Below are 59,587 nucleotides of genomic sequence, written 5' to 3' on the forward strand. Positions count from 1 at the left end.
GCCGCTCTGGAGTTTCCCGTTGGAAGTAAAGTCGGGCGTTCAATCGGTCCACCCAGGTCTATTGAAATAAGCATACAAAAAAAAAGAATTTGCATTTCTCCAGTGTCATCCGAAAGACGGCACCTCCGACAGTGCGGCGCTCCCTCAGTACTGCCCCTCCGACAATGCGGCGCTCCCTCAGTACTGCCCCTCCGACCGTGCGGCACTCCCTCAGTACTGCCCCTCCGACAGTGCGGCACTCCCTCAGTACTGCCCCTCCAACAGTGCAGCGCTCCCTCAGTACTGCCCCTCCGACAGTGCGGCGCTCCCTCAGTACTGCCCCTCCGACAGTGCGGCGCTCCCTCAGTACTGCCCCTCCGACAGTGCGGCGCTCCCTCACTACTGCCCCTCCGACAGTGCGGCGCTCCCTCAGTACTGACACTAGAGCATCAGAGGCTCAAGTCTCTGGAGTGGGGACTTGAACCCACGACCTTTGGATTCAATGTAGAGAGTGCTACCCACTGAGCTCCGGCTGACACCTGCTGATATCTTATTTGAGCTGCTCTGGTCTCTTCCGCAAACGGTAGTTGATTGCTGGACAAATTGTTAATTTTAAATCGGAGATTGATAGATTTTTGTTAACCAAAGGTATTAAGGGATATGGGGCAAATGCGGGTAGATTGAGTTAGGTCGCAGGTCAGCCCTGATCTCACTGAATGGCGGAACAGGCTCGAGGGGCTAACTGGCCTCCTTCTGTTCCTGTGTTCTTTGAGGGTATCAACAGCCTCCTAATGTGCTTTAAAATTCTATAAACTATCTTCACTAAGGAAGGAAGGAAAGGCCTGCATTTATACCACACCTGATCACACCTCTCAAAGTGCTTCACACACAGACACAGCAGACGCGACGTGACTGTCAATATTCAGGCTTCACAACTGGCAGAGGGAGGGAATTGACTTCAATCCGATCGGTCTGGACTGGAGGCAGACGAGGCGGGTCCACTCTCTGAACGTGCGGGGAATATTGCTAAAAATTCTTCATCACTTCAAAATACACCGCTAATTCCACAATACAAGCGCCAGAGTCGGTAGCCGGTAGCCTCGCTCGCACGAGGAAGACATGTGAACGGTGGTGCGTAAACCGAGGGTTTCTTTCCTTGTCGTCGGATTCCGAATTTCCCCGCCCGAACCTCAAACCCACGAGGATGTCCGGAGAGCGAGCGGAGGCATCCCGCGACATTAACGGAAAGCTGCCGATGGGTGTTTTGGGGGGCGGGGATGGGGAGAGGAACCTTGCCCGGCTGGGTGAGCCTCAGTGGCGCGGACCCGGAGGCAATGACATGGAGCCCAGCTGACCGATGTTCAGGGAGACGGAGGAGGTGAAGTCGGGCAGGCAGTGGCGAGGCGGCATTGGGCTGAGCACGGTGCCGCGCAGCGTGAAGGAGCTGACATCTTTCAGCACGTGGAACTTCTTCCCCGATTCGAGATGGTCAAAGGTCTCTGAAAGACACAACCAGTGATTCGCAAAGCAGCATTTGAAGGCAACGGGGGTAAAGCTGATGAACGACTAGATAAAGGGAAGTATCACAGGGTTCTGGAGTTGCTATGGCGCTATAGAAAGAAAGAACTCGCATTTCTCCAGCGTCTTTCACGATCACTGGACGTCCCAAAGTGCCTCACGGCCAATGAAATACTTTTAAAAGTAGTCACTGTTGTAATGTAGGAAACGCGGCAGCCAATTTGCTCAAGCAAGCTCCCACAAACAGCAAAGTGATAATGACCCAGATCATCTGTTTTTGTGATGTTGGTTGAGGGATAAATATTGGCCCCAGGACACCGGGGAGAACTCCCCCCTGCTCTTATTCCAATAGTGGCCATGGGATCTTTTACATCCACCTGAGGGGGTAGACGGGACCTCGGTTTAACGTCTCATCCGAAAGACGGCCCCTCCGACAGTGCGGCGCTCCCTCAGTACTCCCCCTCCGACAGTGCGGCGTTCCCTCATTACTGCCCCTCTGACAGTGCGGCGCTCCCTCAGTACTGCCCCTCCGACAGTGCGGCCCTCCCTCAGTACTGCCCCCCCGACAGTGCGGCGCTCCCTCAGTACTGACCCTCTGACAGTGCGGCGCTCCCTCAGTACTGCCCCTCCGACAGTGCGGCGCTCCCTCAGTACTGCCCCTCCGACAGTGCGGCGCTCCCTCAGTACTGCCCATCAGACAGTGCGGCGCTCCCTCAGTACTGCCCCTCCGACAGTGCGGCGCTCCCTCAGTACTGCCCCTCCGACAGTGCAGCGGTCCCTCAGTACTGCCCCTCCGACAGTGCAGCGCTCCCTCAGTACTGACCCTCCGACAGTGCGGCGCTCCCTCAGTACTGCACCTCCGACAGTGCGGAGCTCCCTCACTACTGTCCCTCCGACAGTGCGGCGCTCCCTCAGTACTGCCCCTCCGACAGTGCGGCGCTCCCTCAGTACTCCTCCTCCGACAGTGCGGAGCTCCCTCAGTACTCCCCCTCCGACAGTGCGGCGCTCCCTCAGTACTGCCCCTCCGACAGCGCGGCGCTCCCTCAGTACTCCCCCTCCGACAGTGCGGAGCTCCCTCAGTACTGACCCTCCGACAGTGCGGAGCTCCCTCAGTACTGCCCCTCCGACAGTGCGGCGCTCCCTCAGTACTCCCCCTCCGACAGTGCGGAGCTCCCTCAGTACTCCCTCTCCGACAGTGCGGAGCTCCCTCAGTACCGCAAGGAGTGTCAGCGTAGATTTTTGCACTCCAGTATCCGGAGCGTTGACCTTCTGACCCAGAGGCGAGAGCGCTACCAACTGAGCCACAGCTGACACTATAGAAAGGCAAGTCTGACTATTTATCATCTTAATGTTTCTCATGAAGGGGAAATACACAAAATTGAGTGAGGTTGTGTCTCTAGACAGGTAGAAAATACTGTCGTAGCCCTTTCTCCGGCCCGGGCAAGGTTCCATGCTTCCAGCACAGCCTCGCTTAACTTGTCCTGATAATCGATTTTCCCTCTCCAGATGTTTCGGGACCTGCAATCCGTGGCCAGAATTTTCTCCCTTTACTCATGTTGCTTGACGCCTGGGACCTTTTCTATCAAGCATGCAGACCGCACGCGAAGGCTCTCACGTTCAGACGCACCGACAATGTTCAACAAAATCACCGCCACCCCCCCACCCCACCCAAGCTGGTGACTGAAACATCATGGCCTAGAAATTGGTCCACGCGCCGCCTGTCTTTCTACAGGTGCTACTCGGGAGTACTGAGGCCCCAGCATGGCGGACCGGGAGCGCGCATTTCTCGGTCGGAGGTACGCCACCCGCCATATTGGGCGGGGACCAAGGCGAGGCAACCAGAGCCACCGCAGGCTGGTCCTTTTGACTGGCGGAAGCTTCACGTTTCGTGGGAACAGTGAAGTGAGGCCTGGGGGCCTAATATCGGGACAGTCTGGGGCCTCAGCATTCAGGTACCGGGGGAGGGGTGCGAACTAAGCCCCCTCTCGTGTGCCCAAAGGTGGTTGCCTCCCAATTGCTAGACCAGCATCGCATCGTGAAGAAAATCTACGGATGTTTTGCTGCCTTTGGCCAAAAAGCCCTCGCTACAAGCAATGGACAACCCCTCCGCCCAACTGACATCGTCTTCCTCCCACCCCCTGTCCGTGCGTGCGCGGTTTGCACCTACCGGTTCGTTCGCTGCAGCCGTTTCCGTTGCAGCGTTGCTTCTCGTCGCCCGGGTCGGCCCGGAGCCCGTTCTCCGTTCCCTCGGCGCCGAGCATCGCAGGCGGCGGGGCGGCGCCGTCCGGCGAGGGCGTCGGGCTGGCAAAGGTCGCCGGCGCACGGCCGCAGGAGGCGCTGGGAACGGCGTCCTGCGGGAGGCGGCTGGCCGACGTCCAGCCGGCGGTGGATAACTGGGGCGGGGAGCCGGGCTTGGTGGCTGCCACGGTGCTGGCGAGTGGGACCGGGCTCGACGACGGGGTGGGGGAGTAGCTGAGTACCATCAGGGCTTCAGCAGCTTCCTTGTGCAGCTGCTCCTCGGAGAGAAGAGAGGCGAAGGAGAGTCTCCTGGGAGCGCAGAGAGTCTTCCCTCTTCTGGTCGGAGTCTGAAATTCAGAACGTCGTTGACACAGAGTTACACAGTACTTCCAGCACAGAAACAAGCCATTCGGCCCAACTGCTCCATAGGAGCCTCCTCCCGCCCCCTCTTCATCTAACCCCATCACCATATTCTCCCTCGTGTGTTTATCGAGCAGCTGGTTAATACAGTAACACAATGAGCCACAAAAGGTCAGGATGAAATCTGTGACTCGCTGCACGAAGCCAGGCACATTCTCAAGAGGCAGGAGACAAAAAATTCGGACAGTCAAGTCACCCGTGCTACCTCCAGTGCACCTCCGAGCATCTGGGATAACAGCTGTATCTTAAATCTGCCCTCTGGTTACCGACCCTCCTGCCTGTGCAAACAGTTTCTCCTCATTTACTCTACCAAAACCCTTCTTGATTTTGAACGCCTCTATTAAATCTCCCCTTAACCTTCTCTGCTCCAAGGAGAACAACCCCAGTGACGTAAGAAAACTACTAGGCACTTGGTCTAAATGTTAAACAAAGCTTTAATCAACTGTTTTACAACATGGAGGTCTAGTTGTGTCCTTCACTAGTTCCTGTTAAAGAATGTCCTGCGCAAGCTGGGCCCGTGCCCGAGTATTTATACTCTCCCTGGACAGCGCCACGCGTAGGCCGCTCAGTATTATTTCATAAGTCTTTCTTTCATGAATGACTGATTCATGTCACCCAGCTTCTCCAGTCACTCCACATCACTGAAGTCTCTCATCCCCAATACCATTCTGATCAATTTCCCCTTAACCCTCTCTGCTCCAAGGAGAACAACCCCAGCTTCTCCAGTCTCTCCACATCACTGAAGTCCCTAATCCCTGGGACCATTCTGGTCAATCTCCCCTTAACCTTCTCTGCTCTAAGGAGAACAACCCCAGCTTCTCCAGTCTCTCCACATCACTGAAGTCCCTCATCCCTGGGACCATTCTGGTCAATCTCCCCTTAACCTTCTCTGCTCTAAGGAGAACAACCCCAGCTTCTCCAGTCCCTCCACATCACTGAAGTCCCTCATCCCTGGAACCATTCTGGTCAATCTCCCCTTAACCTTCTCTGCTCTAAGGAGAACAACCCCAGCTTCTCCAGTCTCTCCACACCACTGAAGTCCCTCATCCCTGGGACCATTCTGGTCAATCTCCCCTTAACCTTCTCTGCTCTAAGGAGAACAACCCCAGCTTCTCCAGTCTCTCCACACCACTGAAGTCCCTCATCCCCGATACCATTCTGATCAATCTCCCCTTAACCTTCTCTGCTCTAAGGAGAACAATTCCAGCTTCTCCAGTCTCTCCACACCACTGAAGTCCCTCACCTCTGGGACCATTGTAGTAAACCTCCTCCGCACCCGCTCCAAGGCCTTGACGTGCTTCCTAAAGTGCGGTGCCCAGAATTGGGACACCATACTCCAGCGGAGGCCGAAACAGGGATTCATAAAGGGTTTTAGCAATATCTTCCTTGCTTTTGTTCTCTCGCTTTATAAAGCCCAGTATCCCATAGATATTACAGGGATGAGCACCTTCTTGAGAGCAGGCAGTAATAAAGCAAGTGGGCAATTGGACACAACGGAAGAAAAAAGTGGGGGGCGGAGAGAAAATCAGCAGGTTCCCGACACCAACCTGGTACACTGTTCCAGTCTTGACAGGCGTGCACTCGGTCTGGCCCGAGCGGTTTGCCTGGGGCGTCGCAGACTGCGGCATGGAGGAAGGCTCGTTGACGGAGGCGCTGGGGTTCAGCGCCCCACAGCTGTAGGGGACGGCAGGCCTGGGCTCGACGCGAGAGGACGGAGGAGTTAAACCAGGCGCGCAGGCCGGCAGCGGCAATCTGTGACGGTGATAAAGGAAGAGGTGAAGGAGCAATTCGCTGTGCGAGAACGGCTGATCCGCCCACCTTTGACCGTTCGAGTGCAGTAAATTAAAACTAGCCCCTTCCCAGTGATAGATACTGCATTCGCCCAATAAACTAACGTGTTTTTTTATTATATTCGTTAAGATACGGGCGTTGAAAGAAATAATTTGCATTTCACCAGCGCCTTTCACCACCTCAGGACGTCCCAAAGCACTTTACAGCCAATCAAGTACGTTTGAAGTGTGGTCACTGTTGTATTGAAGGAAAAGGGGCAGCCAATTTGCGCACAGCAAGCTCCCACAAACAGCAATGAGACAAATGAGCAGCTAATCTGTTTTAGTGATGTTGGTTGAGGAATAAGTATTGGCCCCAGGACAGCAGGGAGAACTCCCCCTGCTCGTCTTCGAATTAATGCCATGGGATCTTTTACGTCCACCTGAGAGGGCAGACGGGGCCTCGGTTTAACATCTCATCCAAAAGACGGCACTTCTGACAGTGCAGCACTCCCTCAGTACTGCCCCTCCCACAGTGCAGCACTCCCTCAGTACTGCCCCTCCGACAGTGCGGCGCTCCCTCAGTACTGCCCCTCCGACAGTGCGGCACTCCCTTGGTACTGGCCCTCCGACAGTGCGGCGCTCCCTCAGCACTGCTCCTCCGACAGTGCGGCGCTCCCTCAGTACTGCCCCTCTGACAGTGTGGCGCTCCCTCAGTACTGCCCCTCCGACAGTGCGGCGCTCCCTCAGTACTGCCCCTCCGACAGTGCGGCACTCCCTTGGTACTGGCCCTCCGACAGTGCAGCACTCCCTCAGTACTGCCCCTCCGACAGTGCGGCGCTCCCTCAGTACTGCCCCTCCGACAGTGCGGCACTCCCTTGGTACTGGCCCTCCGACAGTGCAGCACTCCCTCAGTACTGCCCCTCCGACAGTGCGGCACTCCCTCAGTACTGCCCCTCCGACAGTGCGGCACTCCCTTGGTACTGGCCCTCCGACAGTGCGGCACTCCCTCAGTACTGCACCTCCGACAGTGCGGCGCTCCCTCAGTACTGCCCCTCCGACAGTGCGGCACTCCCTCAGTACTGCCCCTCCGACAGTGCGGCGCTTCTTCAGTACTGCCCCTCCGACAGTGCGGCACTCCCTCAGTACTGCCCCTCCGACAGTGTGGCGCTCCCTCATTACTGCACCTCCGACAGTGCGGCGCTCGCTCAGTACTGCCCCTCCGACAGTGTGGCACTCCCTCAGTACTGCCCCTCCGACAGTGCGGCGCTCCCTCAGTACTGCCCCTCCGACAGTGCGGCGCTCCCTCAGTACTGCCCCTCCGACAGTGCGGCTCTCCCTCAGTACTGCCCCTCCGACAGTGCGGCGCTCCCTCAGTACTGCCCCTCCGACAGTGCGGCTCTCCCTCAGTACTGCCCCTCCGACAGTGCGGCGCTCCCTCAGTACTGCCCCTCCGACAGTGCGTCGCTCCCTCAGTGCTGCCCCTCCGACAGTACGACGCTCCCTCAGTACTGCCCCTCCGACAGTGCGGCGCTCCCTCAGTACTGCCCCTCCGACAGTGCAGCGCTCCCTCAGTACTGCCCCTCCGACAGTGCGGCGCTCCCTCAGTGCTGCCCCTCCGACAGTGCGGCGCTCCCTCAGTACTGCCCCTCCGACAGTGCGGCGCTCCCTCAGTACTGCCCCTCCGACAGTGCAACGCCCTCTCAGCACTGCACTGGAGTGTCAACCTGGATTATGTGCTCAAGTCTCTGGAGTGGGACTTTAACCCACGACCTTCTAACTCAGAGGTGCGAGTGCTACCCAGTGAACCTGGCAAGGCCAGCATTTATTGCCCATCCCTAGTTGCCCCTTGAGAAGGTGGTGTGCGCCTCCTTCTTGAACCGCTGCAGTCCATGTGGTGAAGGTGTTAGGGAGGGAGTTCCAGGATTTTGACCCAGTGACGATGAAGGAACGGCCGAAATATGTCTAAGCCGGGATGATGCGGGACTTGGAGGTGGTGATGTTCCCATGCGCCTACTGTCCGTGTCCTTCTAGGTGGTAAGGGTCATGGATTTGGGAGGCGCAGACTCCCAGAAGGTCCCAGGTTCCCTCCCTGGTCTCTGCTGAGTTAGCCGATCTCCGTCGAGCCAGCACGTCGGCATTCGAAGTGCTGCACAGCTGCCGATGGAGCTGGAAGATCGGCCGAGGCTCCTGCTCCTGACTGCTCTGCTGAAAGCGTGCCCGAGTGCGAGGCGGGCGAGGGCAGGAATGGGTTCAGCTGCATTAACGCCACCCCCGCACCACCACACCGCCGCCCCCCACCACCCCCCGCACCCAACCGATTGCGTCGCATGCAACTCAATACCTTGCCGACTCTCGTTGCCTCGGACTGCACACGAAGAACGGCCACTTGGGCGTCAGAGGGCTTCCAACACTCCTGGGATCGTGCCTTTAGGAGCGACGGGGAGAGAACTATCCGTGGGACGGTGCGGCAGGCAGGGATGCTTAGTCTGTGCAGGCTCAGCATTCCTCACACATCAGGAAACAGCAAAGGAGCGACAGAGACTCAGCCGCCCCCGAGTGAGAATCTGAGCTGCATGAAAGTCAGTTATGGGGGAGGGGGTGGGGGGAGTGGAGTAACCTATTCCCAAATCATCTGTCAATGCAACTCTAAATGTGGTACCGAAAGCACGGGTTGTCCCCTCGCAGCTCAGCAAACACACCTTTCTGTTTTTACAGTTTTTTTTTCCTCTTTCATTTGCTTTCAGATTTACCTTCCTTGCCTACGGAGATCTTTTTTCAGTGGGGAAGACCATTTGTAAATATTGACACACTCCCGGGGACCCCCTGTAAATACTGACACACTCCCGGGGACTCCCTGTAAATACTGACAACACTCCCGGGGACCCCCTGTAAATACTGACACACTCCCGGGGACCCCTGTAAATACTGACACACTCCCGGGGACTCCCTGTAAATACTGACAACACTCCCGGGGACCCCCTGTAAATACTGACACACTCCCGGGGACCCCTGTAAATACTGACACACTCCCGGGGACCCCCTGTAAATACTGACACACTCCCCGGGGACCCCCTGTAAATACTGACACACTCCCGGAGACCCCCTGTAAATACTGACACACTCCCGGGGACCCCCTGTAAATACTGACACACTCCCGGAGACCCCCTGTAAATACTGACACACTCCCGGCGACCCCCTGTAAATACTGACACACTCCCGGAGACCCCCTGTAAATACTGACACACTCCTGGGAACTCCCTGTAAATACTGACACACTCCCGGGGACCCCTGTAAATACTGACACACTCCCGGGGACCCCCTGTAAATACTGACACACTCCCGGGGACCCCCTGTAAATACTGACACACTCCCGGGGACCCCCTGTAAATACTGACACACTCCCGGGGACCCCCTGTAAATACTGACACACTCCCGGGGACCCCCTGTAAATACTGACACACTCCCCGGGGACAACCTGTAAATACTGACACACTCCCGGAGACCCCCTGTAAATACTGACACACTCCCGGGGACCCCCTGTAAATACTGACACACTCCCGGGGACCCCCTGTAAATACTGACACACTCCCGGGGACCCCCTGTAAATACTGACACACTCCCGGGGACCCCCTGTAAATACTGACACACTCCCCGGGGACAACCTGTAAATACTGACACACTCCCGGAGACCCCCTGTAAATACTGACACACTCCCGGGGACCCCCTGTAAATACTGACACACTCCCGGAGACCCCCTGTAAATACTGACACACTCCCGGAGACCCCCTGTAAATACTGACACACTCCCGGGAACTCCCTGTAAATACTGACACACTCCCGGGGACCCCTGTAAATACTGACACACTCCCGGGGACCCCCTGTAAATACTGACACACTCCCCGGGGACCCCCTGTAAATACTGACACACTCCCGGGGACCCCTGTAAATACTGACACACTCCCGGGGACTCCCTGTAAATACTGACACACTCCCCGGGGACCCCCTGTAAATACTGACACACTCCCGGGGACCCCTGTAAATACTGACTCACTCCCGGGGACTCCCTGTAAATACTGACACACTCCCGGGGACCCCCTGTAAACACTGACACACTCCCGGGGACCCCCTGTAAATACGGACACTCTCCCGGGGACTCCCTGTAAATACTGACACACTCCCGGGGACGCCCTGTAAATACTGACAACACTCCCGGGGACCCCCTGTAAATACTGACAACACTCCCGGGGACTCCCTGTAAATACTGACACACACCCGGGGACCCCCTGTAAATACTGACACACTCCCCGGGGACCCCCTGTAAATACTGACACACTCCCTGGGGACACCCTGTAAATACTGACACACTCCCGGGGACCCCCTGTAAATACTGACACACTCCCGGGGTCCCCCTGTAAATACTGACACACTCCCGGGAACTCCCTGTAATACTGACATACACCCGGGAACTCCCTGTAAATACTGACACACTCCCGGGGACCCCCTGTAAATACAGACACACTCCCGGGGACCCCCTGTAAATACTGACAAACTCCCGGGGACCCCCTGTAAATACTGACACACTCCCGGGGACCCCCTGTAAATACTGACACACTTCCGGGGACTCCCTGTAAATACTGACACATTCCCGGGGACCCCCTGTAAATACTGACACACTCCCAGGGACCCCCCCTGTAAATACTGACACACTCCCAGGGACCCCCTGTAAATACTGACACACTCCCGGAGATCCCCTGTAAATACTGACACACTCCCGGGGACTCCCTGTAAATACTGACACACTCCCGGGGACCCCCTGTAAATACTGACACACTCCCAGGGACCCCCTGTAAATACTGACACACTTCCGGGACCCCCTGTAAATACTGACACACTCCCGGGACCCCCTGTAAATATTGACACACTCCCGGGGACTCCCTGTAAATATTGAAACACTCCCGGGGACCCCCTGTAAATACTGACACACTCCCGGGGACTCCCTGTAAATACTGACACACTCCTGGGGACCCCCTGTAAATACTGACACACTCCCGGGGAGCCCCTGTAAATACTGACACACTCCCGGAGATCCCCTGTAAATACTGACACACTCCCGGGGACCCCCTGTAAATACTGACAAACTCCCGGGGACCCCCTGTAAATACTGACACACTCCCGGGGACCCCCTGTAAATACTGACACACTTCCGGGGACTCCCTGTAAATACTGACACATTCCCGGGGACCCCCTGTAAATACTGACACACTCCCAGGGACCCCCCCTGTAAATACTGACACACTCCCAGGGACCCCCTGTAAATACTGACACACTCCCGGAGATCCCCTGTAAATACTGACACACTCCCGGGGACTCCCTGTAAATACTGACACACTCCCGGGGACCCCCTGTAAATACTGACACACTCCCAGGGACCCCCTGTAAATACTGACACACTTCCGGGACCCCCTGTAAATACTGACACACTCCCGGGACCCCCTGTAAATATTGACACACTCCCGGGGACTCCCTGTAAATATTGAAACACTCCCGGGGACCCCCTGTAAATACTGACACACTCCCGGGGACTCCCTGTAAATACTGACACACTCCTGGGGACCCCCTGTAAATACTGACACACTCCCGGGGAGCCCCTGTAAATACTGACACACTCCCGGAGATCCCCTGTAAATACTGACACACTCCCGGGGACACCCTGTAAATACTGACACACTCCCGGAGATCCCCTGTAAATACTGACACACTCCCGGGGACCCCCTGTAAATATTGACACACTCCCGGGGACCCCCTGTAAATACTGACACACTCCCAAGGAACCCCTGTAAATACTGACACACTCCCGGGGGCTCCCTGTAAATACTGACACACTCCCGGGGACCGCCCGTAAATACTGACACACTGCTGGGGACCCCCTGTAAATACTGACACACTCCCGGGACTCCCTGTAAATACTGACACACTCCCGGGGACTCCCTGTAAATACTGACACACTCCCGGGGACTCACTGTAAATACTGACACACTCCCGGGGACCCCCTGTAAATACTGACACACTCCCCGGGGACCCCTTGTAAATACTGACACACTCCCGGGACTCCCTGTAAATACTGACACACTCCCGGGGACTCCCTGTAAATACTGACACACTCCCGGGGACTCACTGTAAATACTGAGACACTCCCGGGGACTCACTGTAAATACTGAGACACTCCCGGGGACTCCCTATAAATACTGACACACTCCCGGGGACTCACTGTAAATACTGAGACACTCCCGGGGACTCACTGTAAATACTGACACACTCCCGGGACTCCCTGTAAATACTGACACACTCCCAGGGACTCCCTGTAAATACTGAGACACTCCCGGGGACTCACTGTAAATACTGAGACACTCCCGGGGACTCCCTATAAATACTGACACACTCCCGGGGACTCACTGTAAATACTGAGACACTCCCGGGGACTCACTGTAAATACTGAGACACTCCCGGGGACTCCCTGTAAATACTGACACACTCCCAGGGACTCCCTGTCATAGTGAAACGCCCTCCGGGGATCCTCTGCAAATATCGACATACCTCCAGAGATCCTTTACCAGCCCCAGCCGACCCAAGAGAGGTCGAGCCCCCGCCACCCCCGGACACCCACCTGACTTGGTCGGTGAAGTGCAGCGAAGTGATGTGGGGGCTGTGGTAGCAGTAGGGGGCGATGTGCTGCTGCTGCGATGCCTGATGGGAGTTGGGATGCTGCACCATGACTTCACGCTGGCCCTGCCGTGGCGACACGACGCTCTCGATGGCCAGAACCACGTCTCCGTGGCAACGCTCTGGAGAGAAGGAAACGCAGAGGGAGCATGTAACATATGTTGCTGGCCTTCAACAGCCTCCTTCCTGCTGTTATTTCGCTTTCCGCACCGCAATTAAAAAGCGAATTATAACCCGTGCTTTTTACTTCCTGTTTTGCTGCCTGTCCTGTTGCCGGACGCCACAGAATCCCCCTCCAGGTGGCGCGAGGTTCAAAGTCACATCGAGATCGAGGACACCAGGGGGCCACTTGATGGCCACAAGCCTGGATGATCTCCCTCTAGGCCAGGGAGTGGAGCGCTGAGGCTAATTGTAATGAGGAGGAATTTCTTCACTCCGAGGGCAGTGAATCTTTGGAATTCTCTGCCCCAGAGGGCTGTGGAGGCTCAGTCATTGAGTATATTTAAGGCTGAGATCGATAGATTTTCGGACACTAAGGGAATCAAGGGATTGGGCGGGAAAGTGGAGTGGCGGCGGGAGATCAGCCATGATCTTCTTGAATGGCGGAGCAGGCTCGAGGGGCCCTATGGCCGACTCCTGCTCCTAATTCTTGTGCTCTTATTTTATCGACCCTCCTGGATCTCATCAACTAACTTAGCACAGGTCAGGGACCCGGAACCTGGGACTCTCCTGGTCCATGCGACTCAGTGCCACACTGGATAAACTCACTAAGCCAATGGGACAGCGGAAACACAGGGCAGTGTTTCACCATCACTGCCTGGGAGGAGCCAATCGTCCGCCCTTTATAGAACCCACCCAATTTTCATTCTAATCATTTCAACAGAACAAAATTCAGTCAGGTTCGATAAGTGAAAGGGGGGAGCGGGGGGGAGGAGACGATCGACTCTGCCAGATTTCCACTCAAGAGATCTACCCCTTCATGGCCACTCCCTCCCTATCTCTGTAATCTCCTCCAGCCCAATCCTCAAGAACTCTGTGTCTCTCCAACTCCGGCCTCTAGTCCATCCCCCGATTTCCATCGCTCCACCATTGGCGGCCGTGCCTTCAGCCGCCTGGGCCCTGAGCTCTGGAATTCCCTCCCTAAACCTCTCCGCCTCTCTCTCCTCCATTAAGACTCTCCTTAAAACCGACCTCTTTGGCCCAGCTTTTGGTCTCCCGTCCTAATATCTCCTGGTGTGGCTCGGGGTCAAATTCTGTCCGGTTACACTCGTGCGAAGCGCCTTGGGGAGGTTCCGCTACTTTAAGGGCGCGGTATAAAGGCGAGTTGCTGTTCACGTCTCCGAGCAGAGGAAAGTCCGCGGTGTCATTAATCCCCCCGCCCCCGGCTGTCACTCACCCAGTACGGTCTTCAGGAGATGTGGGCTGTGCTGAGGGAACACCTGGCACAGCAGGGCATGGTGGCTGGGGTAGCCGTGGATAATGGTCGGCGGAGCGACGCTGTGCAAGGCCGGCGCGGCCATGTCGGGGCATGAAGTGCAGGTAACTAACGTCGGGGGGAATGAGGCATGTTGCTGCTGCTGCTGCTGCTGGATCCTGCACAAGGCCTGGGGCTCTCTCTGCGGTAAAAGCAACATGAGCCGGTTAGTGTCGCGAACATACGCACCCGGCCCTTCCTGTATCTCTGTGACGCCCCGTGCATCACGATACAGAGACTCCTGACTCCTTTGGGATTTAAACTCGCTGTGAGCGAGGAAAATCTGGATGGTAAAACAGAACTAGGAAAATCTGGATGGTAAAACAGAACTAACAGACTCGGGTGTTAATCCCAGATCAATAGTTTTATTACGAGTGCACACAGGAGAACCACCTCAGCCACCCCCAGCTAGAGGCACCGTTCTCAGAGGAAAAGTGACAATACAGCTTAGTTTATACAGTTTATTAGACAACACCCACTTATTACTAATGGGGTGTATACATGGGAATATTGATACTTCATTGGTTTACATGGTTTATCAATCAACTAAGCCTGTCCTTCGAACTCGAGCACCCCCTGAATATGTCAGTAAAAAGCTTGTCGACTGTAGGAGGCTTCATATTCATGAGCTGTCTCTTACTTTTGTTATCGGTCTGGGAAAGTATTTTCCAGCAGAGACATGGCTAGCTGGATACAAAGCCACATTGAATTATGCAGCTGGCTGACTACTTCTTCAAGGCCTTATTTGCTGCTGCTTCTTAATCGTGCCTTTGTACTCTTATCTCTTCCAAGAACAGGCTCTTTCTAAACAGTTACTCAGTGTAATTACAAGCAACATTTCAGAATGTCTTTGGTCAGCTAATTTATGTTAGTCAAAAAGGGTTAATATAGCCAAGTATCCCATGGTGCTTTGCGTTTGTTTTCCCGCTAACAAGACTAAATGGTACCTTTCAGATAGTTATATACCGGTCGAATATTGAGGGCCCCTTTATATCCCTTAAACCAAATTTTATCCTAACACTCGCGCCTCCTGGATTTTTTTTAATATTCGTTCCTGGGATGTGGGCGTTGCTGGCAAGGCCAGCATTTATTGCCCATCCCTAGTCGCCCCTTGAGAAGGTGGTGGTGAGCCCCCTTCTTGAACCGCTGCAGTCCATGTGGTGAAGGTGCTCCCACAGTGCTGTTAGGGAGGGAGTTCCAGGATTTTGACCCAGTGACGATGAAGGAACGGCCGATATACTTCCAAGTCAGGATAGTGTGTGACTTGGAGGGGAACTTGGAGGTGGTGGTGTTCCCGTGCGCCTGCTGCCCTTGTCCTTCTAGGTGGAAGAGGTGGTGGGTTTGGGAGGTGCTGCCGAAGAAGCCTTGGCGAGTTGCTGCAGTGCATCTTGTAGATGGTGCACACTGCAGCCACGGTGCGCCGGTGGTGGAGGGAGCGAATGTTTAAGGTGGTGGATGGGGTGTCGATCAAGCGGGCTGCTTTGTCCTGGATGGTGTCGAGCCTCTTGAGTGTTGTTGGAGCTGCACTCATCCAGGCAAGTGGAGAGTATTCCATCACATTCCTGACTTGTGCCTTGTAGATGGTGGAAAGGCTTTGGGGAGTCGGGAGGTGAGACACTCGCCGCAGAATACCCAGCCTCAGTCCTGCATTCTGTACTAGACTAAACTAGTCTATATGCTGCACCATGTGGGTCTATTAAGGATTTAAAATGACAGCTAAGCTAGCCACATGCCAGGATCGCTCTCACCCACACCCTTCTTCCACCCCAGCCATGCATGGAACAACGCTCTGAATTCGTAGAGTGTCTCTAATGTAAGGAAGCGTCCCTCGGCACTTCGACAGATGGACATTAGGAAATCCAGGGTGAAGCCCAAACTCCATCCCCCTCCCCCACCACCACCGTGCTATTACCTTGACAACAACGCCTGGAGGCTGCTGGACAGCGATGCACTTCATCACATGGTCTGCCGGCCTGGATTCTGAAAGCAGAACTTCAGTCTTCACCCTCGTTTTATTGACTGAAATGGTGAAGAAACTGCAGTAAATATATAAAGCGTGAAACAATCCTGCTTTGCACCGGCCTCAGCCATGTGCTTCTCAGAAACCTCTTCAAGGATCGTGTGTGCGAGCGTATTGGGAGGAAGAGGGCTCTCCCTCGTAATTTCTCTCCATCTTTTTTATACAGAATTACATCGAGTGTACATAAGAACATAAATAGGAGCAGGAATCGGCCATTCGGCCCTTCGAGCCTGCTCCACCATTCAATAAGATCGTGGCTGATCATCGACCTCAACTCCACTTTCCCGCCCGATCTCCATATCCCTCGATTCCGCGAGAGTCCAAAAATCTATCGATCTCAGCCTTGAATATACTCAACGACTGAGCCTCCCCAATCCTCTGGGGCAGAGAATTCCAAAGATTCACCGCCCTCTGAGTGAAGAAATTCCTCCTCATCTCAGTCCTCAATGGCCGACCCCTTATCCTGAGACTGTGGCCCCTGGTTCAATATCTGCACAATCTCTCCTCACAGGACAGCCCTCTCATCCCAGGAATCAATCGAGTGAACCTTCGTTGCTCCGCCTCTAAGGCAAGTATATCCTTCCTCAGATACGGAGACCAGAACTGTGCACAGTACTCCAGGTGTGGTCTCACCAAGGCTCTGTACAATTGTAGCAAGGCTTCCTTACTCTTATACTCCAACCCCCTTGTAATAAAGGCCAACATGCCATTTGCCTTCCTTATTGCTTGCTGTACCTGCATGCCAGCTTTCTGTGTTTCTTGCACGAGGGAACCCAAATCTCTCTGAACACCAACATTTGAAAGTTTCTCACCATTTAAAAAATATTCTGTTTTTCTATTCTTCCTACCAAAGTGAATAACCTGACATTTCCCTACATTATACTCCATCTGCCACCTTACTGCCCTCTCACTTAGTCTATCGATATCCCTTTGCAGACTCTGTGTGTTCTCCTCACAGCATACTGTCCCACCTAGCTTTGTATCATCATACGGCACAGAAACAGGCCATTCGGCCCATCTGGTCCGTGCCGGTGTTTATGCTCCACACCAGCCTCCTCCCACCCCTCTTCATCTCACCCCATCAACACCAGCCTCCTCCCACCCCTCTTCATCTCACCCCATCAACACCAGCCTCCTCCCGCCTCTCTTCATCTCACCCCGTCAACACCAGCCTCCTCCCACCCCTCTTCATCTCACCCCGTCAACACCAGCCTCCTCCCACCTCTCTTCATCTCACCCCGTCAACACCAGCCTCCTCCCACCCCTCTTCATCTCACCCCATCAACACCAGCCTCCTCCCACCCCTCTTCATCTCACCCCGTCAACACCAGCCTCCTCCCACCCCTCTTCATCTCACCCCATCAACACCAGCCTCCTCCCACCCCTCTTCATCTCACCCCATCAACACCAGCCTCCTCCCACCCCTCTTCATCTCACCCCATCAACACCAGCCTCCTCCCACCCCTCTTCATCTCACCCCATCCACACCAGCCTCCTCCCACCCCTCTTCATCTCACCCAGTCAACACCAGCCTCCTCCCACCCCTCTTCATCTCACCCCGTCAACACCAGCCTCCTCCCACCCCTCTTCATCTCACCCCGTCAACACCAGCCTCCTCCCACCCCTCTTCATCTCACCCCGTCAACACCAGCCTCCTCCCACCCCTCTTCATCTCACCCCATCAACACCAGCCTCCTCCCACCCCTCTTCATCTCACCCCATCAACACCAGCCCCCTCCCACCCCTCTTCATCTCACCCCGTCAACACCAGCCTCCACCCACCCCTCTTCATCTCACCCCATCAACACCAGCCTCCTCCCACCCCTCTTCATCTCACCCCATCAACACCAGCCTCCTCCCACCCCTCTTCATCTCACCCCATCAACACCAGCCTCCTCCCACCCCTCTTCATCTCACCCCGTCAACACCAGCCTCCTCCCACCCCTCTTCATCTCACCCCATCCACATCAGCCTCCTCCCACCCCTCTTCATCTCACCCAGTCAACACCAGCCTCCTCCCACCCCTCTTCATCGCACCCCGTCAACACCAGCCTCCTCCCACCCCTGTTCATCTCACCCCATCAACACCAGCCTCCTCCCACCCCTCTTCATCTCCCCCCATCAACACCAGCCTCCTCCCACCCCTCTTCATCTCACACCATCAACACCAGCCTCCTCCCACCCCTCTTCATCTCCCCCCATCAACACCAGCCTCCTCCCACCCCTCTTCATCTCACCCCGTCAACACCAGCCTCCTCCCACCCCTCTTCATCTCACCCAGTCAACACCAGCCTCCTCCCACCCCTCTTCATCTCACCCCATCAACACCAGCCTCCTCCCACCCACTTCATCTCACCCCATCAACACCAGCCTCCTCCCACCCCTCTTCATCTCACCCCATCAACACCAGCCTCCTCCCACCCCTCTTCATCTCACCCCATCCACACCAGCCTCCTCCCACCCCTCTTCATCTCACCCAGTCAACACCAGCCTCCTCCCACCCCTCTTCATCTCACCCCATCAACACCAGCCTCCTCCCACCCCTCTTCATCTCACCCCATCAACACCAGCCTCCTCCCACCCCTCTTCATCTCACCCCATCAACACCAGCCTCCTCCCACCCCTCTTCATCTCCCCCCATCAACACCAGCCTCCTCCCACCCCTCTTCATCTCACCCCATCAACACCAGCCTCCTCCCACCCCTCGTCATCTCACCCCGTCAACACCAGCCTCCTCCCACCCCTCTTCATCTCACCCAGTCAACACCAGCCTCCTCCCACCCCTCTTCATCTCACCCCGTCAACACCAGCCTCCTCCCACCCCCTTCATCTCACCCCATCCACACCAGCCTCCTCCCACCCCTCTTCATCTCACCCCGTCAACACCAGCCTCCTCCCACCCCTCTTCATCTCACCCCATCAACACCAGCCTCCTCCCACCACTCTTCATCTCACCCCATCAACACCAGCCTCCTCCCACCCCCCTTCATCTCACCCCATCAACACCAGCCCCCTCCCACCCCTCTTCATCTCACCCCGTCAACACCAGCCTCCTCCCACCCCTCTTCATCTCACCCCATCGCCATATCCTTCTATTCTTTTCTCCCTCGTGTGATTATCCAGCTTCCCCTTAATGTATCTCTGCTCTTCGCCTCAACCACTCCCTGTGGTAGCGAGTTCCCCATTCTCACCACTCTCTGGGTAAAGAAGTTTCTCCTGAATTCACTATTGGATTTATTAGTGACTATCTTATATTTATAACCCTTATGTTTTGTTCTCTACCCCCCACAAGTGGAAACATCTCTACGTCTACCCTTTCGTAGTCTTAAAGACCTCTATCAGCTCACCCCTCCCGTCTTCTCACACTGGGGCCCAGTTCCACGAGCACCAGTTGCCCTCTGGCACCGTGCCGAGGTGGGCATTACTCATGCCAATAAGTGAAATGTTGGCGGGCTACTCAACCACATGGTGCAGCACAGCCGAGCCTGATCCCGTCCCCGCGCATTTCCCAGCATCGGTCACTGGCCGGCGATCAGGAGTGTGAAAGCGGGCTGATTTTTCCACTTCCTAAACGATGGGCATAAGTATAGGTGTACAAGGTAGAATAGCCATTGGAACCTAGGAACAGGAGGAGGTCCATTCAGCCCCTCGAGCCTGTTCCCCCATTCACTGAGATCATGGCTGATCTGCGACCTAACTCCATCCACCCGCCTTTGCCCCATATCCCTCAATACCTCTGGTTAACAAGAATCTGTCAATCTCCGATTTTAAATTAACAACTAATCGAGCATCAATTGCCATTTGCGGAAGAGAGTTCCAAACTTTGTGTGTAGAAGTGTTTCCTAACTTCACTCCTGAAAGGTCTGGCTCTAATTTTTAGACTATGCCCCCTAGTCCTAGACTCCCCAACCAGCGGAAATAGTTTCTCTCTATCTACCCTATCTGTTCCCCTTAATATCTTAAACTTCGATCAGATCGCCCCTTAACTGTCTGAATTCCAGGGAATACAACCCTAGTTTGTGTAATCTCTCCTCGTAATTTAACCCTTGGAATCCAGGTATCATTCTGGTAAACCTACGCTGCTCTCCCTCCAAGGCCAGTATATCCTTCCTAAGGTGTGGTGCCCAGAACTGCTCCCAGTGCTCCAGGAGTGGTCTGACCAGGGCCTTGTATAGTGAGCTTTTAAAATATAGATCCATAGTACTCATTCTGCAATGGTTACATGAGCCTTCGAACGCTACTGAGAACTAATGTTTGCTCGTGTGTGGAATGTCCAGAGTGTAATAAACAACTTAATACATTAATGTGCACGTACAACAACACACCTTACCGCTAAACGGGCTTACGTGAGGACAACATACAGACAGAGGGAGATGCCGTACGGTGCCCACACTTGTCTTAAGTAATTAAACCTATAACAAGACACAAGACACTGGAGCTCCTGGGAAACCTCAGTCTACTCTCGCTGAGGCTAAAGTAAGCAGTCAAGACGACACGCTTGCGGCCTCCTGAGGAGTCTTTGGTACGTGAGTAAAATATCTCATATGCACTGCGTGCAAGGGGTTGTGTTTTATTATCTCTGATATAATTTAATATAAAGAGTATTAACCAGACGTTGCAATGTTTCCTAAGGAAAGGATGTATGACAATTTCCGATTCTGGCTGGCCTCCCACATTCCACCCTATGTAAACTTAAGGTCATCCAAAGCTCGGCTGCCCATGTCCTAACTCGCACCAAGTCCCGTTCTACCATCTCCCCTGTGCTCGCTGACCTACATTGGTTCCCAATTAAGCAACGCCTCGATTTCAAAATTCTCATCCTTGTTTTCAAATCCCTCCATGGCCTCCTCGCTCCCCCCCTCCCTATCTCTGTAACCTCCTCCAGCCCCTACAACCCTCCCTATCTCTGTAACCTCCTCCAGCCCCTACAACCCTCCCTAACTCTGTAACCTCCTCTAGCCCCCTACAACCCTCCCCATCTCTGTAACCTCCTCCAGCCCCTACAACCCTCCCTATCTCTGTAACCTCCTCCAGCCCCTACAACCCTCCCTATCTCTGTAACCTCCTCCAGCCCCCTACAACCCTCCCTATCTCTGTAACCTCCTCCAGCCCCAACAATCCTCCCTATCTCTGTAAACTCCCCCAGCCCCTACAACACTCCCTATCTCTGTAACCTCCTCCAGCCCCTACAACCCTCCCTATCTCTGTAACCTCCTCCAGCCCCCTACAACCCTCCCTATCTCTGTAATCTCCTCCAGCCCCTACAACCCTCCCTATCTCTGTAACCTCCTCCAGCCCCCTACAACCCTCCCTATCTCTGTAATCTCCTCCAGCCCCTACAACCCTCCCTATCTCTGTAACCTCCTCCAGCCCCCACAACCCTCCCTATCTCTGTAACCTCCTCCAGCCCCTACAACCCTCCCTATCTCAAAAATCTCCTTCAGCCCCACAAGCCCTGAGAACTCTGTGCTCCTTTAATTCTGCTTTCTTCAGCATCCCTGATTATAATCGCTCAACCATTGGCGGCCGTGCCTTCAGCTGTCTGGGCCCTAAGCTCTGGAATTCCTTCCCTAAACCTCTTGGGCCCTCTTTCCTGCTTTAAGACGCTCCTTAAAACCGACCTCTTTGACCCAGCGTTTCGTCGCCTGTCCTAATATCTTATGTGACTCGGTGCCAATTTTTGTCTTATAATGCTCCTGTGAAGCGCCTTGGGATGTTTTACGACGTTAAAGGCGCTATATAAATACAAGTTGTTATTGTTATGCTATAATAACACCCACACGTAAGGGCACTAACTTACCTAATGGCTGGCGTACGGCCCCGCCCAGCTTCCTCCCCGCCACCTCGCCGAACTGCAGCAGGCTCTTCGCCAGCCTTTTCTTCAGCTCGGCCTCTTGCTGCCGCCGGAGAGCCACTTGAGCTGCCATGACACGGCGGCGTTCCCTAAGATGCAGTCAGAGGAACAGCAGAGTTAGTAGTGAGTCTCGCACAATCAAGGTCAGAACACTTCGCACAGTCAGGGCCAGAGCACCTCGCACAATCAAGGTCAGAACACTTCGCACAATCAGGGTCAGAGCACCTCGCACAGTCGGGGTCAGAGCACCTCGCACAATCGGGGTCAGAGCACCTCGCACAGTCAGGGTCAGAGCACCTCACACAATCGGGGTCAGAGCACCTCGCACAATCAGGGTCAGAGCACCTCGCACAGTCGGGGTCAGAGCACCTCGCACAATCAGGGTCAGAGCACCTCGCACAATCGGGGTCAGAGCACCTCGCACAATCGGGGTCAGAGCACCTCGCACAATCAGGGTCAGAGCACCTCGCACAATCGGGGTCAGAGCACCTCGCACATCAGGGTCAGAGCACCTCGCACAATCCGGGTCAGAGCACCTCGCACAATCGTGGTCAGAGCACCTCGCACAATCAGGGTCAGAGCACCTCGCACAATCGTGGTCAGAGCACCTCGCACAATCAGGGTCAGAGCACCTCGCACAATCAGGGTCAGAACACCTCGCACAATCAGGGTCAGAGCACCTCGCGCAATCGGGGTCAGAGCAACTCGCGCAATCGGGGTCAGAGCACCTCGCACAATCAGGGTCAGAGCACCTCGCACAATCGGGGTCAGAGCACCTCGCACAATCAGGGTCAGGGCACCTCGCACAATCCGGGTCAGAGCACCTCGCACAATCGTGGTCAGAGCACCTCGCACAATCAGGGTCAGAGCACCTCGCACAATCGTGCTCAGAGCACCTCGCACAATCAGGGTCAGAGCACCTCGCACAATCAGGGTCAGAACACCTCGCACAATCAGGGTCAGAGCACCTCGCGCAATCGGGGTCAGAGCAACTCGCGCAATCGGGGTCAGAGCACCTCGCACAATCGGGGTCAGAGCACCTCGCACAATCAGGGTCAGAGCACCTCGCACAATCAGGGTCAGAGCACCTCGCACAATCAGGGTCAGAGCACCTCGCGCAATCGGGGTCAGAGCACCTCGCGCAATCGGGGTCAGAGCACCTCGCACAATCGGGGTCAGAGCACCTCGCACAATCAGGGTCAGAGCACCTCGCACAATCAGAGTCAGAGCATCTCGCACAATCAGGGTCAGAGCACCTCGCACAATCGGGGTCAGAGCACCTCGCACAATCGGGGTCAGAGCACCTCGCACAATCGGGGTCAGAGCACCTCGCACAATCAGGGTCAGAGCACCTCGCACAATCAGGGTCCGAGCACCTCGCACAATCAGGGTCAGAGCACCTCGCTCAATCCGGGTCAGAGCACCTCGCACAATCAGGGTCAGAGCACCTCGCACAGTCGGGGTCAGAGCACCTCGCACAATCGGGGTCAGAGCACCTCGCACAGTCAGGGTCAGAGCACCTCACACAATCGGGGTCAGAGCACCTCGCACAATCAGGGTCAGAGCACCTCGCACAGTCGGGGTCAGAGCACCTCGCACAATCAGGGTCAGAGCACCTCGCACAATCGGGGTCAGAGCACCTCGCACAATCGGGGTCAGAGCACCTCGCACAATCAGGGTCAGAGCACCTCGCACAATCGGGGTCAGAGCACCTCGCACATCAGGGTCAGAGCACCTCGCACAATCCGGGTCAGAGCACCTCGCACAATCGTGGTCAGAGCACCTCGCACAATCAGGGTCAGAGCACCTCGCACAATCGTGGTCAGAGCACCTCGCACAATCAGGGTCAGAGCACCTCGCACAATCAGGGTCAGAACACCTCGCACAATCAGGGTCAGAGCACCTCGCGCAATCGGGGTCAGAGCAACTCGCGCAATCGGGGTCAGAGCACCTCGCACAATCAGGGTCAGAGCACCTCGCACAATCGGGGTCAGAGCACCTCGCACAATCAGGGTCAGGGCACCTCGCACAATCCGGGTCAGAGCACCTCGCACAATCGTGGTCAGAGCACCTCGCACAATCAGGGTCAGAGCACCTCGCACAATCGTGCTCAGAGCACCTCGCACAATCAGGGTCAGAGCACCTCGCACAATCAGGGTCAGAACACCTCGCACAATCAGGGTCAGAGCACCTCGCGCAATCGGGGTCAGAGCAACTCGCGCAATCGGGGTCAGAGCACCTCGCACAATCGGGGTCAGAGCACCTCGCACAATCAGGGTCAGAGCACCTCGCACAATCAGGGTCAGAGCACCTCGCACAATCAGGGTCAGAGCACCTCGCGCAATCGGGGTCAGAGCACCTCGCGCAATCGGGGTCAGAGCACCTCGCACAATCGGGGTCAGAGCACCTCGCACAATCAGGGTCAGAGCACCTCGCACAATCAGAGTCAGAGCATCTCGCACAATCAGGGTCAGAGCACCTCGCACAATCGGGGTCAGAGCACCTCGCACAATCGGGGTCAGAGCACCTCGCACAATCGGGGTCAGAGCACCTCGCACAATCAGGGTCAGAGCACCTCGCACAATCAGGGTCCGAGCACCTCGCACAATCAGGGTCAGAGCACCTCGCTCAATCCGGGTCAGAGCACCTCGCACAATCAGGGTCAGAGCACCTCGCACAATCAGGGTCAGAGCACCTCGCACAATCAGGGTCAGAGCACCTCGCACAATCGGGGTCACAGCACCTCGCACAATCAGGGTCAGAGCACCTCGCACAATCCGGGTCAGAGTACCTCGCACAATCAGGGTCAGAGCACCTCGCACAATCAGGGTCAGAGCACCTCGCGCAATCAGGGTCAGAGCACCTCGCACAATCAGGGTCAGAGCACCTCGCACAATCGGGGTCAGAGCACCTCGCACAATCAGGGTCAGAGCACCTCACACAATCAGGGTCAGAGCACCTCGCACTATCAGGGTCAGAGCACCTCGCACAATCGGGGTCAGAGGACCTCGCACAATCGGGGTCAGAGCACCTCGCACAATCAGGGTCAGAGCACCTCGCACAATCGGGGTCAGAGCACCTCGCACAATCGGGGTCAGAGCACCTCGCACAATCAGGGTCAGAGCACCTCGCGCAATCAGGGTCAGAGCACCTCGCACAATCAGGGTCAGAGCACCTCGCACAATCAGTGTCAGAGCACCTCGCACAATCAGGGTCAGAGCACCTCGCACAATCCGGGTCAGAGCGCCTCGCACAATCAGGGTCAGAGCACCTCGCACAATCGGGGTCAGAGCACCTCGCACAATCAGTGTCAGAGCACCTCGCACAATCAGGGTCAGAGCACCTCGCGCAATCAGGGTCAGAGCACCTCGCACAATCAGTGTCAGAGCACCTCGCACAATCAGGGTCAGAGCAACTCGCACAATCAGGGTCAGAGCACCTCGCACAATCCGGGTCAGAGCACCTCGCACAATCAGGGTCAGAGCACCTCGCACAATCAGGGTCAGAGCACCTCGCACAATCAGGGTCAGAGCACCTCGCGCAATCAGGGTCAGAGCACCTCGCACAATCCGGGTCAGAGCACCTCGCACAATCAGGGTCAGAGCACCTCGCGCAATCGGGGTCAGGGCACCTCGCACAATCAGGGTCAGAGCACCTCGCACAATCAGGGTCAGAGCACCTCGCACAATCGGGGTCAGAGGACCTCGCACAATCGGGGTCAGAGCACCTCGCACAATCAGGGTCAGAGCACCTCGCACAATCAGGGTCAGAGCACCTCGCACAATCAGGGTCAGAGCACCTCGCACAATCACGGTCAGAGCACCTCGCACAATCCGGGTCAGAGCACCTCGCACAATCAGGGTCAGAGCACCTCGCACAATCAGGGTCAGAGCACCTCGCGCAATCAGGGTCAGAGCACCTCGCTCAATCCGTGTCAGAGCACCTCGCACAATCAGGGTCAGAGCACCTCGCACAATCAGGGTCAGAGCACCTCGCACAATCAGGGTCAGAGCACCTCGCACAATCAGGGTCAGAGCACCTCGCACAATCAGGTTCAGGGCACCTCGCACAATCCGGGTCAGAGCACCTCGCACAATCCGGGTCAGAGCACCCCGCACAATCAGGGTCAGAGCACCTCGCACAATCAGGGTCAGAGCACCTCGCACAATCAGGGTCAGAGCACCTCGCACAATCCGGGTCAGAGCACCTCGCACAATCGGGGTCAGAGCACCTCGCACAATCCGGGTCAGAGCACCTCGCACAATCAGGCTCAGAGCACCTCGCACAATCAGGGTCAGAGCACCTCGCACAATCCGGGTCAGAGCACCTCGCACAATCCGGGTCAGAGCACCTCGCACAATCAGGGTCAGAGCACCTCGCACAATCAGGGTCAGAGCACCTCGCGCAATCGGGGTCAGAGCACCTCGCACAATCAGGGTCAGAGCACCTCGCACAATCAGGGTCAGAGCACCTCGCACAATCAGGGTCAGAGCACCTCGCACAATCAGGGTCAGAGCACCTCGCACAATCAGGGTCAGAGCACCTCGCACAATCAGGGTCAGAGCACCCCGCACAATCAGGGTCAGAGCACCTCGCACAATCAGGGTCAGAGCAGCTCGCACGATCCGGGTCAGAGCACCTCGCACAATCAGGGTCAGAGCACCTCGCACAATCAGGGTCAGAGCACCTCGCACAATCAGGGTCAGAGCACCTCGCACAATCAGGGTCAGAGCACCCTGCACAATCAGGGTCAGAGCACCTCGCACAATCAGGGTCAGAGCACCTCGCACAATCAGGGTCAGAGCACCTCGCACAATCAGGGTCAGAGCGCCTCGCACAATCATAAGAACATAAGAAATAGGAGCAGGAGTAGGCCAATCGGCCCTGCGAGTGTGGTCTAACCAAGGTATATGGAGACCAGAACTGTGCACAGTGCCCCGAGTGTGGTCTAACCAAGGTATAGGGAGACCAGACCTGTGCACAGTGATCCAAGTGTGGTCTAACCAATGTATAGGGAGACTAGAACTGTGCACAGTGCTCCAAGTGTGGTATAACCAAGGTATAGGGAGACCAGAACTGTGCACAGTGCTCCAAGTGTGGTCTAACCAAGGTATATGGAGACCAGAACTGTGCACAGTGCTCCAAGTGTGGTCTAACCAAGGGAGTGCTTTGTGCATTGAGTGCTGCTGGAGTTTTGGTAAGTGGAAGAGTTCGGGCAAGTGGGAGGTGAGGGTGTGTTTTTTGCTCTGTTTTTCCCCCCACTCCCAGGCTTAGAAAGCACTACGGAAGCGGAGCAGCGAGAAGAGTCAACCAAACATGCCCCACAGACAGTATTCAAGGAGGAGGTTGGTGATCAGCTGGTTGGTTGGTTTTCTTCCTTCTCTTCTCTTTTATACCTTTAAGTTGGTAAGTCCTATTGAATAGTGGTGTGATATTATCATCTATATCCGGGCAGGGTCTTCATAACTAATAATAAGAAATTTAATTAATTTTATAGAATGGAGCAGGTGATGTGTTACTGTTGCGAGATGTGGGAGCCGGTGGACCCCATTGAGGCTCACGGTGATTACATCTGCGACAAGTGTTTGCTGCTAGAGGAACTCAAGTTCCATGTTATGGAGCTTCAGACACTGCGACACATCAGGGAGGGGGAGAAGTTCCTGGACTCTATGTTTCAGGAGATGGTCACACCTATGAAGTTAATTACTGCAGATGTAGTCTGTGGTCAGGGACAGGACGGTGTGACTACGAGTGAGGAAGGTACAGGGATCCAGGATGTAGTGTTGAAGGAGACGCAGCCCTTGCTCTTGTCCAGCAGGATCGAGGTTCTTACTCCCTGTGAGGGCGGGAGCGGGGACTGCAGGGAGGATGAGCAACCTGGCCACAGCACCGTGGTACAGGGGGCCATTCAAGTGGAGGGAGTAAAAAGAAATGTTGTAGTGGTAGGGGATAGTATCATTAGGGGGATAGATAGGGTTCTCTGCAGTCAAGAGCGGGAGTCCCGAAGGCTGTGTTGCCTGCCCGGTGCCAGGGTTAAGGACATCTCTTCTGGGCTGGAAAGAAACTTGGAGTGGGAGGGGGAGGATCCAGTTGTCGTGGTCCATGTTGGTACAAATGACGTAGATAGGACAAGGAAGACGGTTCTGTTAAAGGAGTATGAGCAGCTAGGGGTCAAATTAAAAAACAGAACCTCAAGGGTAATAATCTCTGGGTTATTACCTGAGCCACGAGCGAATTTGGCTAGGATAAATAAAATTAAAGATTTAAATGCGTGGCTCAAAGACTGGTGTGGGAGAAATGGGTTTTGCTTCTTGGGACACTGGCACCAGTACTGGGACAGGAGGGAGCTGTTCCGTTGAGACGGACTCCACTTGGCCAGTGCTGGGACTAGAATCCTGGCGAATCGAATAACTAGGGCTGTAGAGAGGGCTTTAAACTAACTAGTGGGGGGGAGGTTTCTAGAGAGCAAATAATAGAAATGACAACAGAGAAGGTCATAGACTTAGGTAGCAGTGGGGGAATTAAAAAACAGAACGTGTCAGGAAGGGACAGAAGGTATGGAGTAAAAAGTAAAGTACTAAAAAGGGAAAAAACAGGAACTAAGTGTTACAAAACATATTTGAAAGTTCTTTATCTGAATGCACGTAGCATTCGTAACAAAATGAATGAGTTAATGGCACAAATAACTACATATGGGTATGATCTTGTGGCCATTACAGAAACATGGCTGCAGGGTGACCATTACTGGGAATTAAACATACCAGGTTATTTAACAATCAGGAAGGACAGGCAGGAAGGGAGAGGAGGTGGGGTGGCTATGTTAATAAAGGAAGGAATCACTATAATACAGAGAAATGATATTGGGTCAAAGGAGCAGGATAGTGAAACAGTTTGGGTGGAGATAAGGAATAATAAGGGGAAAAAAACACTAGTGGGTGTAGTCTATAGGCCTCCGAGCAGTTGCAACTCTGTTGGACGGAGTATTAATCAGGAAATAGTTGAGGCTTGTAATAAGGGAACAGCTATAATTATGGGGGATTTTAATTATCATATTAACTGGACAAATCAAATGGGGCAGAGCAGCCTTGAGGATGAGTTCATTGAGTGTATTAGGGATGGGTTTCTTGAGCATAATGTAACTGAACCGACCAGGGGGCAAGCAACCTTAGATTTGGTCCTGTGTAATGAGACAGGATTAATTAAAAATGTCCTAGTAAAGGATCCCCTTGGAATGAGTGACCATAACATGGTTGAATTCCATATTCAATTAGAGGGTGAGAAGGTTGGATCTCAAACAAGCGTGCTGAGCTGGAATAAAGGAGACTGTGAAGGTATGAGAGCGGAATTGATAAGAGTGGACTGGGAAAATAGATTAAAGGGTAAGACGGTACATGATCAGTGGTGTACATTTAAGGAGTTATTTTACAACTACCAAAAAATATATATTCCACTGAGGAAAAAAGGGTGTAAAAGAAAAGATAGCCATCCGTGGCTAAGTAAAGTAATTAAGGATAGTATCCGACTAAAAACAAGGGCATATAAGGTAGCCAAATCTAGTGGGAGGATGGAAGATTGGGAAGTCTTTAAAAGACAGCAAAAAATAACGAAAAGATTGATTAAAAAAGGGAAGATAGATTATGAAAGTAAATTAGCAAAAAATATAAAAACAGACAGCAAAAGTTTCTATAGTTATATAAAAAGAAAAAGGGTGGCTAAAGTAAATGTTGGTCCCTTAGAGGATGAGACCGGGAAATTAATGGTGCGGAACATGGAGATGGCAAAAACGCTGAACAATTATTTTGTATCAGTCTTTGCAGTAGAGGACACTAAGAATATCCCAACACTGGACAAACAGGGGGCTCTAGGGGGGGAGGAACTAAATACGATTAAAATAACTAAGGAAGTGGTACTTGGTAAAATAATGGGACTCAAGGCGGATAAATCCCCTGGACCTGATGGCTTGCATCCTAGGGTCTTGAGGGAAGTGGTGGTAGGGATTGTGGATGCATTGGTAATAATTTTCCAAAACTCCCTGGACTCAGCAAAGGTCCCGGCAGATTGGAAAACTGCTAATGTAACACCCTTATTTAAAAAAGGTGGTAGGCAGAAGGCTGGAAACTATAGACCTGTTAGCCTAACATCTGTGGTTGGTAAAATGTTAGAGTCCATTATTAAGGAGACAGTAACGGGACATTTGGATAAACATAATTTAATAGGACAAACTCAGCATGGTTTCATGAAGGGGAAGTCATGTTTGACAAATTTGCTTGAGTTTTTTGAGGAAGTAACATACAGGGTGGATAAAGGGGAACCAGTGGACGTAGTGTATTTAGACTTCCAAAAGGCATTTGACAAGGTGCCACACAAAAGATTATTGCTCAAGATAAAAAATCACGGGATTGGGGGTAATATTCTGGCGTGGGTGGAGGATTGGCTATCTAACAGAAAGCAGAGAGTTGGGATAAATGGTTCGTTCTCAGATGGGCAACCAGTAACTAGTGGTGTTCCGCAGGGGTCAGTGCTGGGTCCCCAACTCTTTACAATCTATATTAACGATTTGGAGGAGGGGACCGAGTGTAACATATCAAAGTTTGCAGATGATACAAAGATGGGACGGAAAGTAGTGAGTGAGGACATAAAAAACCTGCAAAGGGACATAGACAGGCTATGTAAGTGGGCAGAGATTTGGCAGATGGAATACAATACTGGAAAGTGTGAGGTTATGCACTATGGTAGGAAAAATCATAGAGCAAGTTATTATCTTAATGGCAAGAAACTGGAAAGTACTGTAGCACAAAGGTATCTGGGGGTCCTGGTGCACGAAACTCAAAAAGTTAGTATGCAGGTGCAGCAAGTGATCAAGAAGGCCAATGGAATGTTGGCTTTCATTGCTAGGGGGATGGAATATAAAAACAGGGAGGTATTGCTGCAGTTGTACAAGGTATTGGTGAGACCGCACCTGGAATACTGCATACAGTTTTGGTGTCCATACTTAAGAAAAGACATACTTGCTCCCGAGTCAGTACAAAGAAGGTTCACTCGGTTAATCCCGGGGATGAGGGGGTGGTCATATGAGGAGAGGTTGAGTAGATTGGGACTCTACTCATTGGAGTTCAGAAGAATGAGAGGCGATCTTATTGAAACATATAAGATTGTGAAGGGGCTTGATCGGGTGGATGCGGTGAGGATGTTCCCAATGATGGGTGAAACTAGAACTAGGGGGCATAATCTTAGAATAAGGGGCTGCTCTTTCAAAACTGAGATGAGGAGAAACTTCTTCACTCAGAGGGTGGTAGGTTTGTGGAATTTGCTGCCCCAGAAAGCTGTGGAAGCTACATCATTAAATAAATTTAAAACAGAAATAGATAGTTTCCTAGAAGTAAAGGGAATTAAGGGTTACGGGGAGCGGGCAGGAAACTGGACATGAGTCTAGGTTCGGAATGGTCATGGCCCTGTGGGTAGTGGAGTGGGCCCAGGGGCCGTGTAGCCTGGTTCTGCTCCTACTGTGTTCTAATTCTGTGTTAGATTTCAGGAGATAGTTTTATTCCTGTTCCTGGCTGGGGTGGAGATCGCCTTTACAGAAGGTAAGTACTGTAGAAAATATAGGGACAGAGTGATCTCCTGGAAGAATTTCGATCGCCTAGATGAGTCGGAGAGGAATTTCCCAGATTTTTTTTCTCCCAAATTGGCCATTGGGCAGCACGGTGGCATAGTGGTTAGCACTGTTGCCTCAACAGCGCCAGGGACCCAGGTTCAAATCCGGCCTCGGGTGACTGTCTGTGTGGAGTTTGCACATTCTCCCCGTGATTGCGTGGGTTTCCTCCGGGTGCTCCGGTTTCCTCCTACAGTCCAAAGATGAGCGGGTTAGGTCAATTGGCCATGATAAAAATTGACCCTTAGTGTTAGGGGGTCTTAAATACGTGGGGTTACGGGGATAGGGCTTGGGTAGGATGGTTGTCGGTGTAGGGACCGGATGCTAGGGTTTCGATGATCAGCCATGATCTCGTTGAATGGCGGAGCAGGCTCGAAGGGCCAAATGGCCTACTACTGCTCCTATCTTCTATGTTTCTATGTTTATCTGGTTTTTCGCCTCTCCCGGGAGATCACATGGGTTCGGGTGGTTGGAGACTAATAGAAGATTTGAGGTTCGGATCAGATCAGCCATGATCTTATTGAATGGTGGAGCAGACTCGAGGGGCCGATTGGCCTACTCCTGCTCCTATTCCTTATGTCCTTATGTTCCTTATGTATACGGAGTCCAGAACTGTACACAGTGCTCCAAGTGTGGTCTAACCAAGGTATATGGAGACAAGAACTGTGCACAGTGCTCCAAGTGTGGTCTAACCAAGGTATATGGAGACCAGAACTGTACACAGTGCTCCAAGTGTGGTCTAACCAAGGTATATGGAGACCAGAACTGTACACAGTGCTCTAAGTGTGGTCTAATCAAGGTATATGGAGACCAGAACTGTGCAGTGCTCCAAGTGGGGTATAACGAAGGTATAGGGAGACCAGAACTGTGCACAGTGCTCCAAGTATGGTCTAACCACGGTATATGGAGACCAGAACTGTGCACAGTGCTCCAAGTGTGGTCTAAGCAAGTTATATGGAGACCAGAACTGTGCACAGTGCTCCAAGTGTGGTCTAACCAAGGTATATGGAGACCAGAACTGTACACAGTGCTCCAAGTGTGGTCTAACCAAGGTATATGGAGACCAGAACTGTACACAGTGCTCCAAGTGTGGTCTAACCAGGGTATATGGAGACCAGAACTGTGCACAGTGCTCCAAGTGTGGTATAACCAAGGTATAGGGAGACCAGAACTGTGCACAGTGCTCCAAGTGTGGTCTAACCACGGTATATGGAGACCAGAACTGTGCACTGTGCTCCAAGTGTGGTCTAATCAAGGTATAGGGAGACCAGAACTGTGCACAGCGCTCCAAGTGTGGTCTAACCAAGGTATATGGAGACCAGAACTGTGCACAGTGCTCCAAGTGTGGTCTAACCAAGGTATATGGAGACCAGAACTGTGCACAGTCCTCCAAGTGTGGTCTAACCAAGGTATATGGAGACCAGAACTGTGCACAGTGCTCCAAGTGGGGTCTAACCAAGGTATATGGAGATCAGAACTGCACACGGTGCTCCAAGTGTGGTCTAACCAACGTATACGGAGACCAGAACTGTGCACAGTGCTCCAAGTGTGGTCTAACCAAGGTATGGAGACCAGAACTGTGCACCGTGCTCCAAGTGTGGTCTATCCAAGGTATATAGAGACCAGAACTGTACACAGTGCTCCAAGTGTGGTCTAACCAAGGTATATGGGGACCAGAACTGTGCACGGTGCTCCAAGTGTGGTCTAACCAAAGTATATGGAAACCAGAACTGTACACAGTGCTCCAAGTGTGGTCTAACCAAGGTATATGGAGACCAGAACCGTGCACAGTGCTCCAAGTGTGGTCTAACCAAGGTATATGGAGACCAGAACTGTACACAGTGCTCCAAGTGTGCTCTAACCAAGGTATATGGAGACCAGAACTGTGCACGGTGCTCTAAGTGTGGTCTAACCAAGGTATATGGAGACCAGAACTGTACACGGTGCTCCAAGTGTGGTCTAACCAAGGTATACGGAGACCAGAACTGTACACGGTGCTCCAAGTGTGGTCTAACCAACGTATATGGAGACCAGAACTGTGCACAGTGCTCCAAGTGTGGTCTAACCAAGGTATATGGAGACCAGAACTGTGCACAGTGCTCCAAGTGTGGTCTAACCAAGAAATACGGAGACCAGAACTGTGCACAGTGCTCCAAGTGCGGTCTAACCAAGGTGTAGGGAGACCAGAATTGTGCTCCAAGTGTGGTTTAACCAAGGTATATGGAGACCAGAACTGTGCACGGTGCTGCAACTGTGGTCTAACCAAGGTATATGGAGACCAGAACTGTGCACAGTGCTCCAAGTGTGGTCTAACCAAGGTATATGGAGACCAGAACTGTGCACTGTGCTCCAAGTGTGGTCTAACCAAGGTATATGGAGACCAGAACTGTGCACAGTGCTCCAAGTGAGGTATAACCAAGGTATAGGGAGACCAGAACTGTGCACAGTGCTCCAAGTGTGGTCTAACCAAGGTATATGGAGACCAGAACTGTGCACAGTGCTCCAAGTGAGATATAACCAAGGTACAGGGAGACCAGAACCGTGCACAGTGCTCCAAGTGTGGTCTAACCAAGACATACGAAGACCAGAACTGTGCACAGTGCTCCAAGTGCGGTCTAACCAAGGTATATGGAGACCAGAACTGTGCACAGTGCTCCAAGTGTGGTCCATCCAAGGTATATGGAGACCAGAACTGTGCACAGTGCTCCAAGGGTGGTCTAACCAAGGTATATGGAGACCAGAACTGTGCACAGTGCTCCAAGTGTGGTCTAACCAAGGTATACGGAGACCTGAACTGTGCACGGTGCTCCATGTGTGGTCCAACCAAGGTATATAGAGACCAGAACTGTGCACAGTGCTCCAAGTGTGGTCTAACCAAGGTATATAGAGACCAGAACTGTGCACAGTGCTCCAAGTGTGGTCTAACCAAGGTATACAGAGACCAGAACTGTGCACGGTGCTCCAAGTGTGGTCTAACCAAGGTATATAGAGACCAGAACTGCACACTATGCTCCAAGTGTGGTCTAACAAAGGTATATGGGGACCAGAACTGTGCACGGTGCTCCACGTGTGGTCTAACCAAAGTATATGGAGACCCCAACTGTACACAGTGCTCCAAGTGTGGTCTAACCAAGGTATATGGAGACCAGAACTGTGCACAGTGCTCCAAGTGTGGTCTAACCAAGGTATATGGAGACCAGAACTGTACACAGTGCTCCAAGTGTGGTCTAACCAAGGTATATGGAGACCAGAACTGTGCACGGTGCTCCAAGTGTGGTCTAACCAAGGTATATGGAAACCAGAACTGTGCACGGTGCTCCACGTGTGGTCTAACCAAGGTATACGGAGACCACAACTGTGCACAGTGCCCCAAGTGTGGTCTAACTAAGGTATACGGAGACCAGAACTCTGCACGGTGCTCCAAGTGTGGTCTAACCAAGGTATATGGAGACCAGAACTGTTCACACTGCTCCAAGTGTGGTCTAACCAAGGTATACGAGACCAGAACTGTGCATGGTGCTCCAAGTGTGGTCTAACCAAGGTATATGAAGACCAGAACTGTGCACAGTGCTCCAAGTGTGGTATAACCAAGGTATACGGAGACCAGAATTGTGCACAGTGCTCCACGTGTGGTCTAACCAAGGTATACGGAGACCAGAACTGTGCACGGTGCTCCAAGTGTGGTCTAACCAAGGTATACGGAGACCAGAACTGTACACGGTGCTCCAAGTGTGGTCTAACCAACGTATATGGAGACCAGAACTGTGCACAGTGCTCCAAGTGTGGTCTAACCAAGGTATATGGAGACCAGAACTGTGCACAGTGCTCCAAGTGTGGTCTAACCAAGAAATACGGAGACCAGAACTGTGCACAGTGCTCCAAGTGCGGTCTAACCAAGGTGTGGGGAGACCAGAATTGTGCTCCAAGTGTGGTTTAACCAAGGTATATGGAGACCAGAACTGTACACGGTGCTGCAACTGTGGTCTAACCAAGGTATATGGAGACCAGAACTGTGCACAGTGCTCCAAGTGCAGTCTAACCAAGGTATATGGAGACCAGAACTGTTCACAGTGCTCCAAGTGTGGTCTAACCAAGGTATACGAGACCAGAACTGTGCACGGTGCTCCACGTGTGGTCTAACCAAGGTATATGGAGACCACAACTGTGCACAGTGCTCCAAGTGTGGTCTAACCACGGTATACGGAGACCAGAACTGTGCACAGTGCTCCAAGTGTGGTCTAACCAAGGTATATGGAGACCAGAACTGTGCACGGTGCTCCAAGTGTGGTCTAACCAAGGTATATGGAGACCAGAACTGTGCACAGTGCTCCAAGTGCAGTCTAACCAAGGTATATGGAGACCAGAACTGTTCACAGTGCTCCAAGTGTGGTCTAACCAAGGTATACGAGACCAGAACTGTGCACGGTGCTCCACGTGTGGTCTAACCAAGGTATATGGAGACCACAACTGTGCACAGTGCTCCAAGTGTGGTCTAACCACGGTATACGGAGACCAGAATTGTGCACAGTGCTCCACGTGTGGTCTAACCAAGGTATGCGGAGACCAGAATTGTGCACGGTGCTCCAAGTGTGGTCTAACGAAGGTATATGGAGACCAGAACTGTACACGGTGCTCCAAGTGTGGTCTAACCAAGGTATACAAGACCAGAACTGTGCACGGTGCTCCAAGTGTGGTCTCACCAAGGTATATGGAGACCAGAACAGTGCACATTGCTCCAAGTGTGGTCTAACCATGGTATATAGAGACCAGAAATGTGCACAGTGGTCCAAGTGAGGTATAACCAAGGTATAGGGAGACCAGAACTATGCAACGTGCTCCAAGTGTGGTCTAACCAAGGTGTATGGAAACCAGAACTGTGCACAGTGCTCCAAGTATGGTCTAACCAAGGTATATTGAGACCAGAACTGTGCGCAGTGCTCCACGTGTGGTCTAACCAAGGTATATGGAGACCAGAACTGTACACAGTGCTCCAGGTGTGGTCCTACCAAGGTATATGGAAACCAGAACTGTGCACGGTGCTCCACGTGTGGTCTAACCAAGGTATACGGAGACCACAACTGTGCACAGTGCTCCAAGTGTGGTCTAACCAAGGTATACGGAGACCAGAACTGTGCACGGTGCTCCAAGTGTGGTCTAACCAAGGTATATGGAGACCAGAACTGTGCACAATGCTCCAAGTGTGGTCTAACCAAGGTATACGGAGACCAGAACTGTACACTGTGCCCCAAGTGTGGTCGAACCAAGGTATATGGTGACCCGAACTGTGCACAGTGCTCCAAGTGTGGTCTAACCAAGGTATATGGAGACCAGAACTGTGCACGGTGCTGCAAGTGTGGTCTAACCAAGGTATATGGAGACCAGAACTGTGCACGGTGCTCCAAGTGTGGTCTAACCAAGGTATATAGAGACCAGAACTTTGCACAGAGCTCCAAGTGTGGTCTAACCAAGTTATATGGGGACCAGAACTGTGCATGGTGCTCCAAGTGTGGTCTAGGGTCTAACCAAGGTATACGGAGACCAGAACTGTGCACAGTGCTCCAAGTGTGGTCTAACCAAGGTGTAGGGAGACCAGAATTGTGCTCCAAGTGTGGTTTAACCAAAGTATATGGAGACCAGAACTGTACACAGTGCTCCAAGTGTGGTCTAACCAAGGTATATGGAGACCAGAACTGTGCACAGTGCTCCAAGTGTGGTCTAACCAAGGTATATGGAGACCAGAACTGTGCACGGTGCTCCACGAGTGGTCTAACCAAGGTATACGGAGACCACAACTGTGCACAGTGCTCCAAGTGTGGTCTAACCAAGGTATAGGGAGACCAGAATTGTGCAAGGTGCTCCAAGTGTGGTCTAACCAAGGCATACGAAGAGCAGAACTGTGCACAGTGCTCCAAGTGCGGTCTAACCAAGGTATATGGAGACCAGAACTGTGCACAGTGCTCCAAGTGTGCTCCATCCAAGGTATATGGAGACCAGAACTGTGCACAGTGCTCCAAGGGCGGTCTAACCAAGGTATGTGGAGACCAGAACTGTGCACAGTGCTCCAAGTGTGGTCTAACCAAGGTATACGGAGACCTGAACTGTGCACGGTGCTCCAAGTGTGGTCTAACCAAGGTATATAGAGACCAGAACTGTGCACAGTGCTCCAAGTGTGGTCTAACCAAGGTATATAGAGACCAGAACTGTGCACAGTGCTCCAAGTGTGGTCTAACCAAGGTATACTGAGACCAGAACTGTGCACGGTGCTCCAAGTGTGGTCTAACCAAGGTATATAGAGACCAGAACTGTACACCGTGCTCCAAGTGTGGTCTAACCAAGGTATATGGGGACCAGAACTGTGCACGGTGCTCCAAGTGTGGTCTAACCAAAGTATATGGAAACCAGAACTGTACACAGTGCTCCAAGTGTGGTCTAACCAAGTTATATGGAGACCAGAACTGTGCACAGTGCTCCAAGTGTGGTCTAACCAAGGTATACGGAGACCAGAACTGTACACAGTGCTCCAAGTGTGGTCTAACCAAGGTATATGGAGACCAGAACTGTGCACGGTGCTCCAAGTGTGGTCTAACCAAGGTATATGGAGACCAGAACTGTACACGGTGCTCCAAGTGTGGTCTAACCAAGGTATACGGAGACCAGAACTGTACACGGAGCTCCAAGTGTGGTCTAACCAAGGTATATGGATACCAGAACTGTGCACAGTGCTCCAAGTGTGGTCTAACCAAGGTATACGGAGACCAGAACTGTGCACAGTGCTCCAAGTGTGGTCTAACCAAGGTGTAGGGAGACCAGAATTGTGCTCCATGTGTGGTTTAACCAAGGTATATGGAGACCAGAATTGTGCACGGTGCTGCAAGTGTGGTCTAACCAAGGTATATGGAGACCAGAACTGTGCACAGAGCTCCAAGTGTGGTCTAACCAAGGTATATGGAGACCAGAACTGTGCACAGTGCTCCAAGTGAGGAAAACCAAGGTATAGGGAGACCAGAACTGTGCACAGTGCTCCAAGTGAGATATAACCAAGCTACAGGGAGACCAGAACCGCGCACAGTGCTCCAAGTGTGGTCTAACCAAGGTATACGGAGACCATAACTGTGCACGGTGCTCCAAGTGCAGTCTAACCAAGGTATATAGAGACCAGAACTGTACACAGTGCTCCAAGTGTGGTCCAACAAAGGTATATGGGGACCAGAACTGTGCACGGTGCTCCAAGTGTGGTCTAACCAAAGTATATGGAGACCAGAACTGTACACAGTGCTCCAAGTGTGGTCTAACCAAGGTATATGGAGACCAGAACTGTGCACAGTGCTCCAAGTGTGGTCTAACCAAGGTATATGGAGACCAGAACTGTACACAGTGCTCCAAGTGTGGTCTAACCAAGGTATATGGAAACCAGAACTGTGCACGGTGCTCCACGTGTGGTCTAACCAAGGTATACGGAGACCACAACTGTGCACAGTGCTCCAAGTGTGGTCTAGCCAAGGTATACGGAGACCAGAACTGTGCACGGTGCTCCAAGTGTGGTCTAACCAAGGTATATGGAGACCAGAACTGTGCACAGTGCTCCAAGTGCAGTCTAACCAAGGTATATGGAGACCAGAACTGTTCACAGTGCTCCAAGTGTGGTCTAACCAAGGTATACGAGACCAGAACTGTGCACGGTGCTCCAAGTGTGGTCTAACCAAGGTATATGGAGACCAAAACTATGCACAGTGCTCCAAGTGTGGTCTAACCAAGGTATATGGAGACCAGAATTGTGCACGGTGCTCCAAGTGTGGTCTAACGAAGGTATACGGAGACCAGAACTGTACACGGTGCTCCAAGTGTGGTCTAACCAAGGTATATGGAGACCAGAACTGTGCACAGCGCTCCAAGTGTGGTCTAACCAAGGTATATGGAGACCAGAACTGTGCACAGTGCTCCAAGTGCGGTCTAACCAAGGTATATGGAGACCAGAACTGTGCACAGTGCTCCAAGTGAGGTATAACCAAGGTATAGGGAGACCAGAATTGTGCAAGGTGCTCCAAGTGTGGTCTAACCAAGGCATACGAAGAGCAGAACTGTGCACAGTGCTCCAAGTGCGGTCTAACCAAGGTATATGGAGACCAGAACTGTGCACAGTGCTCCAAGTGTGCTCCATCCAAGGTATATGGAGACCAGAACTGTGCACAGTGCTCCAAGGGTGGTCTAACCAAGGTATATGGAGACAAGAACTGTGCACAGTGCTCCAAGGGCGGTCTAACCAAGGTATGTGGAGACCAGAACTGTGCACAGTGCTCCAAGTGTGGTCTAACCAAGGTATACGGAGACCTGAACTGTGCACGGTGCTCCAAGTGTGGTCTAACCAAGGTATATAGAGACCAGAACTGTGCACAGTGCTCCAAGTGTGGTCTAACCAAGGTATATAGAGACCAGAACTGTGCACAGTGCTCCAAGTGTGGTCTAACCAAGGTATACTGAGACCAGAACTGTGCACGGTGCTCCAAGTGTGGTCTAACCAAGGTATATAGAGACCAGAGCTGTACACCGTGCTCCAAGTGTGGTCTAACCAAGGTATATGGGGACCAGAACTGTGCACGGTGCTCCAAGTGTGGTCTAACCAAAGTATATGGAAACCAGAACTGTACACAGTGCTTCAAGTGTGGTCTAACCAAGTTATATGGAGACCAGAACTGTGCACAGTGCTCCAAGTGTGGTCTAACCAAGGTATACGGAGACCAGAACTGTACACAGTGCTCCAAGTGTGGTCTAACCAAGGTATATGGAGACTAGAACTGTGCACGGTGCTCCAAGTGCGGTCTAACCAAGGTATACGGAGACCAGAACTGTACACGGAGCTCCAAGTGTGGTCTAACCAAGGTATATGGATACCAGAACTGTGCACAGTGCTCCAAGTGTGGTCTAACCAAGGTATACGGAGACCAGAACTGTGCACAGTGCTCCAAGTGTGGTCTAACCAAGGTGTAGGGAGACCAGAATTGTGCTCCATGTGTGGTTTAACCAAGGTATATGGAGACCAGAATTGTGCACGGTGCTGCAAGTGTGGTCTAACCAAGGTATATGGAGACCAGAACTGTGCACAGTGCTCCAAGTGTGGTCTAACCAAGGTATATGGAGACCAGAACTGTGCACTGTGCTCCAAGTGTGGTCTAACCAAGGTATATGGAGACCAGAACTGTGCACAGTGCTCCAAGTGAGGTATAACCAAGGTATAGGGAGACCAGAACTGTGCACAGTGCTCCAAGTGAGATATAACCAAGCTACAGGGAGACCAGAACCGCGCACAGTGCTCCAAGTGTGGTCTAACCAAGGTATACGGAGACCATAACTGTGCACAGTGCTCCAAGTGTAGTCTAACCAAGGTATATAGAGACCAGAACTGTACACAGTGCTCCAAGTGTGGTCCAACAAAGGTATATGGGGACCAGAACTGTGCACGGTGCTCCAAGTGTGGTCTAACCAAAGTATATGGAGACCAGAACTGTACACAGTGCTCCAAGTGTGGTCTAACCAAGGTATATGGAGACCAGAACTGTGCACAGTGCTCCAAGTGTGGTCTAACCAAGGTATATGGAGACCAGAACTGTACACAGTGCTCCAAGTGTGGTCTAACCAAGGTATATGGAAACCAGAACTGTGCACGGTGCTCCACGTGTGGTCTAACCAAGGTATACGGAGACCACAACTGTGCACAGTGCTCCAAGTGTGGTCTAGCCAAGGTATACGGAGACCAGAACTGTGCACGGTGCTCCAAGTGTGGTCTAACCAAGGTATATGGAGACCAGAACTGTGCACAGTGCTCCAAGTGCAGTCTAACCAAGGTATATGGAGACCAGAACTGTTCACAGTGCTCCACGTGTGGTCTAACCAAGGTATACGAGACCAGAACTGCGCACGGTGCTCCAAGTGTGGTCTAACCAAGGTATATGGAGACCAAAACTATGCACAGTGCTCCAAGTGTGGTCTAACCAAGGTATACGGAGACCAGAATTGTGCACAGTGCTCCACGTGTGGTCTAACCAAGGTATACGGAGACCAGAACTGTGCACGGTGCTCCAAGTGTGGTCTAACGAAGGTATACAGAGACCAGAACTGTTCGGTGCTCCAAGTGTGGTCTAACCAAGGTATATGGAGACCAGAACTGTGCACAGTGCTCCAAGTGTGGTCTAACCAAGGTATATGGAGACCAGAACTGTGCACAGTGCTCCAAGTGTGCTCCATCCAAGGTATATGGAGACCAGAACTGTGCACAGTGCTCCAAGGGTGGTCTAACCAAGGTATATGGAGACAAGAACTGTGCACAGTGCTCCAAGGGCGGTCTAACCAAGGTATGTGGAGACCAGAACTGTGCACAGTGCTCCAAGTGTGGTCTAACCAAGGTATACGGAGACCAGAACTGTGCACAGTGCTCCAAGTGCGGTCTAACCAAGGTATATGGAGACCAGAACTGTGCACAGTGCTCCAAGTGAGGTATAACCAAGGTATAGGGAGACCAGAATTGTGCAAGGTGCTCCAAGTGTGGTCTAACCAAGGCATACGAAGAGCAGAACTGTGCACAGTGCTCCAAGTGCGGTCTAACCAAGGTATATGGAGACCAGAACTGTGCACAGTGCTCCAAGTGTGCTCCATCCAAGGTATATGGAGACCAGAACTGTGCACAGTGCTCCAAGGGTGGTCTAACCAAGGTATATGGAGACAAGAACTGTGCACAGTGCTCCAAGGGCGGTCTAACCAAGGTATGTGGAGACCAGAACTGTGCACAGTGCTCCAAGTGTGGTCTAACCAAGGTATACGGAGACCTGAACTGTGCACGGTGCTCCAAGTGTGGTCTAACCAAGGTATATAGAGACCAGAACTGTGCACAGTGCTCCAAGTGTGGTCTAACCAAGGTATATAGAGACCAGAACTGTGCACAGTGCTCCAAGTGTGGTCTAACCAAGGTATACTGGGACCAGAACTGTGCACGGTGCTCCAAGTGTGGTCTAACCAAGGTATATAGAGACCAGAGCTGTACACCGTGCTCCAAGTGTGGTCTAACCAAGGTATATGGGGACCAGAACTGTGCACGATGCTCCAAGTGTGGTCTAACCAAAGTATATGGAAACCAGAACTGTACACAGTGCTTCAAGTGTGGTCTAACCAAGTTATACGGAGACCAGAACTGTACACAGTGCTCCAAGTGTGGTCTAACCAAGGTATATGGAGACCAGAACTGTGCACGGTGCTCCAAGTGTGGTCTAACCAAGGTATACGGAGACCAGAACTGTACACGGAGCTCCAAGTGTGGTCTAACCAAGGTATATGGATACCAGAACTGTGCACAGTGCTCCAAGTGTGGTCTAACCAAGGTATACGGAGACCAGAACTGTGCACAGTGCTCCAAGTGTGGTCTAACCAAGGTGTAGGGAGACCAGAATTGTGCTCCATGTGTGGTTTAACCAAGGTATATGGAGACCAGAATTGTGCACGGTGCTGCAAGTGTGGTCTAACCAAGGTATATGGAGACCAGAACTGTGCACAGTGCTCCAAGTGTGGTCTAACCAAGGTATATGGAGACCAGAACTGTGCACTGTGCTCCAAGTGTGGTCTAACCAAGGTATATGGAGACCAGAACTGTGCACAGTGCTCCAAGTGAGGTATAACCAAGGTATAGGGAGACCAGAACTGTGCACAGTGCTCCAAGTGAGATATAACCAAGCTACAGGGAGACCAGAACCGCGCACAGTGCTCCAAGTGTGGTCTAACCAAGGTATACGGAGACCATAACTGTGCACAGTGCTCCAAGTGTAGTCTAACCAAGGTATATAGAGACCAGAACTGTACACAGTGCTCCAAGTGTGGTCCAACAAAGGTATATGGGGACCAGAACTGTGCACGGTGCTCCAAGTGTGGTCTAACCAAAGTATATGGAGACCAGAACTGTACACAGTGCTCCAAGTGTGGTCTAACCAAGGTATATGGAGACCAGAACTGTGCACAGTGCTCCAAGTGTGGTCTAACCAAGGTATATGGAGACCAGAACTGTACACAGTGCTCCAAGTGTGGTCTAACCAAGGTATATGGAAACCAGAACTGTGCACGGTGCTCCACGTGTGGTCTAACCAAGGTATACGGAGACCACAACTGTGCACAGTGCTCCAAGTGTGGTCTAGCCAAGGTATACGGAGACCAGAACTGTGCACGGTGCTCCAAGTGTGGTCTAACCAAGGTATATGGAGACCAGAACTGTGCACAGTGCTCCAAGTGCAGTCTAACCAAGGTATATGGAGACCAGAACTGTTCACAGTGCTCCACGTGTGGTCTAACCAAGGTATACGAGACCAGAACTGCGCACGGTGCTCCAAGTGTGGTCTAACCAAGGTATATGGAGACCAAAACTATGCACAGTGCTCCAAGTGTGGTCTAACCAAGGTATACGGAGACCAGAATTGTGCACAGTGCTCCACGTGTGGTCTAACCAAGGTATACGGAGACCAGAACTGTGCACGGTGCTCCAAGTGTGGTCTAACGAAGGTATACGGAGACCAGAACTGTTCGGTGCTCCAAGTGTGGTCTAACCAAGGTATATGGAGACCAGAACTGTGCACAGTGCTCCAAGTGTGGTCTAACCAAGGTATATGGAGACCAGAACTGTGCACAGTGCTCCAAGTGCGGTCTAACCAAGGTATATGGAGACCAGAACTGTGCACAGTGCTCCAAGTGAGGTATAACCAAGGTATAGGGAGACCAGAATTGTGCAAGGTGCTCCAAGTGTGGTCTAACCAAGGCATACGAAGACCAGAACTGTGCACAGTGCTCCAAGTGCGGTCTAACCAAGGTATATGGAGACCAGAACTGTGCACAGTGCTCCAAGTGTGGTCCATCCAAGGTATATGGAGACCAGAACTGTGCACAGTGCTCCAAGGGTGGTCTAACCAAGGTATATGGAGACCAGAACTGTGCACAGTGCTCCAAGTGCGGTCTAACCAAGGTATGTGGAGACCAGAACTGTGCACAGTGCTCCAAGTGTGGTCTAACCAAGGTATACTGAGACCAGAACTGTGCACGGTGCTCCAAGTGTAGTCTAACCAAGGTGTATAGAGACCAGAACTCTACACAGTGTTCCAAGTGTGGTCTAACCAAGGTATATGGGGACCAGAACTGTGCACGGTGCTCCAAGTGTGGTCTAACCAAAGTATATGGAAACCAGAACTGTACACAGTGCTCCAAGTGTGGTCTAACCAAGGTATATGGAGACCAGAACTGTGCACAGTGCTCCAAGTGTGGTCTAACCAAGGTATATGGAGACCAGAACTGTACACATTGCTCCAAGTGTGGTCTAACCAAGGTATATGGAGACCAGAACTGTGCACAGTGCTCCAAGTGTGGTCTAACCAAGTTATATGGAGACCAGAACTGTACACGGTGCTCCACGTGTGGTCTAACCAAGGTATACGGAGACCAGAACTGTACACGGTGCTCCAAGTGTGGTCTAACCAAGGTATACGGAGACCAGAACTGTGCACAGTGCTCCAAGTGTGGTCTAACCAAGGTGTAGGGAGACCAGAATTGTGCTCCATGTGTGGTTTAACCAAGGTATATGGAGACCAGAATTGTGCACGGTGCTGCAAGTGTGGTCTAACCAAGGTATATGGAGACCAGAACTGTGCACAGTGCTCCAAGTGTGGTCTAACCAAGGTATATGGAGACCAGAACTGTGCACTGTGCTCCAAGTGTGGTCTAACCAAGGTATATGGAGACCAGAACTGTGCACAGTGCTCCAAGTGAGGTATAACCAAGGTATAGGGAGACCAGAACTGTGCACAGTGCTCCAAGTGAGATATAACCAAGCTACAGGGAGACCAGAACCGCGCACAGTGCTCCAAGTGTGGTCTAACCAAGGTATACGGAGACCATAACTGTGCACAGTGCTCCAAGTGTAGTCTAACCAAGGTATATAGAGACCAGAACTGTACACAGTGCTCCAAGTGTGGTCCAACAAAGGTATATGGGGACCAGAACTGTGCACGGTGCTCCAAGTGTGGTCTAACCAAAGTATATGGAGACCAGAACTGTACACAGTGCTCCAAGTGTGGTCTAACCAAGGTATATGGAGACCAGAACTGTGCACAGTGCTCCAAGTGTGGTCTAACCAAGGTATATGGAGACCAGAACTGTACACAGTGCTCCAAGTGTGGTCTAACCAAGGTATATGGAAACCAGAACTGTGCACGGTGCTCCACGTGTGGTCTAACCAAGGTATACGGAGACCACAACTGTGCACAGTGCTCCAAGTGTGGTCTAGCCAAGGTATACGGAGACCAGAACTGTGCACGGTGCTCCAAGTGTGGTCTAACCAAGGTATATGGAGACCAGAACTGTGCACAGTGCTCCAAGTGCAGTCTAACCAAGGTATATGGAGACCAGAACTGTTCACAGTGCTCCACGTGTGGTCTAACCAAGGTATACGAGACCAGAACTGCGCACGGTGCTCCAAGTGTGGTCTAACCAAGGTATATGGAGACCAAAACTATGCACAGTGCTCCAAGTGTGGTCTAACCAAGGTATACGGAGACCAGAATTGTGCACAGTGCTCCACGTGTGGTCTAACCAAGGTATACGGAGACCAGAACTGTGCACGGTGCTCCAAGTGTGGTCTAACGAAGGTATACGGAGACCAGAACTGTTCGGTGCTCCAAGTGTGGTCTAACCAAGGTATATGGAGACCAGAACTGTGCACAGTGCTCCAAGTGTGGTCTAACCAAGGTATATGGAGACCAGAACTGTGCACAGTGCTCCAAGTGCGGTCTAACCAAGGTATATGGAGACCAGAACTGTGCACAGTGCTCCAAGTGAGGTATAACCAAGGTATAGGGAGACCAGAATTGTGCAAGGTGCTCCAAGTGTGGTCTAACCAAGGCATACGAAGACCAGAACTGTGCACAGTGCTCCAAGTGCGGTCTAACCAAGGTATATGGAGACCAGAACTGTGCACAGTGCTCCAAGTGTGGTCCATCCAAGGTATATGGAGACCAGAACTGTGCACAGTGCTCCAAGGGTGGTCTAACCAAGGTATATGGAGACCAGAACTGTGCACAGTGCTCCAAGTGCGGTCTAACCAAGGTATGTGGAGACCAGAACTGTGCACAGTGCTCCAAGTGTGGTCTAACCAAGGTATACTGAGACCAGAACTGTGCACGGTGCTCCAAGTGTAGTCTAACCAAGGTGTATAGAGACCAGAACTCTACACAGTGTTCCAAGTGTGGTCTAACCAAGGTATATGGGGACCAGAACTGTGCACGGTGCTCCAAGTGTGGTCTAACCAAAGTATATGGAAACCAGAACTGTACACAGTGCTCCAAGTGTGGTCTAACCAAGGTATATGGAGACCAGAACTGTGCACAGTGCTCCAAGTGTGGTCTAACCAAGGTATATGGAGACCAGAACTGTACACATTGCTCCAAGTGTGGTCTAACCAAGGTATATGGAGACCAGAACTGTGCACAGTGCTCCAAGTGTGGTCTAACCAAGTTATATGGAGACCAGAACTGTACACGGTGCTCCACGTGTGGTCTAACCAAGGTATACGGAGACCAGAACTGTACACGGTGCTCCAAGTGTGGTCTAACCAAGGTATACGGAGACCAGAACTGTGCACAGTGCTCCAAGTGTGGTCTAACCAAGGTGTAGGGAGACCAGAATTGTGCTCCAAGTGTGGTTTAACCAAGGTATATGGAGACCAGAACTGTGCACGGTGCTGCAAGTGTGGTCCAACCACGGTATATGGAGACCAGAACTGTGCACAGTGCTCCAAGTGTGGTCTAACCAAGGTATATGGAGACCAGAACTGTGCACTGAGCTCCAAGTGTGGTCTAACCAAGGTATATGGAGACCAGAACTGTGCACAGTGCTCCAAGTGAGGTATAACCAAGGTATAGGGAGACCAGAACTGTGCACAGTGCTCCAAGTGTGGTCTAACCAAGGTATATGGAGACCAGAACTGTGCACAGTGCTCCAAGTGAGATATAACCAAGGTACAGGGAGACCAGAGCCGCGCACAGTGCTCCAAGTGTGGTCTAACCAAGGTATACGGAGACCAGAACTGTGCACGGTGCTCTAAGTGTGGTCTAACCAAGGTATATAGAGACCAGAACTGTACACAGAGCTCGAAGTGTGGTCTAACAAAGGTATATGGAGACCAGAACTGTGCACAGTGCTCCAAGTGTGGTCTAACCAAGGTATACGGAGACCAGAACTGTACACGGTGCTCCAAGTGTGGTCTAACCAAGGTATATGGAGACCAGAACTGTGCACAGTGCTCCAAGTGTGGTGTAACCAAGGTATACGGAGACCAGAACTGTGCACAGTGCTCCAAGTGTGGTCTAACCAAGGTGTAGGGAGACCAGAATTGTGCTCCAAGTGTGGTTTAACCAAGGTATATGGAGACCAGAACTGTGCACGGTGCTGCAAGTGTGGTCTAACCAAGGTATACGGAGACCTGAACTGTGCACGGTGCTCCAAGTGTGGTCTAACCAAGGTATATGGAGACCAGAACTGTACACAGTGCTCCAAGTGTGGTCTAACCAAGGTATATGGAAACCAGAACTGTGCACGGTGCTCCACGTGTGGTCTAACCAAGGTATATGGAGACCAGAACTGTGCACAGTGCTCCAAGTGTGGTCTAACCAAGGTATACGGAGACCAGAACTGTGCACAGTGCTCCAAGTGTGGTCTAACCAAGGTGTAGGGAGACCAGAATTGTGCTCCAAGTGTGGTTTAACCAAAGTATATGGAGACCAGAACTGTACACAGTGCTCCAAGTGTGGTCTAACCAAGGTATATGGAGACCAGAACTGTGCACAGTGCTCCAAGTGTGGTCTAACCAAGGTATATGGAGACCAGAACTGTACACAGTGCTCCAAGTGTGGTCTAACCAAGGTATATGGAAACCAGAACTGTGCACGGTGCTCCACGTGTGGTCTAACCAAGGTATACGGAGACCACAACTGTGCACAGTGCTCCAAGTGTGGTCTAGCCAAGGTATACGGAGACCAGAACTGTGCACGGTGCTCCAAGTGTGGTCTAACCAAGGTATATGGAGACCAGAACTGTGCACAGTGCTCCAAGTGCAGTCTAACCAAGGTATATGGAGACCAGAACTGTTCACAGTGCTCCAAGTGTGGTCTAACCAAGGTATACGAGACCAGAACTGTGCACGGTGCTCCAAGTGTGGTCTAACCAAGGTATACGGAGACCTGAACTGTGCACGGTGCTCCAAGTGTGGTCTAACCAAGGTATATGGAGACCAGAACTGTACACAGTGCTCCAAGTGTGGTCTAACCAAGGTATATGGAAACCAGAACTGTGCACGGTGCTCCAAGTGTGGTCTAACCAAGGTATATGGAGACCAGAACTGTGCACAGTGCTCCAAGTGTGGTCTAACCAAGGTATACGGAGACCAGAACTGTGCACAGTGCTCCAAGTGTGGTCTAACCAAGGTGTAGGGAGACCAGAATTGTGCTCCAAGTGTGGTTTAACCAAAGTATATGGAGACCAGAACTGTACACAGTGCTCCAAGTGTGGTCTAACCAAGGTATATGGAGACCAGAACTGTGCACAGTGCTCCAATTGTGGTCTAACCAAGGTATATGGAGACCAGAACTGTACACAGTGCTCCAAGTGTGGTCTAACCAAGGTATATGGAAACCAGAACTGTGCACGGTGCTCCACGTGTGGTCTAACCAAGGTATACGGAGACCACAACTGTGCACAGTGCTCCAAGTGTGGTCTAGCCAAGGTATACGGAGACCAGAACTGTGCACGGTGCTCCAAGTGTGGTCTAACCAAGGTAAATGGAGACCAGAACTGTGCACAGTGCTCCAAGTGCAGTCTAACCAAGGTATATGGAGACCAGAACTGTTCACAGTGCTCCAAGTGTGGTCTAACCAAGGTATACGAGACCAGAACTGTGCACGGTGCTCCAAGTGTGGTCTAACCAAGGTATATGGAGACCAAAACTATGCACAGTGCTCCAAGTGTGGTCTAACCAAGGTATATGGAGACCAGAATTGTGCACGGTGCTCCAAGTGTGGTCTAACGAAGGTATACGGAGACCAGAACTGTACACGGTGCTCCAAGTGTGGTCTAACCAAGGTATATGGAGACCAGAACTGTGCACAGTGCTCCAAGTGTGGTCTAACCAAGGTATATGGAGACCAGAACTGTTCACAGTGCTCCAAGTGTGGTCCAACCAAGGTATACGAGACCAGAACTGTGCACGGTGCTCCAAGTGTGGTCTAACCAAGGTATATGGAGACCAGAACTGTACACAGTGCTCCAAGTGTGGTCTAACCAAGGTACAGGAAACTTTGTGCTATCCGGCACCCACGGGACCGAGCTGCTGCCGTTGCCTGAAAACTGCCGTACTCTCCAGAGTTAATGTTGAGAAATACGGTGATTGTTATCTCCGTATTTGACAACAAACACTGTTGCTTAGCAACAGCTTCTAAACACTCAGGTGTGGCCTGCAAGCTCTGCAGCTGAAGCTGTTGCTATAGCTACAGACCTTGCACAGCTTGACTGTTCAAACAAAGCAAAAAAAACAAACAAAAAGAATAAAAAACGGCTGCTGATTTTTGCCGGTGGCTCCAGATTGCCGGATAGCTCACCTCCGGATAGCACAAAGTTTCCTGTATATGGAGACGGGTATTGTGCACGGTGCTCCAAGTGTGGTCTAACCAAGTTATACGGAGACCAGAACTGTGCACGGTGCGCCAAGCGTGGTCTAACCAAGGTATGTGGAGACCAGAACTGTGCTCACTGCTCCAAGTGTGGTCTAACCAAGGTATATGGAGACCAGAACTGTACACAGTGCTCTAAGTGTGGTCTAACCAAGTTATACGGAGACCAGAACTGTGCACGGTGCTCCAAGCGTGGTCTAACCAAGGTATGTGGAGACCAGAACTGTGCACAGTGCTCCAAGTGTGGTCTCACCAAGGTATATGGAGTCATAGAGTCATAGAGTTATACAGCACGGATAGAGGCCCTTCGGCCCATCGTGTCCGCGCCGGCCATCAAGCCCTGTCTAATCTAATCCCATATTCCAGCATTTGGTCCGTAGCCTTGTATGCTGTGGCATTTCAAGTGCTCGTCCAAATGCTTCTTAAATGTTGTGAGGGTTCCTGCCTCCACAACCCTTTCAGGCAGTGAGTTCCAGACTCCAACCACCCTCTGGGTGAAAAAGTTCTTTCTCAAATCCCCTCTAAACCTCCCGCCCTTTACCTTGAATCTATGCCCGCTAGTTATTGACCCCTCTACTAAGGGAAAAAGCTCCTCAGCATTCATCCTATCTATGCCCCTCATAATTTTGTACACCTCAATCATGTCCCCCCTCAGCCTCCTCTGCTCCAAGGAAAACAAACCCAATCTGCCCAGTCTCTCTTCATAGCTGAAGCGCTCCAGCCCTGGTAACATCCTGGTGAACCTCCTCTGCACCCTCTCCAACGCGATCACATCCTTCCTGTAGTGTGGCGACCAGAACTGCACACAGTATTCCAGCTGTGGCCTAACCAGTGTTTTATACAGCTCCATCATAACCTCCTTGCTCTTATATTCAATGCCTCAGCTAATGAAGGCAAGTATCCCATATGCCTTTTTTACCACCTTATCCACCTGTTCCACCGCCTTCAGGGATCTGTGTACTTGCACACCCAGATCCCTCTGACCCTCCGTCTTGCCTAGGGTCTTACCATTCATTGTATATTCCCTTGCCTTGTTAGTCCCCCCAAAGTGCATCACCTCGCACTTTTCCAGGTTAACTTCCATTTGCCACTGTTCCGCCCATCTGACCAACCCATCTATATCATCCTGCAGACTGAGGCTACCCTCCTCGCTATTTACCACCCTACCAATTTTTGTATCATCCGCGAACTTACTGATCATACCTTTTACATTCATATCCAAGTCATTAATGTAGACCACAAACAGCAAGGGACCCAGCACCGATCCCTGTGGTACCCCACTGGCCACAGGCTTCCAGTCACAAAAACAACCTTCGACCATCACCCTCTGCCTTCTGCCACTAAGCCAGTTTTGTATCCAATGTGCCAAGGCACCCTGGATTCCATGGGCTCTTACCTTCTTGACCAGTCTCCTGTGCGGGACTTTATCGAAGGCCTTACTGAAATCCATGTATACCACATCCACTGCGTTACCCTCATCCACACACCTAGTCACCCCCTCAAAAAATTCAATCAAATTAGTTAGACATGATCCTTTGACAAAGCCATGTTGACTATCCCTGATTAATCCTTGCCTCTCCAAGTGGAGACAAATTTTGTCCCTCAGAATTTTTTCCAATAATTTTCCTACCACTGATGTTAGGCTCACTGGCCTGTAGTTCCCCGGTTTTTCCCTACTTCCCTTCTTGAATAATGGTACTACATTAGCGGTTCTCCAGTCCTCTGGCACATCCCCTGTGGCCAGAGAGGTCCTGAATATATGTGTTAGAGCCCCCGCAATCTCTTCCTTTGCCTCACCCAGCAGCCTGGGATACATTTCATCCGGGCCTGGGGATTTATCCATTTTTAGGCCAGCTAAAACCGCCAATACCTCCTCCCTCTCGATGTTAATATGTTCGAGCATATCACAGTCCCCCCGCCCTATTTCTATGTCTACATCGTCCTTCTCCATCGTGAAAACAGATGCAAAAAATTCATTTAGAACCCCTCCTACATCTTCCGGCTCCACACACAGATTGCCACTTTTGTCCCTAATGGGCCCTATTTTTTCCCTAGTTATCCTCTTACCCTTAATATACTTATAAAACATCTTCGGATTTTCCTTTATTTTGCTCGCCAGTGCTATTTCATGGCCCCTCCTTGATCTCCTAATTTCTTTTTTAAGTATCCCCCTGCACTTTTTGTACTCCTCTAGGGCTTCCTCCGTCTTTAGCCTTTTGTATCTGCCAAAAGCCCTCCTTTTTTTCCTAATCCATTCTCGTATATCCCCTGACATCCAAGGTTCCCTGTGGCTTTTGGAACCACCCTTGACCTTTACGGGAACATGTTGCCATTGTATGATCTCAATCTCCCTTCTGAAAGCCTCCCATTGCTCCGATGCGGATTTTCCTACAAGTAGCTGATCCCAGTCCATTTTGGCCAGATCCTGCCTTATCCTATGAAAATCGGCCTTCCCCCAATTTAGAACCTTTATTTCCGGCCCATCCATGTCCTTTTCCATGACCACCTTAAATCTTACCATATTATGGTCACTGTCACCAAAGTGCTCACCTACTAGCACTTTTTCCACTTGGCCAGCCACATTCCCTAGAATTAGGTCCAGTACCGCCCCCTCTCTTGTAGGACTTTCCACATGCTGGCTCAAAAAGCTCTCCTGGATGCACTTTAAGAATTCTACACCCTCTGAGCCTTTCACACTCTGACTATCCCAGTTAATATTGGGGAAGTTGAAATCCCCCATTATTATTACCCTATTATTTGCACATTTCTCTGAGATTTGCCTACATATCTGTTCCTCTATCTCCCCCTGACTGTTTGGAGGCCTATAGTACACTCCCAGCAAAGTGCTTGCCCCCTTTTTGTTTTTAAGCTCCACCCATATGGCCTCATTAGAGGAACCTGCTAATATATCATCCCTCCTTACTGCAGTAATTGACTCCTTAATTAATACTGCGACACCCCCTCCTCTTATACCTCCCCCTCTGTCTCGCCTGAAGATTCTGTACCCCGGAATATTGAGCTGCCAGTCTTGCCCCTCCCTCAACCATGTCTCCGTGATAGCAACAATATCATACTCCCATGTGTTTATCAACACCTTCAGTTCATCCACCTTATTTGCAAGACTCCTTGCATTAAAATAGATGCCATCCAGCCTTGCCATTATATGTTTGCCCTGTCTACCAAGCTGACTTGTTTTTTTCTCTATAATTGGCAGCACATCACCCCCTATTTCAGCTCCCCTCTGTATCCCATCCCCCTGCCAAGTTAGTTTAAACCCCCCCCCAACAGTGCTAGCAAACCTCCCCGCAAGGATATTTGTCCCGCTCTGGTTCAGGTGCAACCCGTCCGACTTGTACAAGTCCCACCTTTCCCAGAAGCAGGCCCAGTGATCCAGGAAAGTAAAACCCTCCCCCCTACACCAACTCTTTAGCCACGCATTCATCTGCTCTATCCTCCCATTCCTATACTCACTAGCACGTGGCACTGGGAGTAATCCAGAGATTACAACCTTTGAGGTCCTGCTCTTTAATCTGTTACCTAGCTCCCTAAATTCTTGATGCAGGACCTCATCCCCCTTCCTTCCTATGTCGTTGGTCCCAATGTGGACCACGACCTCTGCCTGCTCACCCTCCCCCTTAAGAATGCCCTGCAGCCGCTCAGTGACATCCCTGACCCTGGCCCCAGGGAGGCAACAAACCATCCTGGAGTCACGTTTGCGGCCACAGAAACGCCTATCTGTTCCCCTTACGATAGAATCCCCTACCACTATTGCTCTCCCACTCTTTTTCCTCCCTTCCTGAGCAGCAGAAGCCTCCCTGGTGCCAGGAAGCTGGCTGCTGCTGCCTTCCCCTGGTAAGTCATCCCCCTCAACAGTATCCAACTTGGTATACTTGTTTGAAAGGGGGATGTCCACAAAGGTTCCCTGCACTACCTGCCTGCCTTTGTTGCTCCGCCTGATGGTCACTCCCTGTGCAGCCCTACCCTGAGGCGTGAACAACTCGCTAAACGTGCGATCCACGAGCCTCTCAGCATCGCGCATGCTCCAAAATTCATCCACCCGCAGCTCGAGCGCCGTAATGCGGTCTACAAGTAGCTGCAGCTGGATGCATTTCCCGCACACATGGTCGTCAGGGACACTGGCAGCGTCCCTGATTTCCCACATAGAGCAGGAGGAGCAGAACACGGGTCTGAACTCTCCTGCCATGACTTACTCCTTTAATTTATTTAAAAATGTATTCAATACCCCAGTTACAGGTATACTCTAGGGCGCTTTATTTACCAACTGTCCCCACTACACCAGAGACCCTAGAAATTTACCATAGAAGTCAAGCTTGTATTGAAAAGAGAGAAATACTCACCAACCAATCACTTACCTGCTCCCTGGTGACGTCACACTCTGATTATTTTTTACCTCTCTCCCCGCTGCTGATTTGGTATGCCTCGCCTCTCTCCGGTTTTTATACCGGGCTCCGACTCACTGCTCCCGCTGGTCCTGACTGGTCTCGGGCCTCGCTGCTCTCCGGTTTTTATACCGGGCTCCGACTCACTGCTCCCGCTGGTCCCGACTGGTCTCGGGCCTCGCCTCTCTCCGGTTTTTATACTGGGCTCCGACTCACTGCTCCCGCTGGTCCCGACTGGTCTCGGGCCTCGCCTCTCTCTCTGGAGACCAGAACTGTACACATTGCTCCAAGTGTGGTCTAACCAAGGTATATGGAGACCAGAACTGTGCACAGTGCTCCAAGTGTTGTCTAACCAAGGTATACAGAGACCAGAACTGTGCACGGTGCTCCAAGTGTGGTCTAACCAAGGTATATGGAGACCAGAACTGTGCACGGTGCTCCAAGTGCGGTCTAACCAAGGTGTATGGAGACCAGAACTGTGCATAATGCTCCAAGTATGGTCTAACCAAGGTATGCAGAGACCAGAACTGTGCACAATGCTCCAAGTGTGGTCTAACCAAGGTATATGGAGACCAGAACTGTGCACAGTGCTCCAAGTGTGGTCTAACCAAGGTATGCAGAGACCAGAACTGTGCACAATGCTCCAAGTGTGGTCTAACCAAGGTATATGGAGACCAGAACTGTGCACAGTGCTCCAAGTGTGGTCTAACCAAGGTATACGGAGACCAGAACTGTGCACAGTGCTCCAAGTGCGGTCTAACCAAGGTGTGTGGAGACCAGAACTGTGCACAATGCTCCAAGTATGGTCTAACCAAGGTATACGGAGACCAGAACTGTGCACAGTGCTCCAAGTGTGGTCTAACCAAGGTATACGGAGACCAGAGCTGTGCACATTGCTCCAAGTGTGGTCTAACCAAGGTATATGGAGATCAGAACTGTGCACATTGCTCCAAGTGTGGTCTACCCAAGGTATATGGAGACCAGAACTGTGCACAGTGCTCCAAGTGTGGTCTAACCAAGCTATACGGAGACCAGAATTGTGCACATTGCTCCAAGGGTGGTCTAACCAAGGTATATGGAGACCAGAACTGTGCACAGTGCTCCAAGTGTGGTCTAACCAAGGTATATGCAGATCAGAACTGTGCACAGTGCTCCAAGTGTGGTCTAACCAAGGTATATGGAGACCAGAACTGTGCACAGTGCTCCAAGTGTGGTCTAACCAAGGTATATGCAGATCAGAACTGTGCACAATGCTCCAAGTGTGGTCTAACCAAGGTATACGGAGACCAGAACTGTGCACAGTGCTCCAAGTGTGGTCTAACCAAGGTATATGGAGACCAGAACTGTGCACAGTGCTCCAAGTGTGGTCTAACCAAGGTATATGGAGACCAGAACTGTGCACAGTGCTCCAAGTGTGGTCTAACCAAGGTATATGCAGATCAGAACTGTGCACAGTGCTCCAAGTGTGGTCTAACCAAGGTATATGGAGACCAGAACTGTGCACAGTGCTCCAAGTGTGGTCTAACCAAGGTATATGGAGACCAGAACTGTACACAGTGCTCCAAGGGCGGTCTAACCAAGGTATATGCAGACCAGAACCGTGCACATTGCTCCAAGTGTGGTCTAACCAAGGTATATGGAGACCAGAACTGTGCACAGTGCTCCAAGTGTGGTCTAACCAAGGTATACAGAGACCAGAACTGTGCACAGTGCTCCAAGTGTGGTCTAACCAAGGTATTCAGAGACCAGAACTGTGCACAGTGCTCCAAGTGTGGTCTAACCAAGGTATACAGAGACCAGAACTGTGCACAGTGCTCCAAGTGTGGTCTAACCAAGGTATATGCAGACCAGAACTGTGCACAGTGCTCCAAGTGTGGTCTAACCAAGGTATACAGAGACCAGAACTGTGCACAGTGCTCCAGGTGTGGTCTAACCAAGGTATATGGAGACCAGAACTGCGCACAGTGCTCCAAGTGTGGTCTAACCAAGGTATATGGAGACCAGAACTGTGCACAGTGCTCCAAGTGTGGTCTAACCAAGGTATATGGAGACCAGAACTGCGCACAGTGCTCCAAGTGTGGTCTAACCAAGGTATATGGAGACCAGAACTGCGCACAGTGCTCCAAGTGTGGTCTAACCAAGGTATATGGAGACCAGAACTGTGCACAGTGCTCCAAGTGTGGTCTAACCAAGGTATATGGAGACCAGAACTGCGCACAGTGCTCCAAGTGTGGTCTAACCAAGGTATATGGAGACCAGAACTGTGCACAATGCTCCAAGTGTGGTCTAACCAAGGTATACAGAGACCAGAACTGTGCACAGTGCTCCAGGTGTGGTCTAACCAAGGTATATGGAGACCAGAACTGTGCACAGTGCTCCAAGTGTGGTCTAACCAAGGTATATGGAGACCAGAACTGTGCACAGTGCTCCAAGTGTGGTCTAACCAAGGTATACAGAGACCAGAACTGTACACAGTGCTCCAGGTGTGGTCTAACCAAGGTATATAGAGACCAGAACTGTGCACGGTGCTCCAAGTGTGGTCTAACCAAGGTATACAGAGACCAGAACTGTACACAGTGCTCCAGGTGTGGTCTAACCAAGGTATATAGAGACCAGAACTGTGCACAGTGCTCCAAGTGTGGTCTAACCAAGGTATATAGAGACCAGAACTGTGCACGGTGCTCCAAGTGTGGTCTAACCAAGGTATACAGAGACCAGAACTGTGCACAGTGCTCCAAGTGTGGTCTAACCAAGGTATATGGAGACCGGAACTGTACACAGTGCTCCAGGTGTGGTCTAACCAAGGTATATAGAGACCTGAACTGTGCACAGTACTCCAAGTGTGGTCTAACCAAGGTATACAGAGACCAGAACTGTGCACAGTGCTCCAAGTGTGGTCTGTCTAACAAGGTATATAGAGACCAGAACTGTGCACGGTGCTCCAAGTGTGGTCTAACCAAGGTATACAGAGACCAGAACTGTGCACGGTGCTCCAAGTGTGGTCTAACCAAGGTATATGGGGACCAGAACTGTGCACAGTGCTCCAAGTGTGGTCTAACCAAGGTATATGGGGACCGAACTGTGCACAGTGCTCCAGTGTGGTCTAACCAAGGTATATGGAGACCAGAACTGTGCACAGTGCTCAAGTGTGGTCTAACCAAGGTATATGGAGACCAGAACTGTGCACAGTGCTCCAAGTGTGGTCTAACCAAGGTATATGGAGACCAGAACTGTGCACGGTGCTCCAAGTGTGGTCTAACCAAGGTATATGGGGACCAGAACTGTGCACAGTGCTCCAGGTGTGGTCTAACCAAGGTATATGGAGACCAGAACTGTGCACAGTGCTCCAAGTGTGGTCTAACCAAGGTATACAGAGACCTGAACTGTGCACAGTGCTCAAGTGTGGTCTAACCAAGGTATATGGAGACCAGAACTGTGCACAGTGCTCCAAGTGTGGTCTAACCAAGGTATATGGAGACCAGAACTGTGCACGGTGCTCCAAGTGTGGTCTAACCAAGGTATATGGGGACCAGAACTGTGCACAGTGCTCCAGGTGTGGTCTAACCAAGGTATATGGAGACCAGAACTGTGCACAGTGCTCCAAGTGTGGTCTAACCAAGGTATATGGGGACCAGAACTGTGCACAGTGCTCCAAGTGTGGTCTAACCAAGGTATATGGGGACCAGAACTGTGCACGGTGCTCCAAGTGTGGTCTAACCAAGCTATACGGAGACCAGAACTGTGCACGGTGCTCCAAGTGTGGTCTAACCAAGCTATACGGAGCCAGAACTGTGCACAGTGCTCCAAGTGTGGTCTAACCAAGGTTCTATACAAGTTAACATAAATTCTCTGCTTTTTCAATTCAAATGAACCCCGATGCTTTGGTTTGCTTTTTGTTTTAAATGGCCATGTGACTTACTCACAGGATTAGGATACATTTGTCACACTGGCATGTCTGCCACTGACAAGTCTTCTTGTGGCCTTTCAAGGGCACGGAGATCCGTGGTTGCGACAGCGGCGCAAGTCGGGGAGCGTGTGGTCACCATCCGGTACGCCATACCTGAAGGGAGGGGAGAGGCAAAGTTACCCACAATCCTTAATTCATCCCCACTCGCAGGCGGATTCTGGGTAAAGGGCGCTGGTTAGGTTGTCGGCTTCCATTTGCCTTCTGACCACCTGTGGAACAATGGAAGAGAGTTACAGGAAAGGACTGTGCACCATCGCCAGCTCATTCTGAACCACAGTGCGCTAATTAACCCTTCCACTTACCAAAACCCGTCAACTCGAGAACCACGCACCAGAGCAAAATTAATCTCAAAAACACAGGACTAGGAGGTCCATTCAGCCCTCGAGCCTGTTATACAGGAACAGGTCCATTCAGCCCCTCGAGCCTGTTATACAGGAACAGGTCCATTCAGCCCTCGAGCCTGTTATACAGGAACAGGTCCATTCAGTCCCTCGAGTCTGTTATACAGGAACAGGAGGCCCATTCAGTCCCTCGAGTCTGTTATACAGGAACAGGTCCATTCAGCCCCTCGAGCCTGTTATACAGGAACAGGAGGCCCATTCAGTCCCTCGAGTCTGTTATACAGGAACAGGAGGCCCATTCAGTCCCTCGAGCCTGTTATACAGGAACAGGAGGCCCATTCAGTCCCTCGAGCCTGTTATACAGGAACAGGAGGCCCATTCAGTCCCTCGAGCCTGTTATACAGGAACAGGAGGCCCATTCAGTCCCTCGAGCCTGTTATACAGGAACAGGAGGCCCATTCAGTCCCTCGAGTCTGTTATACAGGAACAGGTCCA

General features: G+C 51.9%; 1 pseudogene; it reads right to left on the reverse strand.

The window, feature by feature from the left end:
- Positions 1–330: 330 nt before the first annotated feature.
- LOC147110006 (uncharacterized) lies at positions 331–58,945 on the reverse strand (annotated as a pseudogene).
- Between the last annotated feature and the right edge of the window lie 642 nt (positions 58,946–59,587).

This window comes from Somniosus microcephalus, chromosome 12, assembly GCF_052327205.1.
Source record: "Somniosus microcephalus isolate GS21.2 chromosome 12, FLI_Smic_1.0, whole genome shotgun sequence".
Lineage (NCBI taxonomy): Eukaryota > Metazoa > Chordata > Chondrichthyes > Squaliformes > Somniosidae > Somniosus > Somniosus microcephalus.